A 58,684-nucleotide genomic window follows, 5' to 3' on the forward strand; every position below is an offset into this window, starting at 1 on the left:
CTTCGATTTTGATGGTGTTATTAATCATTCTATGAGTGAATAAATGTGATTTCTTTTTTTTTTAAATGATCAGTTTTGGCAAAATATCTTCAAAATTTCTTCAAATTATTTTCTGCCTCATTGGCTCTCTCCTGCCCCCAAGGTGTCAACTACACATGTTCATTTACTTCATAGTGGAACATGTATCATGTGTGACGGAGGGTATATTTTTTGAAGTACTTTTTCTTTTGTCTCCAGATTGTATCACTTGTTTTTCTATTATTATGAATGTATATTAATTGTACACATTAATGAGATTCATGGCGGTATATCCACACCTGCATACACCATCCATGGATAATTTGTACTGATCTGTAATTGCTTCCTAACCTCATCCTGGTTCATTTCAGCAACTGCACCTTCAAGTTTAGAATTGCCAACTTATTCTTTCTTAGAGTTTCTATTTCTATGTTGAGATTTCCCCATTGGTTCACTCATTATGAGTATCTCCAAAGTTCTTGAAACATATATGTGACAGCTCTAAGTACTTGTCAGATAATTCCAGCATCTTGGTAATCTGGGGGTGTTTCTTTTTCAGTGTGGGGCCAGGTTTTCTTGTTTTCCCATGTCTTGTCCCTGGACCTAGTGGATGATCTGTAGAAACTCTGGTTTTTGTTACATCTTTCCAAGGAGCCTCAAATCCTGGTCTGCAAATTGCTGGCAAATCTCTTTAAACTTGTAAAGCCTTGGTTTTATAAGTTTTAAGGATGAGCTTATTCGGAGACTAAGTTGTTTAAGAAGACTCAAACTGGAAAGTGCTCAAAGTTCAATCTCTGTCTCTGTCTGTTTGCCTCTCTCTCTCTCTCTCTCTCTCTCTCTCTCTCTCTCTCTCTCTCTCTCTCCAATAGCTGGCACAGCTGCTCAGTTCTTCCAGCTTTCCAATTATCCCCCTTTTCTGCACTTATAGTTACACAAACACAAATTCAAAGTCAACCAGGCATTTGACAGGAGTTTATACACAGATTTTGGGACTCCTTGTTCTATGACTCTTTCTTTTCTGGGATTTGCTCTACATTTCCAGCCACTGTAATTTCTGGCCTCCAATACCTAACGCCATGAATACTGCAGTTGTCTCTGCTCCATGCTACAAAGACTTGAGAAAAATCCATTCAAATGTGAATCTCACATTCCCTTTATGGTTTGAAATGCCCTCTAGTTTCCAGTGTTTTCAAGTATTTGATTAGGTTTTGTCTAGAATGTATTAGTGTTTTCTGTGTGAGAGTTACTGGAGTGTGAATACTTTGACATTATTAACACCAACACCCGTGTGCTAATCCTGTTTCTCCTCCCCTCCTTCCCTCTCCCTCCCCTCCCCTCTCCCTCTCCCTCTCCCTCTCCCTCTCATTCTCCCACTCTCTGTGGTGCCAGGAACTGAACTCAAAGCCTCAGGCTTTGATTTATAACCTCCAGCTTTAATACTGTAAATTGTACATGGGACACCATATTCAAAATATGTAGCATTATATTAGAACATTTTAATAATAATTTAACACAAATTTTTCCATTTTACCCTCAGTAAGCACAGTAAACTTTCGCAAAAAACTTTTATGGTTTCATCCTATTTTCCTTCCATCCTTTCTTCCCTCCCCTCCCTCCTTCCTTCTTTCTCTCTCTCCCTTCCTGGATGTATTGGTTCTCACAAAGTGTGCTTCTCTGGGTGGAGCAGGCTGGCGCTTCCATTGAACCCTTGGCTTCCTTGGCTTCCTTCTTTTTCTGGTCATTTTCCTTCACTCATTTCAGGAAACTATCTCAGCTCTTACAGTGCTTAATATATATGCTCAATATGCGCATTAATCCTCTTGCCTTTAACTTGTTTGTCCACAATAATGCCAACAGCATGCTGGGCAACATTGTAGACCCTTCCAATTTTGCCATGGTAACATTTGTGGAGCATTCCTTTTTGAACAGTACCCATTCCCTTGATGTCCACAATAACACCCTTCTTGTAGATTTGTGTGTATGTGGCCAAAGGAGCTACTCCATGTTTCCTGAAGGGTCTAGAGAACATATATCAGATGCCTCTCTTCTTTCCCTGTGTGTTTGTCATTTTGGCAAATTACTGGAAGGTGGTGGTTCTGGCCAAAAGGCTGTTTTTTTTTCATTGTTATTATAATAGTGATGTACAGAGGGGTTACAGTTACATAAGCCAGGTAATGAGTACATTTCTTTTTAGACAATGTTACCCTCCTCACCCCCCCCCCACCTGTCTTTCTCTGTCTCTGTCTATCTGTCTTTCTGTTTTTCCCTCCCATCTCCACCCACAGGTTGTACAGATCGTTTTCAACATAGTGTTTAGTGAGTACCACTGCTGTGTTTGTTCACCCTTGGTCCCTCCATCTCTGTGCCCCCTCTTGCCTTCTCCCACAAGACAGATAAATGAGCAAACAAAACAAAAAGAAAAGAAAAACAGCAACAAAGAAAAAAAATTCTTGTTCCCATTTCCTGGAGTTTATTTCAATCAATATTGTATTATGGGGGAAGGAAGGAATAGTGGGAGAACAATAAGGGAGGGGGTAACAATGCTCAACAAGAAATGTACTCATTGCCTTACTCATGCACCTGTAACCCCTCTGCAGAACATCTTTCCAACAAAATGAAATTGAAAAACTGTTATTTTATAAGATCAGACGCATATAGGCATTACCCCTTTGTGGTCTCCTAAGTGTAACCTCATTTGATCTCACTGTATGTGCATGTGTAGAGTCTTGTATAATTTATCATGTTCTCGGGTATTTTAGATCTAGTCTCCAGATATGAGAGAAAACATGTACTGTTTGTCTCTCTGAGCTTGGCTTACCTCACTTAACATGATTTTAGGTCCATACATTTCTATGAAAATGACAAAATATTCTTTTCTAACAGCTGTGTAAAATGCCATTGTGTTTAGATAACACATTTTTTGGATGCACTCATCTTTTGTAGGGCATCTGAACTGTTTTTATAACTTGGTTATTATGAATAGTAAGCATGGATGTACAAGTGTCTTTATGGTATCCTGGTTTGTGATGCCTGGGTAGATAGATGTCCAGGAGAGGTATGGCTGAGTCATAGGGAAGATCTATGTTTAAGTTTTTGAGGAATCTCCAGATTGCTGTGCATAGTGGTTGTACAAGTTTACATTCCCACCAACAATGTAATAGGGTTCCCTCATATCCCTACCAATATTTGTTGGTTGTTAGACTTTACCATGTTGGCCAATCTAACTGGAGTGAGATGGAATTTCAGAGTTGTTTTGAGTTGCATTTCCTTTTTGGCCAGGGATGATGAGCATTTCCTCATATATTTCTTTGCTGTTCTTACCTCTTCTGCGAAGTCTCTCCTTAGATCCTTTGCCTATTTAGTGACTGCCTTACTAACTTCGTGAAAGGTTAGTTTCTTGAGCTCTTGGATATTAGGCCTTTGCCTGATGTATTCCTGGTAATGATCTTCTCCCAGACTGTTGTCTGCCTTTCTAGTTTAGTAACTATGTCCTTTGCTGTGAAGAAACTTTTTTGTTTGGTATAATCCCATATGCAAGTTTCTCTCCTATTTGCTATGCCCTTGGGACTTCTTCAAAAAGTTTCTGCTTATACTTATAAGTTCTAGGGTTTCTTCCACTCCCTCTTGTAGTAATTTCAGTTTCAGGTCTGACATTGAGGTCTTTGATCCACTTTGAGCTGATATAGTGCATGGTGGGATCCATTTTAGTTTTCTGCATATAGATGCCCAGTTTACCAATACAAATTATTGAAGAGGCTATCTTTTTCCCACTGTATACCTTTGGCTCCCTTATCAAATATCAGATAACTATAAGTACATGGGTGTTTTTTTATGGGCCTTCTATAGCCTGTTTTGTTAATTTTCTGGTCTATTTATGTGCTAATACCAAGCTGGTTTTTTTTGGGGGTGGGGGGGTTGTCCATCATAGGGCTTGAATTCTGGGCCTGCGTGTCATACCTCAGTTCTTCAACACAAAGCAAGCGCTCTACCACTTGAGCCACAGCACCATTTCCGGTTTTCTGAGTGGTTTATTGGAGATAAGAATCTTGCAGACTTTCCTTCCCCGGGCTGGCTTTGAACCTCGATTCTCAGATCTCAGCCTCGCCCGGCTCTGAGCATATTTTTTAGTATAGCTCTGTAGCAGATCTTGAGGTCTGGGATCATGATACCACCAGCATTGCCCCCCCTTTTTTTTTTGCCTAAAATTGCTTTGGCAACCCTAAGACTCTCATCTGCAATTAACCACCAAAAAAAGCCAGAAGTAGAGCTGTGGCCCAAGTGGTAGAGTGCTAGCCTTAAACAAAAAAGCTCAAGGTCAATGCCCAGGCCCTCTGTTCAAGCCCTAGGACCAGCACAAAAAAAAAAAAAAAAAGAAAGAGAAAGAAAGAAAGAAATAGAGAGAAAAAAGAAAAGAAAATGGCAACATGATTTAAGAACTAGATTCATTGCTTTTACTAATTCTAGTTACTTTCCGTTTTCTTTAGTACTATATTTTGGTTGATTTTTTATGTGTAACAATTTTGAGTATTCTAATTTTTGTCTTCTTCCTTCTCTCTTATTAAAAACTGTCCATTCTTGTCTGATGCTAATGGCTCAAGCCTGTAATCCTAACTCTTCAGGAGGTTGAGAGCTGAGGATGAAAATTCAAAGCCAACACCTGGGAGAACAATCTGAGAGACATCTCAAATTAGCCAGCAAAAAGCTGGAAGAAGTGTCTCCAGTGGTAGAACATCAGCCTTGAGCCAAAAAAAAAATCTAAGCAAGAGCGTAAGACCCTAATTCACACCAGTATGGACACACACACACACACACACACACACACATACACACACACGTAAATTGTTTTCTAATTCTATAAAAAAAATCTTTTAAATTATAGCAAGGAGAAGCTTCATTTGATGTTAATGTTGTTTAATGTTGGATACTTCTTATTTATCGAAGAGAAAGTAGAGTTCAGACTTTAGGAGACAACCACATGTAAATAAAAATTGTTTTTGTTTTTGTTTTTTTGTCAGTGGTAGAGCTTGAACTCTGGGCCTAGGCGCTGTCCCTCAGCTTTTCAGCTCTAGGCTAGCTCTCTACCACTTCAGTAATAGCACCAATTCTGGTTTCTGGTGGTTGATTGGAGATAAGAGTCTCACAGACTTTCCTGACCAGTCTGGCTTTGAACCTCGATCCTCAAATCTGAGCCTCCTGAGTAGGATGATAGGCATGAATGCCCAGCAAAATCATGTTTTATATTGCATTTATCTCTCACTTTATTGATGGCAGATTACATTGTTTTTCATTGTAGCCATGATTTAAAATTTTATGTAGGTAAGATTGGAGGTAAAGTAAAGAATGCAGTAATATAGCAAATCAGAAGTTACACTTATGACAAAACATGACCAAGGAGCTGGAAGGCAGCAAGGAAAGGCATCACAGTTCCCCATGAAAGAATGGTGAATGGAGAAGGGCAATCTAGAGTTAGGAAGAAAATTCAAGAAACAGATTTGAGAACTCAAAGGCTAGAGACCTTCAGTCCAGTGCCATTGTTTGAATCATGTTTTATAACTTTTATGTGAAGCTTGTTGAGAATATAGCCATTCTAAGAGGGCCTATCTTTGGTCCCCTGAGATGTTTTTATCCTTATAGTTGATACATTTTCTAAGAATCAGTATCACATGCTCAATTCTACTTCTGATTTATGTTTTTTATTTGATTTTTTTTTGCTTTATATATCCACCCATTGTGAAGATAGCTTTAAAATGCCTCTATAAGTTCATTTGTTTGAATGGCTCTGATGAAAACTTCTTCAATTTTAGAAGTATCTATTGTTACCTTTCTTTCTTCCTCTGTCTTTTTTTTTTCTACATTGATCTTGATCCTGAAAAGAGTTATAAAATTTTCTTTTAAGTCATTTGACTCTAGTCCTGGATCAGGTCAATATCACCTGAAAAAACGAACACTTCTGTTATCCAAAGAATATAAAGAAAATAAACCCCCAGAGAGATAGCATTGACTAGAGATTAGAAGGAGCTGGAAAGATGATAATCCAATTTAATCAGCTGCGTTTTTTTTCCTGATCTCTTCCTACCTGAGCTTCTTATGCTAGCTTATCGAGGGTTGATATGACAACCTAGTGTTAATACTTAGTTATTTCACAAAGGCACAGTTTTATTTTCTTAAGCAACTAGGTTTTTTTGTTAGTCTACAGTGGACTAACTGGTTCTTTGATCTACTTTGGAGGATGGGACTGAAGGAAAAAAATTCTGCTAAGGAACTGACATCATAAATACATAGCCAACTGCCTTTTCTGGCTCATGGGATGCTGAAGTTTAATTACACCTGGAATATAGACATGTCTATGCTTAAATAAGTATTTCAAGTAAGTCACTAGTTGTTTGTATTGTAATCCTACATATAATAGATTTTTTAAATTGCTTTAAGACTTTTATTTTTAGTTTTCATGAAATTTACTATACCACCATAGACATGGTTTTCTTCCCATCTGTCCTGCTTGGAGTTTGCTGAGCTTATGGAATCTATAAATTTAGGAAATTTTCTGTTACCATTCCCTTATTGTTCTACTTATTCTCCTTTCCTTCTAGAATCTGACATGTCAGATTTTTTTCATATGGTCCATAGATTACTAAGCCCCAGTTCCATTCTTGTCCCTTCCCCCTCCCTCAAATGTTTTTCTTCCTCAGATTGTGTAATTTCTAATTACCTGTCCTTATCTTCACATATTCTTACATCATATCCAATCTTCTGTGAAGTCTTTCTGCTAAATATTTTGGTCATTTCCTTTTCTAGCTCTAGAATTTTCATTTGGTTCTACCCCTCCCCCCATTTTCATCTTTCTATTGTTCTTTCCTATTTATCTACTATTTATAAGGCTTTTTGGTTTGTTTGTTGGTTGGTTGTGGGGGCTGAACTCTGGGTCTGGGTGCTGTCCCTCAGCTCTTCAGCTCAAGGCTAGCGCTCTACCACTTGAGCTACAGTGCCACTTCCAACTTTTTTCTTTTTGCTTATGTGGTGCTGAGGAATCGAACCCAGGGCCTCATGCATGCGAGACAAGCACTCTACCACTGAGCCAACTTCCCAGCCCAGGTATTTCTTCTTTTGAGCATGATTTTAATAACTTACAAAGTTTTTCTTTCCTAACTTCATCATCTAGGCAATCTTGAAATTAGCCTGAACTAGTTGTCTTCTTTCTTTTGTCTGGTAATTTTGAATTTTTATCTAAGACAATGTAAAGGATACATTGCAGAAACTGGATTCCTTTCTATTCTTCCAATGAATCTTGATAGGATGTTACCTAGTCCTGCCTCAAATGCAAACATCCCTGTGCTTGGCAGCAGCTGAAATATTATTGTTTTTTTCCTATGCCAGAACCTCTAGGATGTGCCTTACATATGAGCAGAGTGTGAGTGGAATTCTGTAGCATCTTTTGCAGAATTTGAAACTACTTTTTTTGCCATCCCTTAGCTTTTTCACTCAAGGCTGATGCTCCTGTCACTTGAGTGATAGTTCCATTGCTGGCTTTTTGCTGCTTAATTATAGATAAGAGTTTTTTTCTGTCCTGGCTGGCATTGAACCACAATCATCAGATCTCAACCTCTTGAGAAGTTGGAGTTAAAGGCACAAGCACTCAGCTAGAATTAGTTTTTAATTATGAATCAGCTTCTGTAGTGGCACTGATTTCTTAATCAAAGTTTGACTTTACTCAAAGTATGTAATGGTCTGGGGATATAGGTTAATAGTAGAACACTTGACTAACAAGTGCAAAACCCTGACTTTGAACCTCAGCACCAACAAAACAAAACAAAAACAAACAACATCAACAAACCAAAAGTATTAAACAATGCCCAAGACTGAAAAATGCTCTTCCAAGCCGAGTGCTGGTGGTTTACACCTATAATCCTAGCTACTTGGGAGGCTGAGATTTTAGGATTGTGGTTTCAAGCCAGCAGGGGCAATGAAAGTCCGTGAGAATCTTATCTCCAATTAACCACCAGAAAAGTAGAAGTGGAGCTGTGGCTCTAAGTGGTCGAACCCTAGCCTTGAGCAGAAAAAAACCTCAGGGACAGCACCCAGGCCCTGAGTTCAAGCACTACAAACAACAGAAAGAAAAAAAAAAAAAAACACAGATTTGCATTCATTTCCCCCATATTCCTTTCTCTAACCAAGTAGGGGACAACAGCTAACTGATGTACTTAAGATGAAAGTGGATATATATTCCCATTTGAAGCTGCCTGCTTTTCCAGGTAGCTAAGTGTGGGTAGTAAGGCTGGCCCCTCCACCCAGAGGCTTTTAGCAAGGTAACCTAACTTCTTTTTTTTTATACATCCTGTAAGCTGGCACAGGGAAGTCAGTCTGTAATTAGAAGGTTATTGAAAATAGAGATTTGTGATTTGGCAAACTGCCACCTGTTGGTACCTGGGACACAGTAAAGACCCTGCCCAGCCTTTTGTCTCTAGGTGGGTCTGGTTTACTCAAGGCCTCTGGTTTCCCCAGACTGCTTGGGTTCACATGATACCACCCTAAGAGGGGTGTGTGGCCCCATTCAGACCTCAGCATTGTTTGGGAATCTCATTTAAAAATGATACATCTTACCAACTGTGAAGTTCTTTACTGTAAAGCCAATCATTCTGAGTTACAAGTGTAACTGCAGCTCACCTCATTATAAAAGCACCAGGTGCTCACAACCTCTGGGTCAAGTTTTGAACAAGAGGAAATAAGAGGTCTTTGTGTAAAGTGAATAAAAGCTAGGGGACAACACACCACCATCCTTAAAAGTTCTTAATAGCCCAAGAAATGCAAAGCTCTGAAATTGGAGACTGGTAATTTACAACAGATTTGAGAGTACACTTATAATAAGCGCTGACTGAATACCTACTGTTTTGACAGCACTCACCTCAGATGCTAAGGCGATCAAGTGGGGCCAGGGCTCAGAACTGTCATTACCTTTTTTACATGTTTCCTCAGGCCTGGGCCTCTGCTTTCCCTGCTTACTGCTTAATCTACTCACTTAAAGCACTATGACAGACAGAAAATTGAGGCACACTTGCATTCTCATTTACTGGTACCTGTAAAGGAAATGCCTATTTAACATTACAAACACACATATATATGTATATGCATATGTACATATTTATATTTCAACTATTAATTATTATTATGAAATGTGACAGATACAAAGAAAACCCACAGAAACTAAAATTATAAAGGATATCCATGTACCCATATTTACACCTTGACCAGTTTTCCATATCTGATACAGTTTTTATTTTCATTTTTTATTTTCTTTTTGTTGTCCGTGGGGCTTGAACTCTGGGCCTTGGTGCTGTTCCTCAGCTCTTCAGCTCAAGGCTAGCATTCTACCACTTGAGCCACAGTGCCACTTCCCACCTTTTCTGCTTATGTGGTGCTGAGGAATCGAACCCAGGGCCTCATGCTTGCAAGGCAAGCACTCTACCACTGAGCCACCTTCCCAGCCCATAGTTTTTATTTTTAAAGGCAACATTCCTTATACAAAAGCTTCACTGCCATCTCTCTCCTTCCCTAGAGCTTAACTTGTATCTCATTGTGGTTGTCTGTTATGTATAGGGAATGTTCCTTACAGATGTCTTTCTTCCTTCTATCCTTCTTGTGTCTGAAATAGTCAAATTACTAGAATCAAGTTAAATAGTAGGTAGGTGCAGGGGGCTGGAGGGAGGAGGAAGTGAGAAGTTGGAATTGAGTAGTAATCAACCTAAACTTTCAGTGACCCAAAATGTGTAAATTCTGAAGATATGTACTACAATATAATATTCTTTCAAATTTGCTGAGTGTAGATCTCATGTTAAATATTTTTACCAACCATAGTAAAATAAAATTACTAAGGACACACACGTTAGAAGAAAATATGTTACTTGTAACTCACTGAATTGAGGTTTGAGAGGTTTGAACCAGCAGTGTAAGTAACTGGTGGGCTTTACTAACTAGCCAAAAATTTCTTCCACTAATGGTGGGTGAGTAGTTCCCCTTACCAACTCTGGGTCTCACCAGATTTTAAAGTTTTGTCCTTCAGAACAAAACGGTAGCATCTTGTTTTAGTCTGCTGTTTTCCTCCTTGCTAAAAAGATTATCTTTGTCAAAAATTATTCTTTCAAAAACATGTAAACCAAGTTATTTTGGAGTGCCTGCGAGGGACTAAATTTTCTTGTCAGAACCTTTCTTTCACGGGCAAAGTGATTTTAGCTTCCTTATTTTATGTGACCAGCAATAACAAATGCTCCTATATGCATAAGCTACTTCTAAAGACATGGCATGGAAGTTACTTTTAGTTCATCCTACATTTGGTTATTATCCAGCAAGTATTTGTTGAGGAGCAGTTAGGACTAGTGGTGTCGCCAGACAGACTACCAGCCAGTTCCGGGAGCCTGCTCTGGAGACCGGGGAGTTCTTTGTCTCTAGCCTGGGTTGCAGAGGAGCAGGGGCGGCTCCATTGTTGTGTGCATTATTTACTTACAAGTTTTTACAGTGCACATATCCTGAGGAACTCTGTCTACGCACGCTCTCTTCACCCTCAAGGAATTAAGTCTCCAAAGAAAAGTTTTCCAACAGAAGGCAATGCGAATGTTTTCACCTAAAGCGCTTATTTAAAAGTAATATTATAATTAAGGTCTTTTAAAGCAACCCGATTTTTTTTTTAAAAGGTGCTTTGCTAAACACACACACACCCCTTCCCTCTCCTCCGTCCTTATGCCAGATTTGATGAAAGGGCATGAAAAATAGCTCTGATTCAGATAACTCCAAATTCCGACGAAAGATGCGTCACCTTGATGCACTCCACGGTTTATCTCCAGCAGATGACCCCTAAAGCCATTTTTGATCCTGCAATGGCCGGGGGTGCTGGCTCAGCGGAGGTCTGCGGCCACGCGTTCGGCCAAGAGCAGAGTTTTACGCATTTTATCATTTCGGGGACTACCTCAGTTGCCAGATAAAAAGTGTTACACCCAGTGACCCTAGAATCTGCAAATAAAGGGTGGTGCTCTAGGCAGATTCGGGGACAGTTATCTAATTTTTAAAGCCATGTCAGGTGGCAAAGTGCCCAGTGCGGTTCTCCATTACCCCCACCACGGCTGCCCCCCCTGCCCCGCCCCCGCCAGCTCAGGAATTCATGCAAATCAGCCAGCTAGCCCCGGGGCCATCCGAACCAGTTTCGCGCCACTCGCTGAGGACCGCACAGCTCTATAAAGAGACGGATCCTTGACGTCTCCAAAGAGTGCGTTATAAAAGCAGATATTAGAAGTTCTCAACGCTATTCTCTGAACTTACACATAGAAACGGCTTAAGTCTTTTTTTCTGTGCCAGAACCTGTCTTCTACGGGGTTCCGCTGTTACCTCAGCTTTCAGGACCTGCACTCTAACGCGGGAAAGTCGGCCTGCGCCCCGCCCCTCGGGACCAGGTCGGTGCGCCCCGCCTGCGGACCGCGCGGCTCGGGAGGCTCCGGCTCGGTTGCATCCCGGTCCCCGGCCCTCTGCAGCGCCGCTTTCCCTGCTCTGAGCGATTGCCTGGGTGCAGGTCGCCAGCATGAAGGCCCGCGGAGCGCTGGTGAGGGTAGGGTGGACGATCTCTAGGGCGGGCCGACCCTGGGGTGGGCGAGGTGGGCGCTGGATGGGCTCGGGCGGGGGTGAGCTCCGTCTCAAGCTTGTGCTGCTAATGCACTGGCGACGGTTCTGGGCGTCGCCAGCGGCAGCTCATGGCAGGTTTTGTGCACTTTTGTAACGCGGGGCCAAGGACCATCCGGTCGGTGCGCACGGCTGGAGGAGGAAGCGGGTTTGTGGGGTGGTTGGCAGCCTTGGGGAGCCGGAGGCACGTGCTCCGGGGATGCACGTGCGCGCCGGAGGGGGAGGTGGAGGCTGCGGGATGGCGTCCCCGGGCGGGGTCTCTGCACGCCAGGCTCCCTGGGACGTCGCCCGGGGCCGCCTAGGCGCAGCGGCGTGGCTTTCCCGGGGCGGGTGAGTGACTTCCTGCGCCCCGAGGGTGGGTCTGGGACACTGGGCCCCCGCGGCCCTGTTAGGAGTTCCCGGGGCGTTGAGGACTGGCTCTGTGGTCCTGGCTGGCCTCCAGCTCCGATCCTCCTGCCTCTGTATCCCCAGCGCTGGGATTACAGCGCGGTTCAGATTCAGAGGTTTTGAAGTTTAACGTCTCAGCAAAGGCATCTCTTTAGAACTCGGTTTACGCAGGGGAAAGGTCGTTATTTCGTCCCAAATGTTGCCTAAGGGTAGGTAAAGGGTCTGGTGGTCCCGACCACACTCGACTCCACCTCCAAACTCACTCGCTGTGGTGAGTGAGCGTCGAATGTAACGGAAGCCAGAATATCCTTTCAGCCCTGGAGTGGGTAGAAGAATGGGTCTTGTGAGGTGTTTAGCCAAATTATTAAGGTTAGGGAAGTCTGGGGTAGGTGTGGGGGCATGGTTTCAGGTGGAACTGGGCCTTGCTTTCAGGTGTTCTGGTTTGGAATCTGTCAATCTAGTTAAAATTTGGGTATCTACGTGAGTGACTTGAACAATCTGCTTCACCTCTTCATGCTTAGGTTCCTCACTTGTTAAGTGAGAGTAATGATAGCACGTTTTGTTGCAAAGAATTAAGCATGGCTTGTAAGCATTATTTACATAATGCCTGGCTTGCAGGAAACACCCACAGCAAAAGAAGTTATGCCTGCCAAAACGTTCTGCTTAGCCAGGGCCACTAGTTTTGCTTCTTGCTAAGTCTTTTCCTCCTAGGTAAATTTGTTTGGCTGATAATCCTTGGCCTGACCTAACTAGTTAAAGATCAACATGTATGCCCTGCCCCCTCCCCCAGAGCTTCCAATAAAGGCTTTCCTTGGGGCTATTCCTGGACCTCTTGATTGGACTGGTAGATTGATGCGGAACCCTGTGCTTGGAACCTGCTATTTGAGGAGATGAAAGACTTTTTCAAGTTTCCTTCCAACACTATAGTGTTGTGCAGTCTTGTTTCACCTTCCTTCCTAGGGCCTTGAATTTCCTCTTCTGAAAAGGTGAAATGGGGACTTTATTGAGATGCCTTTCCACTCCCAATGCTGTTTCCTGTTTACTTTATACTTGGTAGCTCTACCTACTTATCATCAATTTCCTATCTTCCTTGGAAAGACATTCTTAAAATGAATGGTATCTACTTAGCAAAGGGAAGTTGAGCTACTTCTATCATGAAAATAACTTGGTTGCCAGACTGAAATTGACAGTGTAAGGTGAAGGAAATTAAGGCTGTTGGTGTACCTGAGGCCTTAGATGTTAGCATTGTTTTTGTAGGGTGTATATCAGGACTCCCTGCTACTCCATGGCTCTCTTTAAGAAAATAAAAACAGCCGGGTGCTGGCAGCTCATGCCTAAAATCCTAGCTACTCTGGAGGCTGAGAGCTGAGGATTTTGTTGGGGTGAAGGGGTAAGAAGTCCTTGAGACTCTTATCTCCAATAAATTACCAAAAAACCTGGAAGTATCTCAAGTGTAGCTAGCCTTGGGCAGAAGAAGCTCCGGGAAGGGAGGCTGGGAGCCAGTGGCTCATGCCTGTAATCCTAGCTACTCTGGAGGCTGAGATCTGAGGATCGAGGTTCAAAGCCAGCCTGGGCAGCAAAGGCTGTGAGACTCTTATCTCCAATAAACCACTAGAAGACTGGAAGTGGCGCTGTGGCTCGAGTGGTAGAGTGATTGCCTTGAGCTGAAGAGCACAGGGACAGCGCCCAAGCCCAGAGTCAAGCCCCCCACCCCCAACAAAAAAAGCTCAGGGATGGCACCCAGGTCCTGAGTTTAAGCCCCAGGACTGGCACCAAAAAAGAAAAGAAAAAAAAAAAGCATACGTGCAACTCTTAAGACATTACATAAAACCAGGTTCTAATGGCTCATGCCTGTAATCCTAGCTACTTTGGAGGCTGAGACCTGAGGATCAGGATTTGAAACTAGTGAGGCCTACTGTTTTCTCTATCTCTAATTAATGAACAAAATGCTGGACTGAAGGTGTGGCTCAAGTGGTAGAGCCCCAGCAGTGAGCAAGAAGGCTGAGTTAACAGTTCAGAAAATAAAAGGAAGTCATGGGGAGCCCTAGGCTGGAGGTATGGCTCAAATGGTAGAGCACTTGCCTAGCAAGCCTAAGCCTCTTGAGTTCAAACCCTGGTATTATACAGACAACAAAATCACATGAAATATGACTAAATGGCAGAAATTTTTATCATTTTTACGCAAGTTGCATTTTCTGATTAACAGTTCAGGGTTGTTAAGTGAACAAATAAAGCATTTTTGCATTAAGTAATTTGACCTTATAAGACTTTGGTCTCTGGACCACAAGTTTCCTTTTCTCTCGTTGTGCTAGGAATTGGACCCAAGGTCTCATGTATAATAGGCAAACAACCACCCCTGAGCCATACCACTAGCCCTACCCCTAAAAAGTTAGGTCTTGTAGACCCAGAGGCCTGTATAGGAGCTGAATGAAACCTAGACTAGTTTGCTACTAAAATATAATCCAGTGAAAGACCTAAATTTGGAGTGCTGTTTGACCTTTCACTTGGTGTTTTGTACCCTATGTTTACTGGATTGATATATTTGCTATGTAAGGCTTTGTCCCCTTCCTTGGTTGGAATGGGGCCCATTTGGAAACCTGCCTGCCATCTTGAAGCAGAGGTCCTGCCCAATTTCTGTAGTTTGGGAAATTAGCGTCACAGTACAGAGCCCACAGCTTATAGAAAAAGACCTCATTAGCTTGGTTTTGGCTGAGGGAGAAAAATGGCTCTGCCATTTTGTATTTAGGAAATTTCCTTGTAGAAGTACTGTTCAATTAAAAAAATGAGGTTGAATTTTTGGAGTTTTGTATTCAACTCTTCTGGAGCTCAGCCTAATACTAAGAGCTTAGGGGCTCCTTGAGGTGGGAAAATGGGTAGCTCTGCAGATATTTGAATAAACTAATAAATACCATTAAAATGTTCTTCAAAAGGATTCTTCAGATTTGATCTGAGTTTGGGCTTTTTTTTTTCTCCCCAGCAATTGTAAATCTTCCTTTTTTGTCTGTAGGGCATGAGAGATGAACGTGTCTGCTCTACTGTTTAAACCTACTAAACTAAAAAGTGCTATCTCCAGTTAGATCCCACAGTAGGCATGCCACTTAATAGTGTTGCCATTTCCATTTGCAGCAAAAGGATGTCAGAGTAAAGAACGTAAAGAAATTCAGCTATATGAAGTTGATTTCCATGGAAACCTCGTCATCTTCTGATGACAGTTGTGACAGCTTTGCTTCTGATAATTTTGCAAACACGGTAAGTGCTGCCTGAGAATAAACAGAATTGCGTCTGCAGTGCTCAACATACCCCCCCCCCAACACTTTGTGCATGATTAAAACTGCTTGCTTTTTGCCTACATTTCTATACAGCCCTTAGGAAAATACTGTACGCACTATAATTTCATTTCACTTTTTGCTGTGGTTCTAGGTAGTAATTGTTGGAGGTAGATTAGCTACTTATTCTATCCTTTTGAAATGTCGACTAACCTAACATGCCTGATGATTTGCCATAACAACTCAGAAGTCATTTGTAAACCTCTGAGCCATTTTTCCTTTGTAACAAAAGCTATTCTCTTGTAGTGCACTTGTAAATGTGATTTGCTCTCTGCACAGTTTATGGAAAATGGGTTCTTGAAAAGAAAAAAAAGCAGGGAGAAAAAAATGCACAACCACATTTATTTATTTATTTTACAGAAACCTAAATTCAGGTCAGATATCAGTGAAGAACTGGCAAATGTTTTTTATGAGGACTCTGATAATGAATCTTTCTGCGGCTTTTCAGAAAGTGAGGTGCAAGATGTGTTAGAGCATTGTGGACTTTTACAGAAAGCAAGGCCAGATGTCACTAACGAGCTGGCCAGTGGTTTTCATGTCGACTCTGCTGATGAACCTCATTACACTTTCTCAGAGAGTGAGAGGCAAAATGAAATGGTGAGTCTGAGAATTTCACCGCTGTGAAGAAGCAGGGGACATTGGTTGACAGGCAGGAGATACTTGACTTTTTAGAAACAATTTTTCATGTGACTGTCAAGACTTTTATTGACCTTTTTAAGCTGCCTCATGTTTAAAACTGATTTTAACTAATGTCTTACTTATAAGTCTTAAACATTTAATAGGATCTGACCATCTCAGAAAGTTAGTAAATAAAGTTGGTCGGTTTTCAGATTCCTACTCTCTCAGAGATCTAGCCTAATCCAAGAGATCACCCCTGTCCTAACTATGAGCTGGGCATTAGATGCCCAGCCCAGTACTTGGTACAGAGCAGGTCTTAGATCAGGACTGATTTTATGGTAAGCTCTATTTGCTTCTGAGAGCTAGTGAGACTCCTGAGGAGAGGCTGTAACAGCCTTGCCTGTTTCTCTCTGCTTGCTTCTCTGGGCTGTTCTGGTGCATGCTCCTGCTGGTTCAGCTTGCTCACCTTGCGTACACTGTTGCTGCTGCACCCAGCCACTCCCTGAGCATGTTGTCCACCTTGCAGGGATTTGATTGTCTCTAAGACTCTTTCCAGAGGCAGCATGACATTGAGTACATCTTCTTCACTTCCAGTGCTCGGACATGAGTCCCTTGAGTGACAGATAAAAGAGTGGCAGCGCCTGACCCAGGCATGTTTTTAGCACTATTAGTTGGTGCTGAGATGTGTTCCTTCAACAAGCAATACTGGTCCAAGTTGGTAGTTGGGGTGTGTGTGCGTGTGCGTGTGCGTGTGCGTGTGCGTGTGTGTGTGTGTGTGTGTGTGTGTGTGTGTGTTGGTACTGGGTTTGAACTCAGGACCTTATTGCTGGATTGGTGCTCTACCACTCGACCCTTACCTCCAGTCTTTTTTGTTATTTTCTCAGTAGGGTTTCCTGTTTCTGTTTTGTTTTTCCTTGGGCTAGCCTCAGATCTTTTTTTTTTTTGATCTGGGTGCTGTTTCTCAGCTCTTCGGCTCAAGGCTAGCACTCTACACTTGAGCCACAGCACCACTTCTGGTTTTTTCTGCTCATGTGGTGCTGAGGAATAGAACCCAGGGCCTCATGCATGCAAGGTAAGCCCTCTACCACTTGAGCCACCTTCCCAGCTCCATAGCCTCAGATATTGATCCTCCTTTGTAGATGGGATTATGGGTATGAACCACCAAACTTCACTTATTATTGAGATGAAATCTTATTAACTTTTTGGTGCTCTGTGCCTCTTGAGTAGCTGTGTAGCCTCTGTATTTGACTTCTTTTGTATCGTTGTTGTTTTTGTTCACAGTTTTAGAATGTTTTTATCACTCCCAAAAGAAACTATCTATTCATTAATATTCACTTTCCTTTTTTTTTTTCTTTTTTGGTCTGTCGTGGGCCTTGAACTCTGGGCTTAGGCGTTGTCCCTGTGCACTTCAGCTCAAGGCGAGCACTCTACCACTTGAGCCACAGCACCACTTCCAGTTTTCTAGTAGTTTATTGGAGATAAGAGTCTCACAGACTTTCCTGCCCAGGCTGGCTTTGAACCGCAATCCTCACATCTCAGCCTCCTGAGATTACAGGCATGAGCTACCGGCGCCCGGCTTGCACTTTCCATTTTTCTTCAACATCTTTCAGTTGATAGATATTTGGATTGAATAGGCCATGCAAGTTTTTATTTGCTGTCTTTGGTGTAGTTTTTTCCATGGGTATGAAGTGATAGCTCATTGTGATATTGATTTGCATTAGGAATCCTAAATTTCTTCTTTCTTTTTCTTTTTTAAATCAGTCATGGGGCTTGAACTATGGGCCTGGGTGTTGTCCCTGAGCTTTTTTTTTGCTCAAGGTTAGTACTCTACCACTTTGACCCAGAGCACTGCTTCTCACTTCTGGTGGTTAGTTGGAGATTAGAGTCTCACAGACTTTCCTGCTCAAGCTGGCTTTGAACCACAATTCTCAATCCTCAGAACTCAATCTCCTGAGTAGCTAGGATTACAGGCGTGAGCCATCAGTGCCCAGCCTAAATTTTTTTTTAACCTTACAAAAAATGAATAGAAAACTAGACTAGTCACATTCATAGACACAGATATACGGTGGTAGCTGCCAGGGGCTAAGGTTATTTAGTAGATGTGGGCATTCAGTTTGATTTAAAAGAAAAAAAGCACATGGTGATGGGAACATACCAACAATGAGCACACTTTTAATGTCACTGAGTTACATTCATCGAAGTAGCTAAGAGGGTAAATTTTATGTTAGGTATGTTTTCTTACATCTTGAAAGATGGATTAGAGAATAGAGACAGTTTAAAATAGTAATAGTTGAAGCCAGGTACCCATGCCTCACACCTGTAATCCTAGCTACTCAGGAGGATGAGATCTGAGGATCTGTTGTTTGAAGCCAGCCCAGGCAGGAAAGTCCAGGTGATTTGTGTCTCCAGTTAACCAGCAAAAAACTGGGAAGTAGAGCTGTTGCTCAAGAGGTAGAGTTCCAATCTTGAAAAAGGTAAGGGACAGAATCTAGACTCTTTAAGTTCAAGCCCTAGTACCAGCACACACACAAATAGTTTAATACACAGTTCTTATAGAAGTCCTTTGCAAATACATACAGATCTATTTTTAAAGAAATGGGAAAGGGAGCTGGAGTTTATGATATTTTACAGAATGGTTTAGAATCCTGTGCCCAGGTAGCTCAGAACATTGTGTCCCAGACAGGCCACTACAAGCCTTTGACTTTGTTATCAGTATTGAGTTCAAATTGATTTGTTAAAGTTCCTTATATTTGAAAGTCATTGGTGAAATTTACAAGTTCTTAACAACTTAATTGCTCTGATTAAGCCAAGGCAGGAAGGCTGCAGAACCCGCAGCCAGTGCCTACGATCTGGACCTCTTCGGGTAGCCATGAAGTTCCCAGTGCGAAACACCGGGAAGGGAGCAAGCAAAAAAGCAGCACCCCTTCAGCCCCCAGAGAACTCTGCCATGGAGTGTAATTCCGACTCAGAAGATGAAAGTGGCATGAACTTTCTGGAGAAGAGGGCTTTAAATATAAAGCAAAACAAAGCAATGGTAGGTAATTGGGGTTTGAGTATGTCATAATTCTTCCCAGCTTTTCAGAAAGCAACTTGGTTATTTGTGTCCTGAGAAGAACATGGGTGCCACATTGGTTCCATGTAGAAAGGTGTTTATTTTTTATTTTATTTTTGAGGTGTTCCTTATTAGTTGTTAGTGCCTGTTGTAGGGCTTGAACTCGGGGCCTGGGTGCTGTCCCTGGGTTTCTTTTTTTCTTGTTCAAGGTTAGTAGTATTCTGCCACTTGAGCCACAGCTCCATTTCTGGCTTTTTTGGTAGTTAATTGGAAATTAGAGTTTTAAGGACATTGCTTCTCAGGCTAGTTTTGAACCATGATCCTCAGCTTTCTGAGTAGCTAGGATTACATGGATCGCCCAATAGTACCCAGCTTAGGGAGTTGTTCATTTAAAGAGTCTCACAGACTTTTCTGCTTGGGTTGGCTTTGAACTATGATCTTCAGATCTCAGCCCTCTGAGTTAGCTGGGATTATAAGCATGAGTCACCATCGCCCAGCTTTAATTATTATTATGAAGTAGTTGTGCAAAGGGGTTACAGTTCCATGTCAGGTTATGAATACATTGCTTCTTGGACAGTGTCACCCCTTCCTTTATTTTCCTCCGTTAAAAGAAAATCTCCTAAAGCTTGGGATGGATTAAGGGGCAAAAATAACAGAGTGTCATCAATTTACTAATCAAAGCTTTGGGCTGTGCTAGCATTATTTCTATAGCTAGCATTATTTCTATAGCTAGCATTATTTCTGCTCATTTTCAGCAGTTAGTCTAAACCAGTTTTTTCTGTTTAATTTCTTCCTATTCTAGCTTGCAAAACTCATGTCAGAATTAGAAAGTTTCCCTGGCTCATTCCCAGGAAGACGGTCCTTTCCAGGCGCCAGACCACCAGTAAGTGTGCTAAGTGTGCATGCTTGTGTGTATAGTATGGTGTTGGGGTAAGCCTAGGGCAGGTTTGTGTGAGACTGGAAGCTCTAGTTTATGGTCTTCCAGACAGTGGGGTGGCCTTCCCCTGCAGCCCCTTGACTCCTGTATCCCTTTGGTTACTTCTTCTCAGGGAAGGTTGAAGGTGTGTTTCTCTATGTTAGGCTTTAGCACATTTCTCCTAAATCTACCCACAGTAGATGAACAATAGATGCTCGCTTTGTTATGGCCATACTGAGGAAATTAGTCTTTGTGTTTGCTAGGCAAGCACTATTGTGCTTGTGCCATGCCCCTAGGCTTTTTGCTTTTGTTTTGTTTTCATGACAGCATCTAGTACTAGGTAGCCTCAGACCACAGTCCTACCTCTGCCTCCTGAGTAGCTAAGATAACAAATTTATACAACTATGCCTGGTGATGATGCTTTTAAGAGTTGAGAATTAAGAAAACGTAGGCAATCGCAATTTTTAAAATCAGGTTTTGGCCTAATATAATATATGATTGTATTTTGAGGAATTAACATGGTACAACTAAGGGGAATTTGCTGTGTCTGTTATAGCTCAAAAGAAAAGTTTACTTTACCTAACCAACTTCCCCAGAGGAAGCCTACTACTGTTCCTCTTTTGTGCAATGTGTGTAACACATGTGTTGTCATAGAAAAGTGCCAAGAGAGGTCATAGGGGAAAAAAAATTGAAACCTGAGATTGGTTTTTTACATATTATATAAGAAGAATAAATAGTGGAAGAGCTAAATAGAAGAAATGTCAATTACAGTGACCCTATAGCTTTTGGGCTCATTATGTGGTATAAAAAGGACAAAAGAAAAGGAAAAAGTGTAGCCTCCCTTTTTATTCTTTTTTACTTAACAGAAAATGTAGAGAAAAGGTATGAATTTTCCAAAATGCTATTTCTCTTTGCTCTGGAATAAATGAATTCTATCCTGTGTTTGTTCAGCCATCAAAGACACCTTCGAGGCGTTCCTTCCAAGGTGTGGGTTCCAGGAGGAACCCCGAGCGGAAAGCCCGACCTCTTACCAGGTCAAGGTCTCGGGTACTGGGGTCCCTGGGGGCTCTACCCACAGAGGAGGAAGAGGAGGAAGAAGATGATAAGTTTGCATTAGTGAGAAAGAAGAAGGCAATGGACAGCTACATGAACGTGAGTTCTCTGGATCAGTTATCATGTTAACTCAGATAGTTTCCATAGCCTTACAACATTAAATAGTCCAATATGAATGTTTTCCTCAGACCCTGCAGTACCACTGGTGGTGGTACATTAGCTTACTTGGTTTCTTTCCCAGGCAAGTCTGATTTTCAGCTTTTCTCAGTTGTACAAATTGTATCCATTGTGTAGTTAAATTGTCCTTACAGTAATCTTGGCTCTTGCCCTCTATCCATAAGCAACAGTCATTATCAATAAAAGGTCCTGGGAATTTCAGAGCCTGGGAAAGGGACTGAGGAACTGTCTCCTGCTTCTTGTCATATAGGATGATGACATGCCCAGGAGCCGTCGTCCTGGATCCATGACCCTTCCCCATATAATTCGCCCAGTGGAAGAAATTACAGAGGAAGAGTTGGAGAACATCTGCACCAACTCTCGCGAGAAGATATATAGCCGGTCACTGGTTAGAGCCATCTCCTTAGTGTCTGCAAATGGGAGGACTGGCTTCTGTCCCTCAGTGGTCTGGGTGCATGGGACACACGCCTGTATGTTCTTCCATACATGGAAAGAATTGTGTTATAGTGTGCCTAGGACCTAGCCCTCTGTCACTTCATTATCTGCTTGCAAGTTGAAAGCAGTTTGTTAGGAGTCTCTTAGGTGTGTATGCATTACATAGATGCTGAGATACAGTAGTATGCTAGATAAAAATGGATCTAGGTAAGTTTTTTCTGGTGTTGGAGATGGAACTTAGGCACCTGCTCATACAGGCCAGTGTATATATAACTGAGTTACACCCTCAGTCTCCCCCAAAATTAGGTTTGGTGCTGTTAACTATTATATCTGTCAATTGAGTTCACTCATCTTTTTTGATAGTTTATGTGGCCTGGCATTTACCTGTAAATATAGATGTTGAGTAATTTTTTGTGCCGTTATTGGAGCTTGAACTCAGCCTAGGTACTGTCCCTTAGCTGTATGGTCAAAGTTGGTGCTCTACTACTTGAGCTACATACAGCTCCACTTACAGCTTTTTGGTGGTTAACTGGAGATAACTGTATGGGCTGGTTTTGAACTGCAGATTCTCAGATCTCAGCCTCCTAAATAGCTAGGATTACAGATAGGAGTCACCGATGCCCAGCTGTGAAATAAAATTTAAGGGTCAAACTTTTGTATGCATTTTTGTATGGATGTTGTTTCAATGCCATTTTTTTCTCTACAAAATAGCAGTGTGTTTTTCGTTTTTATTCTCCTTGCTCTTTCTGAAGGGCTCTACTTGTCATCAGTGCCGCCAGAAAACTATCGATACCAAAACAAACTGCAGAAACCCAGACTGCTGGGGCGTGCGAGGCCAGTTCTGTGGTCCCTGCCTTCGAAACCGTTATGGAGAGGAGGTCCAGGATGCCCTGCTGGATCCGGTGGGTTTCCTGAAAGATGGCAGGGCACTAGAGGAAGGGTTTAACTTTTACTGTGCTTGGGGGTCTTGCAGGGGGCTGGGTGTGAGCAGGTTGCAGCTGAGCTGGGTCTAGAAGGGCTCACACCCATGAGGGACATTTATTCTCTTTTTCATCTTATCTCTGGTTAGTTGTACAGGACTTCTTTCTTTGGGTTTCATAAGGAAAAAAAATTAGCTGTGACTACTACTATGTTAACCAGCTTATGAGTTTTCTATTAAATAAAGGGAAAAGGGTGTTGAATGACTTGATACCTACCTAGAAAGGAGTGTGAGTCAGTAAGGTTTTGTTTCATGGTGCTTTTCACCGTTTGCCTTCAGAACTGGCATTGCCCACCATGTCGGGGGATCTGCAATTGTAGTTTCTGCCGCCAGCGAGACGGACGATGTGCCACTGGGGTCCTTGTGTATTTAGCCAAGTATCATGGCTTTGGGAATGTGCATGCTTACTTAAAAAGGTAATGGGTATTATTTTTCTCTATATGTGCCTTAATGAAAAGATACACCAGTAATTATTGCCAGGGCACAGGGCTGGAAATATCTGACTGGGCCTCTTCCTCTCTCTCCCCTGACCACCAAGATGGGCATCTGTGCAAAATTCAAGTTATACTTGAGGTGCCACATACTTGGCTATATGTATGTACATGATAACGTGTGAGTGCACATGCATATGTGTGTGCGTGTGTGTGTGTATGCTGCTACTAAGGCTTGAATTCAGTACTTCATGCTTTTGCTTTAGCTTTTTTCACTCAAGGCTAGTGATCTACTACTTGAACCACAGCTCCACACCCAACTTTTTGGTGGCTAATTGGAGATACGAATCTCCTGTCAGGGCTGGCTTCAAATCATGATCCTCAGATCTCATTCTCCTGATAGGATTATAGGCATGTGCCAGTGGTGCCCAGCTTGTACATTATAACTTAATAACATTCTTTAAAAGCTGAGTTTGGTACTCAAAGGAGAATTGCTGGTGACAAATTATACCTAACATCTTTCCTTCTCTCTTTCACAGCCTGAAGCAGGAATTTGAGATGCAAGCATAGCATTTGGAAGATTCCTCTCTGCTATCCTGATTCTTCAGTCTCTCTCATGCAGTTTTCATTTTTTGTTCTTGATTGAAAACCCAGTTTTGAATCTTGATGTTTTATAGGAAGCTCAAATCAGGTTAATCTTATTATACTCTGACTGCTGAACCATGGAAAGCATGTTGCTACTTTTCTTTGGCCCTTCAGGGGTTTTCTAATTCTCCCAGTCCTGCTGATGAGCCCCTTCCCAACAATTAGTTTCCAAATTCTTAAGTGACAAAGTCATGAAGGCATATTGCATTTAATTGGTGTTGAAATAGTCCTGGAATACACCCTGAAAAAAATCTAAGCACTTAGAAGCATATTAATGTTAACTACTTGTTTCATTGGATTCCAGAGAGCAGCCCTATAACTTGTTTACATAAAAAACAAATGGTTAATGTTAGTTGGCTTTCTTTTGTGTGTGTGACAGTCCTGGGGCTTGAATTCAGGTCCTATGTCTGTCCCTGTCATTGCTGTCCCTGAGCTTTTTGCGCAAGGTCATTTGAGTCACAGTTCCACTGCTGGTTTTCTGGTGGTTAATTGGAGATGAGCGTCTCACAGATTTTTTTGCCTGGGCTGGCTTTTAAACTGCAATTCTCAGATCTCAGCCTTCCAAGTAGCTAGCATTATGAACCACTGGCACCCAGTATTAGTTGACTTTTAAAAAATGTAATCTAGGCACAGAAAACTTAAAGCCTTGTGGGAAGTTAGGTAATTAGTTGCAGAGTTAGAATGGCCTTTGGATGTGTCTGTTGTACTCAATATAGGAGTTGCCATGCCAACATGTGGTCCCTGCTGATTTCACCCACCCTGAGCCTAAGTGGTGCATCCATACACATGGTCAGCCAGAGACTTGTGGGCAGCATTGTACTGTATTACGTTAGATGACTGTAGAAAAGATAATCGGAAAATTAGGATGGTGAAATCCAGCAACAGGCTAATTAGAATTGTTGGGGTAACTCTTGAAAAAGTTTTTTATTAATAATTAGTCTATTCTTTGCTATGTCTTGAAGAAATCATCCCAGGGGGTTGCCTTATGTTTTGGTTTTAAGCACTTTTGTAAGAATGAGAAGTGCCTTTTTGGAAATGGATAGCTTTCACCTAATTGTTAACTTACTGGTTAATGCTGACACAGTTTAAAAGTGTTCTGTCTGGCATCCTCGTGTGTGTAGCTGTTGCTGGAACCGCTCAGTGTTTGATGCTTAATTGGACCTTGCATCACTAAGTGTAAATATGGCTTTTGATCTGTAATGCTTTTATACAAAGGTTTTTATTTTAATAATAAAACATTATGTTCTAACTGGTCTGATTTTTTTAAAATCATTCTTACAGTACTTAATCTTTTTTATTATTTATTTATTTAATTTGAAAGGCCTTTTCTGCCTCTTTGAGAAGTTTCCCATTTGGCTAAAGTTTCTGGAGGTCCAGGGCCAGCTCTTTTGAACAGTCTCCTTTGATGATGTGATTAGCAGCTGTGATGAGGAAATGAAGACAGCCATTAAACCCCCCCCCACCCCACCCTGCATGTGCTTGTGAAGTTTTATAATGCCATTGTTTATCATTTGCAGACCAAAGAGTTTAGCAACTTTGTAATACTGCTTTTACCAATATCTATACTAAATGTGTGCTTGTCTTGAGGCCTGTTCTAAAATGACGTCAACTAAAAAAGACACAAAAGGTGTGATCTAAACTCATAGCTGGGAATGGTGGCATATACCTGTAATCCTAGCATTTAGGAAACAGGAGCAGGAAATGGGTTTGAGGCCTGCTTGGGCTACATCTATAATAAGACATGTCTCTAAAAGCTCCTATAACCCCATTATTTGACCAGGAATTGGCGTCTACACTGCAGACCCTGTTGAAATTTGGGGTTTTATTGTGTTTAAATTTTGTACATAATTAGATTTAGTTGTTTACCTTTGCTTTTAATGATTGTTCTGTGTATGCCATTTTTGAGGCTTGAACTCAAAGCTTGGGCACAGTCCCTGAACTTTTGTGCCCTCAGCTAGCACTCTACCACTTGCCATAGCTCTACTTTTGAGCCAACACCTTGCTGAATCCTATTTAAAAAAAAATTCAAGTTGGGCTGAGGTGATTCATGCCTGTAATCCTAAACTACTCAGGAGGCTGGGATCTGAGAATTGTGGTTCAAAGCCAGCATGGGCAGAAAAGTCCATGAGACTCTTCTCCAACTAACCACCAAAAAAGCCAGAAATAGGACAATGGCCCAAGTGGTAAAGCAAAAGAAGCTCAGGGGCAGCACTCACACGAAGTTCAAGCCCTAAGATTGATGTGTGCCTGTGTGCGTATGTGTGTGTGTGTGTGTGTGTGTGTGTGTGTGTGTGTGTGTGTGCATTTGCACAGGATTAAATTTTATCTTTTAATGATGTAAATCCTTGGATAAGTTACCTGAGTAGCTAGGATTATAGGCATAAGCCACTAGTGTCCTGCTAAAATATCTTAAGCAATAATGTGCTACTTAAGTCATGTCTGCAAAATAAGATGATTTCAGAGAAATCTAGTCCACATCGTTGTCCCTCTTTACCCTGAGTCCTCTTGCTGGGTGGATAACCATTTTAAAATAGTTTTAGGGTTTGCATTTTTATTTTTCAAAATTGGAATGGATTTATCTATTACTCTTGTAACTATATATGGGAGAGATGATCATAATAAATTTTATTTTGAAGTATACTTCCATGGATAGACAGAATTGGCTTGAAAGTTCCAGAGTAACATACAGTGGAGACCTGTTCCTGCCTTATGCCAATCTGAGCTGCTGAGGCCAGTTCCCTTTCCTCTCATGCCTAGGTGGGAGCCAGGAGCAACAGGAATCTGTCTCAGCATCTCTTATTTTTATTTGGTTAATCCTGCTTTCATAGCGATCTTCAAGTTTGTCTTCCAAACGGAATAGCTGCAAATACCTTTGTGTCTGTGTGTGTATATACATGTGGAGCTTGAACTCAGGGCCTTGAGCTCAGGCTCAGCTTTCTTGCTCATGGCTGGTGCTCTACCACTTGAACCATGATTCCAATGCAGCATTTTGCTGGTCAATTGGAGATAAGAGATTTTTCTGCCTGAGCTGGCTTCAAACCTTGATCTTCCAGGTCTCTCAGTCTCAAGTAGCTAAGATTACAAGCATGAGCTACAAATTACCATCTGATAGGACATTCAAAGAAGTAATAGCATAGGTGCTTGCCTGTGTTTTCTAGATGTGACCATTTCGAGTATTCTAATACTTAAGGAGAAAAATATGTAAATAAAATTCTGCAATGCAAATCCTCTCAGCAACTCATTGCCAGCCAAATTCTTCTCAATCATGATAAACAGATGCTACTGAACTAAAATGACTAGTTAAAATTATGGAGATAAGACTTTTATTTTCAGTGCTGGGGAGGGAAGAAAGGGTGCTAACAGTGTTGTTTGCATGTGATTAAGGCAGACACCAAGAACTCAACTGCAGCATGGGCTGGAGCTGTAGAGTTGCCCAGGTGAGGCCAAAGTTCTATTGATAACTCTTGCAAGCAGACCAGTTATAGGCTTTGAGTTCTCTGCATATGTATATTTCTTTTTCTTTTTGTGCTAGTCCTGGAGTTAGAACTCAGGGCTTAGATGCTTGAGCTTCTTTTGCTCAAGGCTAGCACTCTACCACTTGAGCCACGGCTCACCTACAGCTTCTTTCGGGGACATTAATGGAGACAAGTCTCACAGACATTTTCTGCCTGGTCTGGCTTTGAACTGTGATTCTCCCATGTAGCTAGAATTATAGGCCTGAGCCATTGGTGCCTGACTTCTGCAGTATTTTTACGTTACTGGTTTTGTGATTATTTCTCTTAACTTAAAAAGTAAACTTTGCATAACATAAAACTTAACCATTTTAACATCTTCAATCATGGGTGGTCTCTGGTCTATTTGACATGCTATACAAATATTACTATGTAATGAATGTTCTCTCCCTGGACTAGTTAAAAGTCTATCACCCATTGTCTTCTCCCCAGCTCATGCTTTCTGGTTTCCCCCATTCTGGACATGTAGAAACACATGTGTGTGGTTTGTGCCAACATGCCCAGCTTCTTCTATTGAAAAGTCTAATGGACTTTTCTGCCCAGCACTTGTTTGGAACTGTGGTTCTCCCATAGCCTCAGCCATTCATGAAGCTAAAATGACAGGCACACCCCACTGTTCCCTGCTCTGGGTTGAGAAGGGGTCTCGAACTTTTTTGCCTTTGTTTGGCCTTGAAAAGTGATTCTCAGGTAGCTAAAGTTACAGGCATGAGCCACCAGTATCTAGCTTGTATTGATGTTACTATTACATTTAAGGGAATGCTTCCCTACGTGTTGTAATCCTTGTTTGTTTTGTTTTTGTTGGTCATGGGGCTTGAACTGGACCTGGGCATTGTCCCTCAGCTCTTCAGCTCAAAGCTAGTGCTCTACCACTTGACCCACAGTATCACTTTCCAGATAAGAGTCTCACAGACTTTCCTGCCCGGTCTGGCTTTGAATCACAATCCTCAGATCTCACCCTCATGAGTAGCTAGGTTTACAGGTGTGAGCCACCAGTGCCCGGCACTTGCTGCAATCCTTGATGGCAACTTTTGCCAATTTTTGATACTTTGACCACTTCTTGGGGTTTACTGGACACTCTGTGACACTCTTATAAGCTGCATTTCACAAATAATACCCACAATCCTGCCACTCACAAGTTATTGCAGTTAATTGAATTATTCATGGGTTTTGAACATGATTATTGGTACTAAGATTATACTCAGCCCTAACCCCTGAAAACCACTTGTTTGTTTTTAATGTTTTGGTTGGTTGGGGCTTAAACTCAGGGCCTGGGTTCTGTCCCTGAGCTCTTTTTGCTCAAGGCTAGCACTTTGAGCCACAGCACGACTTCGGGTTTTCTGTTGGTTAATTGGAGATAAGAGTCTCATGGACTTTTCCACATGGGCTGGCTTTGAATCATGATCCTCAGATCTCAGCCTCCTAGTAGCTGGATTACAGTGTGAGACACTGGTGCCCAGCCTGGAAGCCTTTAACTTCAGTTTTTTTTTTTTTTAATAACTTTTGAAAAATAATTGTATTTCTTTCTTGATGCTATTTTTCTTCTTGTGGACTGGAGACTGAACCTAGGCCTTGTACTTGTACATTCTGTAAAAGTGCTCTATCACTTGAGCTATGTCCTCAGCTTCCTTTCCCCCACTCCCCATTACTGAAGTTTGGACTCAGTTTGCCTCTTGCTAGACAGGCCCTCTACCACCTGGGCCATACCTGGAGTTCTTTTTGCTTTAGTTACTTTTCAAATAAGGTAGCACGCTTATTCCTTTGGTAGTCTAGACCACGAGCCTCTTGTTTCTACTTCCCTTATAGCTAGGATATCAGGACTACAGCACCACATCCAGTTTTATTGGTTGAGATAGGATCTCACAAACTTTTTTTTTGGGGGGTCTGGTCATGGGGCCTGAACTCTGGGCCTGGGCGCTGTCCCTCAGCTTTTCAGCTCAAGGCTAGAGCTCTACCACTTGAGCCACAGCACCACTTCGGCTTTTTTTTTTTTTTTTTTTTTGCTTATGTGGTAATGAGGAATCGAACCCAGGGCCTCAGGCATGCAAGGCAAGCGTTCTATCACTGAGCCAGCCCCCCCCCCCACCTTTTTTAAAAATAAGGGTGGATCCTGGCAATTTCTGCATTCCAAGTAACTAGTATTACAGGCATGAGCCACCATGCCCATGTATTTCCCCCATGCCCGTGTATTTTGTTTTTTGAGATAGTCTTGCTAACTTTACCAGGGCTGGCCTCAAACTTGAGATCCACCTGTTTCTGCCTTCCAAAATAGCTGTGATTACTTGTATGAGCCACCATACCTAGTTTCTTGTTATCTACTGATTTAACTTGAGACCTCTTGGTCTCTCTTCTTAACTTCTGGCACTTATCCTTTCATTTTTCTGTAATCAAGGCTAATATTTACATTTTCTTCTATAGATATAGAGCCCCATCTCTAAGATAGTTCTAAAGATTGAGACCAAATAAACCTATTACTAAGATGTGATCCTTTATTAGTTCTAAGTGAAATGATTTCATTTCCTTCACCATCTTTGTCTTCTCAAAGTAGAATGTTCTCAGTGTTGTTATCAATTGAACTCTTTATTCTTATTCTTTAGTGAGTATTCACAATTATACTACTCTTCAGGCCAGGTGTGGTGGTACACCTCTTCAATCACAGGTGATCAGGAAACAGAGGTCAGAGGATAGTAGTCCTAGACTAGCCTAGTGAAAAAGTATAAGATCTTATCTGAAAAACAAACTAAAAGCAAAAGGAATGGGATATGGCTCCCTTGGTAGAATGCCATGCAAATGTTAAGGCTCTTGAGTTCAAATCCCAGAATCACACAACACACACACACATACACACACACACACACACACACACACACACACACACACACAAATATAGTGCTTTTGTTCTTTATTTTCTTCCTTTCTTTGTTCTTTGTTTCTTTTTTTTTCTGCCTTTCTTTTTGTTTCTAGTGTTACGAAACAAACCTGTCTCATACATGACAGGCAAGTACATACCTTCTTTATCATACTCTGTGTGTGTGTGTGTGTATATATGTGTGTGTGTGTGTGTGCTGGTCTTAGGGCTTGGACTCAGGGTTTGGGCAATGTCCCTGAGCGTTTTTTTTGGGGGGGGGTCTGGTCGTGGGGCCTGAACTCTGGGCCTGGGCGCTGTCCCTCAGCTCTTCAGCTCAAGGCTAGCGCTCTACCACTTGAGCCACAGCACCACTTCTGGCTTTTTTCTTTTTGCTTATGTGGTGCTAAGGAATCGAACCCAGGGCCTCAGGCATGCAAGGCAAGCACTCTACCACTGAGCCAACTTCCCCAGCCCCTCCCTGAGCTTTTACTTATTTATTTATTTTCTCAAGGCTAGTGCTCTACCACTTGAACCGTATTGCCACTTCGGGCTTTTTTGGTGTAATTGGAGACAAAAGTCTTACTGACTTTCCTGCCCGGGCTGGCTATGAACTGCGATCCTTAGATCTCATTCTCCTGAGTAGCCAGAATTACAGGTATAAGCCATTGGTACCTGGCTCTTTATCAGATTTTTCATAGGGCTCATCTTCTTAGCCTTTCTCATCCACCTATTGCTTGGAACTCTCTTCTCCTGAAGCCAGTTCAATCTCGCCTCTGTTTTGCTCCACATCTGTGTTCCTAGGATAGATATGTAAAAGCCATCACTTCTGTAACTCACATTTTCTCCTCTCTTAGTTTGGACTCTATTTTTGCTGGAGTGCATCCTTAGGTAATTTTCCCAGAAAGGATAAAAATTATTTTATCTTCAAATCTAACTAATAACTTCGTAGGAAAGAGAATTTGAAAGCAAATCAGAATTCTCTCAGGATTTTTACTGTTGTGTGTTCCATTGTCCTCCAGCATCCTTGGTGCCAGTGGGAAGTTGTTACTAGTGAGAATATGTCTGCTTCTTTCTGGAGGCTTTTGAGATCTTTATTTTCAGTCATCACTATGTTGATGTGCCTTGGTATGTTTTGTTTTGGTATTATTTTTCGTTTGTTCTTATTGGAAGTTTCAATTAAAACTATTCTATTTTACTAGGGTAATTTTTATTTGTTATTGTAAAGGTGTGTTCTTAATGTAGTTCATATCGTACATAGCGGCTAGTACATGGGACCAAAAAGCTCAGCCATTTCAAATGCTTTAGTTTACCACTTTTTTTTTCCATATTTTTCATATCCAAGAGTTCATTCCTGTTTTATGATTTTCTTTCATAGCATCCTATATTTTATGTTTTTTTGTATATATAGTAATCTCATGTTCTATATAATTATTTGAAAATAATCTTTCAGCTTCTGTGTCTATATTTAATTTTGTTTCAAGTTTTCTTCAGTATCTGGGAGTGTCTCAGTCAGTCTGTATTCAGCATGGGGTTACTGGAAGATTAGCTCTTGACTCTGGGTAGCTGGGCCAGGCTGGCTAAGGGGTAGCCTGACTTTGGGCTGAAGGCTGGGCATGAGTTTTCTCTAGGAGACTTGCAAGTCCCAATGGGCTTTACTAGGAGGGGATAATACATGATTATCTGGTCTAATTCTTTCTGGTTAGTTCAATTCTTTTTCTCTAGGCAAAAAAAAAAAAAAAAAAAGTCTGCTTATAGAAAAATTCCTGGCTGCTTCATGCTACCTGTAGGCTAGATGTGGAATGGTGGACTAATTAATACAAATGCCTCCTAAAAGTTTGCTTATTTTTAGCTTAAACACTTTTTGATGTTTGTTTGTTTTACTGGGGCTTGAACTCAAGGCCTATGCACTCTTGCTTGATTTGGTGTTTTACCACTTGAGAACTCTACCTCCACTTCTAGCTTTTTGCTTGTTATTTGAAGATCAGAGTCTCATGGACTTTTCTGCATGGACTGACTTTGAACTGCAATGCAGTCCTCAGATCTCAGCCTCCTGAGTAGCTAGGATTACAGGTGTGAACCACTGGCACCTGGCTCAGCATTTTAACATTTAGCATTTTTAGCTTTTTTTTGTATCTGGATATATATGCTTTTTTTTTCTTAATAAATATGAGATCATATTGGAGAAACTGTTTTGCCTCTTGCTTTGCAAATCAGCTTTTTTTGCCCTGAATGTTTGGCCTGGGCTACTGAATTAATAGTGGTGAGGAGGAAGATCCAAGTTTCTAGCCCTGGATATCCAATGTGAAGGCAGAAGGAGGCAGGGGTGGGGAGATAGGGAGTGGGGGTGGGGAGTATAAGAGATCACATGGGTGGGGCTTAGAACAGAGGTCCCTGGCCCTGTCTGGTGAGAGAGGATATAGAAGGGGAAGAGGATGAGGAAGATGTCACGATTCTGGGCAGGCAGGAGCAGCCTCTGAGACTTTTGACCATTTCTCAAGGCCTGACCCTAAGAGGCATGCTGGCCTGAAAGACTTTCAAGCCTGGATCATTCCTCTATCCTAGCTTCTCAGGAGGCAGAGATCAGCTGGATCATAGTTTCAGGCTACCTTGGGGGAAAAAAGTTCACGAGAACTTTATCTCAACAGAAAAGGCAGACTGTTGGAAAGTGTAAATAGGAAAGTCACAGTCTACGCCAGCCTAGGTAAAACTAACCATAGCAAATAGGACTGGAGGTATGATTCAAGTGGTAGAACACCTGTGTAACAAGTATGAAGCCCTGAGCTCAAACCCTAGTACTACAGAGAGAGAGAGAGAGAACTAGGATTTCCTAAACTCTTGCTCAGTACATCAGACCATATACTTTAGAGTTACCATTCTAACCCATAAGTGGATACGTTTACCATATTCCTTTTTGTCTGATTTTTTTTTTTTTTTGATAGGATCTCCCTATGTAGCCTAGGCAACCTAGAACTTACTAGCGAAAGTTGACTACAAACTTCCATTTCTTGCCCGGCGCTGGTGGCTCACGCCTGTGGATTACAGGCTACTCAGGAGGCTGAGATCTGAGGATCGCGGTTCAAAGCCAGCCCGGGCAGGAGAGACCGTGAGACTCCTATCTCCAATAAACCACCAGAAAACCGGAAGTGGCGCTGTAGCTCAAGTGGTAGAGCACTCGCCTTGAGTTGAAGAGCTGAGGGACAGCGCCCAGGCCCAGAGTTCAAGCCCCACAACCGACAAAAAACAACAACAACAAAAAAAAACCAAAAAAAACCTTCCATTTCTCCTACTTCTGCTTCCCAAGTGCTAGCATGAAGGCATGCACCACCACACTGGCACTTTACTATTACATTTTAGGAATGAGAAAATAGAGGCTCCAGGAACTTTAAAAACACACATTTAAGTGTGGGTGGATTCCATTTTCCAATAAATGGCTTCAACACTTTACTGGTCCCACCTACTTTTTCTAACACTGCCATTTGTTCCCTTTGCCATTCAGTTTTCTTCTTCCTCTCAGGACATGCATAAGCCTCTGTGACCACTTTGCTAAACAGAACACTGAGGAAAAGTCTCTGCATGGCTTGCAAGGCAGAGGTGCATCTTACTGGCTTTTCCTCTGGATTCTGGCCCTTAAATCCTGGCCACCATATTGTGAGGAAGCCCTTACTTCATGAAAAGTCCATGTGTGAGTATTCTGGCTAGTTAGCCTCAACTTAGATCCAGCCAATGGCTGGTCTGTCTCTGGACATGAAAGAAGACAGGTCTTCAGTCATCTTAGACCTCATCCTTCCCATCTTCCAGCTAAGAGATCAGACAGAGTCTCAGAGACTGCTTGTCACCATGGAACACCACCTAAATTCCTGACTAGAATGAGTGAGTATGGAAAAAAGCTATTTAATGTCACTGTTTCTGAAGTAATTTGACCAAGCACATTCCAGAGCTAGGATTTGAAACTGACTACTTCCAGAATCTCTGCTTTTATTTGTTAGCTCCTACCATCCACAATGTCCTAGGACTGGCCTCCAACTTTGATTCTCTTGTCTCTGACTCCGAAAAGACATGGGTTATAGGTATCAATCACCAGACCCAGCAACATGAGTTTGGGAAAGAAACAACTGGGCCCAACTGACCACCTGCAGGCTTTGTGGAATTTGACAGGGCTGGAGCTCTTATGTAGAATGGGTCCTTGATCCCTTCCTTTATAGGACAGTGATTTCAGATCCTAATTGTGAGTTAGAATTGCCTGGTGAGTTAAAAAGAGAATATTTTACAACCTGGCTCTATGCTCAAGATCTGAAGATTCACACATTTTAGAAATTCCTTGGCAAATCTAATATGGAGTCTGGGTTGAGGCCCACCAACCTAGTAGGAAAGAGAGGTCTGAGAAGGGAGCCATGGACACGCATGGTAGCAAATTGCTGCTTTGGTTAGAGGAAGGAAAATCAGAATCAGAAGACTGTCCATACATTTCACAGGAGCACTGGGTGTTAAGGGCAATAACAATTGAGAGGCAAGGAAAGATCTATCCTATTAATTAAAATGGGATTCTCCAGGGTTCTGTGGCTTACATCTATAATCTAGTTACTCAGAAGGCTGAGATGTGAGGATCATGGTTTGAATCCAGCTTGAGCAGAAAAGTCCCTGAGACTCTTTACTTAACCACCAAAAAGCCAGAAGTGGAAGTGTGACTTAAGTGGCAGAGCATCAGTCATGAGCTACGAAATCCAAATGAGAGATTTTGAGGCCATTTGGCACACATACACGCATACAAAAAGGAAAGCAAAATTATATTACATGAGATTAGAAAGGGAAAAAAGTAAATCAACAGAGAAAAAGCTAAGCAGGAGAGTTTACAATATCTATAGATACATTAAGTAGAATTTGGTATGACATGATTTTGCCTTTTTTCATATTTTCTTTGAGAAATTTCCAACTGAGCAGAATTTATGGACTATTTTTATAAAATGCAAAAATCAAAACTGCTGTGTTCATTGTTCATCCCTGGAGCTCACTACAAACCATGTTAGAAATCACAGGGCTGTCAGCAGCCCAGGATAGACCCTGGGTGCAGAGCTCTTCTGGCCAGATTTTTCTTCCCTTTGGCCTCCCAGCCCTGCCCTTTGGCTCTTTCTAGAGCTAGATGTTGTTTGCGAGTTGACACAGGGGATTTCGTCGATTCCTGAAATCATTTCTATTGGTATTACGACAGTAAATTCTTTATGAAATAAAAATCAATACTCACCGACATCCTGAGTAGTGAGGAAAATAATTGTTTATGGCACTCAGCTTAAGCTGTTCTGGTAATCACGTTGAAAAATACAATATTTATTCATTAGATCAAATTTAATGAGGCCTCCTGGCAGTAATTATAAAAATTACTGTAGCAGTAAATTACTAATGAGTTGTGATGTGCTTCCTACCTGTGAAGAAGGACTGGGGGTTGGAAGAGCTTGCTACCCAGATGAGGAGCAAGCGAAGGAGGGAGGGTGGGAGGGAGGGAGCCCTGAGGCCCCATTGCTCTCTCACCCAGCAAGGAAAGGATCAGTGTCCCCAGCCCACAAAAGCAAGCAAGAAAAAAGGCCGAGGACACAGACCCAGGGGGCTTTCCTGCAGCTGTGGGAACAGCATCAAGATTAGAGCATTTCTTTCCCCAAAGGTGAGCATCGCCTCTGCATGGACACAGGGTGGCTGCGTGCTGGGGTCACCTGGGGGCACTCATCTGCCGCCTGGGCAGGACACAGCTTCTTATTAAGGCTAAGAAATCATTGCAGACACAAACGGCCCTGCAGCCCTGCAAGCACCAAGGACAGATTCCTCCCGGCTCTTTCAAATCCAGCCTGTGGTGCATGGCACCCTGCACAAAATAGGATCTTGGTGGAGGGGTTCCCAAAGTCCAGGGGGCTGGAGTGTGGTGGGGACTGCCCTTTCTTCTCCCACGGAGCACAACTGGGCTAGAATGTTTGCTCTTCTGTTCAGCGCACAGAGCTTCGGTTTTTCTTTGCTTTCTTTTTTTTAACAAAAAGGATGCAAATAATTAATTTGGATTGAGAACCTATTTGTAAGGGGGAAGGGGGAAAAAAAAACCAATCCCAAACAAACCAATCGCAGGTTAGGATTGACTTTAAGACATACATGAAAATACTATTAAATGGGAATATTAACTCTTGGGGAAGCCTGGTTGGACTGAGCCTTGTCGCAATGTTCTGGAAGAATTACAGTTTAACGGTATAACCTGGCAGCCTTTGTTCCCCCAGAGCGCTCAGCCTGGAGGAGGGACCAGCCAGGCCAGGTAGGGCCCTCCCATCCTATCTGCAAGGCAGCTGGAATGTGGTACCCAGTAGAAACACCCTCACAGCTCCAGCACAGCTCCCCTCAAAAGCAACATGTCTGAATAGCGGGCAGGCAGGCTGTCATCTAGAGTGACAGCTATCTATTCAGGTGGTGGCTGCTATTGTCTTCTTGCTTGTAACACCCAGAGGGTTTTTGTTTAACTTTAAGAATCCTGACAGCATCTCAGAATGTCATACTCTGAGTGGGTCCAACCCCTCCTCTTGTGGGGAGGGTACAATGACATTAGAGTGTACATTTTTTTCCCCTTTAAATTGTAGATGCCTTTAAAATGAGATTGTCAGGTTTGTTGGCTTGTCAAATGAAAGTATCGAGATTGTCACAGTGTATTATATCACTATAATATGATCGTTGTACATGAAACTAAGGAGTAATATTGTACTTAATGGCGGTACCCAGTCATACTAATATGGAGAAGGATGAGCAGGCTAGGTTTCACCCAGGGCAGTGCAGACAAATGGGTTATCTCGTGGGTGGAAAGGCAGAATCTCAAGGAGTCAAAAAGCCTTCTCTGGCTGGATGAAGTCCATCCCAGAAGGCAGGTGCAGAAAGGAGGCCAGAGCCTCCTCAAGGAGGCCCCTCAAAGAGGGACCTTTATAAGCACCCAGAACATGATTCATTTTTTTTCTTTTGTGCCAGTGCTCAGCTCTTGCTTGGCTTTTTGCTCAAGGCTGGTGCTCTACCACTTGAGCCATACCCCCACTTATGGCTTTTTGCTTGTTAATTGGAGACAAGTCTTTTGGATTTGTCTGCCTATGCTGCTTGTTGTTGTTATTATTTTCTGGTGGTTAATTGGGTGGACTTTCCTGCCCAGGCTGGCTTTGAACTACAATCCTCAGATCTCAACCTTCTGAGTAGCTAGGATTACAGGCGTGAGCCACTAGCTCCCGACTGCCTACGTTTTTTTTTGAACTGTGGTCCTCAGAACTCAGCCTCCTGAGTGGGATTTCAGGCATGGGCCATGGGTACCAAGCTCACAAAATGGTTCTGAAGGAGGAAACCAATATTGATTGTGAGCTTTCTAAACAATGATAATTGTGTTGCTGGAATAGACATAATCTGAAGAGAACTCCATGACACTTCAGTATCTGCGCTGCTTAGACTCCACTCCCCTGTGTATACTTTGCACTCACTCATTCATCAGATGTCGAGAAGCCCAGCAATGTGCAAGGCACTGGGCACCCAGCCATCTGTGTGACAGGCCCAACCCTCCCTCGCAAGGCTCTTGGTGTGGTAACACAGATACAGAACAAGGACAGGGCTAGAGCAGTACCCAGTGCCATGGGGAAGAAGAGAATAGAACAGGAGAGGCCTAAGCTAGCTTGAGGAAGCGATTCTGAAGCTGAGGGCCAAAAGGATCAGAAGCAGTTAAGATGAGAAAGCATCTTTCAGGCAAAGCAACAGAAGCTGAGAGCCCCAGAAACTGAAGGAAGGTTGGAGAACCTGGAGGGAAACCGTGCCTTCGTAGTCAACAAATGAGACATGTGGGCCTGGGGCTCAGGCAGGCTTGTACTTATAGGCCAGTTTACTTCAATGAGTTGTGAAGGATTAAATAGTAGCATCTGCTAGCCCCTGGCTCTTAATAAAGATGATTGTGAGTGATGGGTGGGCTGGTGAGCTTTCCACATGGCAGTGCAGACACCTGTCCTCATTTTGTGGTACATGGTCTTTGCAGGCATAAAGGGACAGGGATGCACATCTTTGCACGGCTGTGCAACACAAGTAGCAATGAGTACCAGCCTGGGCTTCAACATACAGCACCCACTATACATGTTCATTTACTCTATTAGCATCAGCAGTTGTCCAGGCCATTGTCTGTTTGAGAATCGCCTGTGGGTTTTTACAGGACATAAGTGTACAAGCCAAATTCAGAAATCCAACAACAGGCCTGATTTAAAAAACAAAAAGTGGTAAAATTGAAGGCTGTATTGTTTTCAAGGTAGACTGCTTTTGTACCAATGATTCCAGAACGCCTCTTTCCTAATATAGAGAGGATCTTCAGTGTTTATCTTTTTCCAAAAGATGCTAACCTATTCCATAATGTTATCACAAGGTGCACTCATCTTTGAATAAGGAAGATGTCCTCCATAAACAACAAGGAAATGAAACATCTATGCTGCCTGGTACTAGTGGCTCAAATTTGTAATCCTAGCTACTCAGGAGGCTGAGAGCTGAGGATTGTGGTTTGAAGCCAGTTGGGCCAGGAAGGTCTATGAGACTTGTCACTTCAGTTAACCACCATAAAGCTGGAAGTGGAGCTGTGACTGAAGCAAAAAAAAAAAAAAAAAAAGCTCAAGGACAGCACCAGGCTCTGAGTTCAAGACCCAGGACCTGACCAGCACAAAAGAAAGCAAACAAAAACTAAAACAAAACAAACAAACAAAAAACCCAACCCAAACCAAATAAAACAACAACAAACATCAGTACTAAGGATCTGTAGAGCTAGCTCTCTTGCTACCCAGGGCTCTGTTCCTTCAAACTCAAGGACAGCATGGTAAGATGAAGCTCAGAGTGCCCTTGCCTTTCCCACCTCAACAGCATGTCAAAGGCTGATGGAGACTTATTTTGTTGTGATCATCTTTTTTCTTTTCCCTTTTTTTTGTGGGGGCAAGGGGTGGCAGTGGAAGGAGGGGGCTGTTGGGGTGTACAATTCTGGGGATTGAACTCAGGGCCTCATACTTACTAGTCAAGTGCTCTACTACTTGGAGTCATGCTTTTTGCTTTTCTTTTATTCCATACAGGGTTTCCTGCTTTTGCTTAGACAGTCTCAGACTCTGTTCCACTTCCCACCACCTCCCACGTAGATGGCAGGCATGAAATACCACACCTGGCCTATTCTTTGAGACAGGATCTGAATTACTTTGTCTAAGCTGGCCTTGAATTTGATGGCTGAGAGTTGTACCACCACTCTCAGCCTATAAACTTCTTGATAGAGGATTCCTTTGAGCCTGATATTCCAGGAGAGAAATTGGGTTAAAACATACGTTTTATTCCACTTGTCTTCTTCATCTGTATCTTCTCTAGTTAGTCTTGAATGAGTCACTGTCATTGGGAACATACTGTACATCATAGCAGTCCTAGTAGATATGATACAGCTTTTTCCAAACTAGTCTCCCCAAAGATCTTATGCCCTTAACTGTTATGAAGAAGGAAAGTGGGTTGAGTGAGCCTGGTAACCAAAAATGACTGAACAAATGAGATGTGGGAATTCTAAAGTGGCTTATCACTTCAGAATGCATAAAGCCAGGAGTGCTGGGAAGGACAGAACAGGAAGAAGAGGAAGAGAGCAGAAATAGGCTGGAGACTCACCAGTCCTGCCAGGTGGGGCTTTGTTGGCCCGCACTGCCTCTGGTACATGAGGGCACACGCACATCCTCATGCAGCTCTGCTCTCCCTGGTCTGCCAGCCTGCTGCCCCTGAACTCTTTTTAGAGTGCCAGCTCTGAGTGGGGCTTAAAGAGCCATCTGCAGAGCCTGCTCCATACACATGGTCAGCGCTTTGTGGAAGCCGCTTACTAGGGGTGCTTTAGAACTCGGCCTCTTTGTCCAGCAAACCGCACACTTCTGTTGGTTTTTTTTCCCCCTAAATTGAACCACTCCTGTCCCTAATTGTGTCACTCCTGCTGTCCCCTCTAGCCATCAGAGCCTGTGGCATGGTTCCGATTGTGTTGCAATGCGTCCTTGAAGCATTCTTTTTGTTTGTGTTCAATGGCTCTCCTTCAGCTCACAACACAGTGGTGGGCAGTGGTTTCCTAGGGTCATCCATTCTCCTCTGAGGACCAGCCCAGAAAAGCCCCCTCGTAATGAACAGGAGCTTCAGACGGACAGACACACACACACACAGACGGGCTGGAGAGCCCTCCTAGCTTTGGCCACTCTAACAAGATCTTGTCATTTGTGGCTTTTGCACGTTGGAACAACTTTCATCTCTGAGTTTCTATGGGCTATAAATACTTGGTAGGTTAAAAAGGAATCATTCAGAAGATGAAATAAACAGAGCCTGGCACGTACACAGCAACACACCTCAACGGAGCCCTTCAACTTCTAGGCCAGAGCGGCAGGAATCTGAGCTGAGCCTTCCTTCATCCCATCTCTCATTCACTTCCCTCCCAGGCTGGACACTGCTCTGGTTTGTGACCTCTTTGGGCTGGCTATTTTCCTAATGAGGCAGGAGGATTAGGTCTCCGTGTTACTCACACCTTTTAACCACCAAGGGGAAACTGTAGATTGCATTGGGGTTGGGGTACATTCTTCAAGTGTCTGGGAAGCACCATCTATTGCTTATCACAAGTTAAGAATCCTGCAGAGAGAAATTATATCTTGATTCCAAAACATCATCACGATCTTAGTTTTCATGGCTTGATATTTCTCTAAATAATTACTTTATTATTTGTGTTTCAGACTAGAAAAGCAATCCATATACAAGATAAGAGAGAAAAATAGACTACGAAAAATAAAAACCAACCCTAGCTTCCAAAGACAGCATTCTTCGCATCTTGGATCTATGCTTTTTAAAACTGAAAATGAAATATCATATACATATAGAAAGGTACACAAACTGTGGATATTACAACATTTGAAATAGTTTTAATGCAGCAGTGGAACTCACCGGACACTGATGAAAGTGAACTATACAACTCGTGGGTGGAGGTGGAAAGGAGGGATTGGGAGAGAACGAAGGAACAGAAGACACTGTATGAAAGGAAGTGTACTCATTACCTGACTCATGTAATTATACCTCTGTACATCACCTCTATAAGAACAATAGAGTAAATTAATAAAATTTAAAAAATAATTTTTAAAACTGTATGTACCTACACTGCCACTATAGTGTTTTTTGGTCCCCTAGCAAATGATGTCAGATCCTCTCCTAACACTCCCATCTTATGTGTTTTCCCGAAAGTGACGGACCACACTCTGATTCCATGCTTATCCTCTCCTACTTTAATATAATATAGTATATACACTTTATAATACACATAGAGAATGTGAAATAGCTCACATACAATATTTCACATATCACAACTATCAGTTTGTATTTTTACTTTTTTATACTTTGTGTTATGTAGATCACATGCTTTTCCCAAAATGAATAAGATTTTCATACAATTTTGCACTTTATGTATCACACAGGACCAATATGCTTTAATTCTATTATATTGCTTTAAACTAGGAAAATAGCATTAGTAGAAGTATATAGTTTAGAGAGATGGGGAAGAATGATGGGAGGAGTGACACTGATCAAGACGCATTGTGCTTATAAATTGTATTGAATCAAAACCCCTTTGTACAACTCTTTAAAGATAGTAAAAATTAACTCGAATGTGTATAGTTTATGTCATTATCATTTTGTAGAATACCTTCCTGTCAGTAAGTAGACTAGATACTAGACTATCACTGTGTGTATATGTGGTGCTGGAGATGGAACCCAGGGTTTTCTGCATAGTAGGCAAGCACTCTGCCACAGAGCCACATCTCCAAACCATCACTCTTTTTTTTGTGTATGTGTCGGTCATGGGGCCTGAACTCTGGGCCTGGGTGCTGTCCCTCAGCTCTTCAGCTCAAGGCTAGCGCTCTACCATTTGAGTCACAGCGCCACTTCCGGCTTTTTCTGCTTATGTGGTGCTGAGGAATCAAACCTAGGGCTCATGCATGCAAAGCTAGCACTCTACCACTGAGCTACCTTTTCCAGCCTACCATCACTCTTTATAAGAGCTGCATCCTACTGTAGTTAAGTTACCAAACTGTATTTGTTATTACTTTTAACTATTGATAGATAAATACCATCATTTCCTTATGATTGTATTTTAAAATTGTCCTTGAACTAACATTGCTGAGCACATCTATCCCAAATATTTTGTAATTGTATTTCAATTGTATTTTTATTTATTTTTTTTAATTTATTTTATTTGTGAACATACTGTACAGAGGGGTTACAATTACATGGGCAGGATAATGTGTACATTTCTTACCAAGCATTGCAGCCTCCTCCTTTGTTTATCCTTCACATCCCTTCCCAGCCTCCCCCCTCCCCCCTCAGTTCAATTGTATTTTTAAACAAAAAAGAATGTCTTTTTCTTTTCTTTTTCTCTTTTTTTTTTGTCAGTCGTGGGGCCTGAACTCTGGGCCTGAGCACTGTCCCTCAGCTCCTCAGCTCAAGACTAGAGTTCTACCACTTGAGCCACAGTGCCACTTCCAGCTTTTCTGCTTATGTTGGTGCTGAGGAATTGAACCCAGGACCTCATGCATAAGAGGCAAGCACTCTACCACTGAGCCACCTTCAGCCCCATCTTTTTCTTTTTGATAGAGTCTTGCTCTGAAGCCCAAGCTAGCCTTACATTTACAATCCTTGCAACTTCTGCTTTCCAAGTACTCTGACTACAAGCAGGAGAAGCAGTTTCACATTTATATTTCTGTACTGGGTAGGCAGGCTGGTCACTGGATCTGGATTGTTTCATTCCCTCTTTTCTAGAAGTAGACCTAGACAAAGCAACTACTCATCAATCCTGACATTCCCATGCCTGGAAGTGCCAGCAGTATAATTGGACCATGACATACTTAGCTTCAACATCTTGGCTTTTAAACAACAATAAAAATTCTGCAGAAAACCAAACTGCCCATTAATAGAAAATAGTAAATTATAGGGAGTCATTGTTCTGTAGGATCTCCTGCTGTCGCTCAGGAATGAGTTAGATCTTTGTGTCTTATCAGTGTCCAGTAAATGTGAAGTTACTTTCTGCATGCTGGTACAGATAACACAGCCCATCTTCTTTCTCTAATGCAGGACACCAGCACCAACTGTTAAGGATTAACCTTGAGATAATGGGAATGGAAGAGATCTATTAATATTTTATTTTGCTTAATTTTTAAAAATAAGTATTGCCAAGTGCTGGTGACTCATGCCTATAATCCTAGCTACTCAGGAGGCTGAGATCTGAGAATTAGGGTACAAAGCCAGACCAGGCAAGAAATCCCATTAACCTCTTATTTCCAATTAACTACCCCTCCAAAAAAAAGCCAGAAATAGAGAGGTGGCTCAAGTGTAAAGTGATAGTCTTGATTAAAAAAACAAACAAACTCAGGGACAGTACCCAGCCTCTGAGTTTGTTCAAGCCTTAGGACCACCACCTACATTTCATTTAAGACATTAAGAAAGATTTACTTACTTTCATTCATATATCACAATCTCTTGATTAGGAAAGGCTTTCCAAAAGGAAACTTTACATGTCCTTGCTTTACAGAAGAGTGGGTATTTTTTCTTTCTTTCTTTTCTGAGCATGTGTGGGGATGGGAGGGAGAAATGTGAATTTAACAAGCTATGGTAAAAATCAGCTTTGCTTTTTGTGGCTGAGAAAAATAAGAGATTTTGGTGTGTTCTGCCAATGCAAGGAACTGAATTGAATTTGTTTAAAGGGAAGAGAAACTGATGCTTCTGGACCTCCCACAAAGATCTAGGGGTTCTGTGACAAAGAAGCAATAATCCCCATGGCTTCTCTCGACTAAAAAGAAGTCAGTATCACTGATCTAAACAAACATCCAAATAAAAACCTTTTCCACCTTAAACACATTATCTCAGAAAATTATTTTTACTTATCTTTCGGACTGAATTTATTTTTTAAAAAGTGTTTAAAAAATAAATCACTAACCAGGAATGTGATCCCCCGATGAAAATTCAGCAAACATGCTAACCCACAGCCCTGGAGTGCTGTAAGAGAATCTGACTCATAAAAAAGCAGAGTATGACACAGAAAGCCTGGGGAGAGAGAGCTGAGGAACAAGAGCTCTGAGATTCATGGATTACAGCAGGAAGAAAGGAGCTGTGTGTGTGTTCGCCCAGGGCATTCCAGTCAAGCAGAAGAGGTGACATTATAGACACGCAACCCGGGCCTCGAAGCCACATACTTGTTATTGTTTGCTTCTTCTTTTTCTCCCCTAGGAATTCAAGGAATTGAATGATTTGTGAAGACAGTCTTCAAAACTAGAAATGCCATCTGGTAAGAAATTTAAAGCAACTTTTAAAACTGTATAACACAATATGTGAACCTAAATATGCTTTATGTCTCCTACTCTATGGCTGGGCTAGATTGAAAGTACTAGAACATGAGCATAGACATTACGCACACACCTACACCCACTCCACCCCCACATGCACACGTGCATGCATGCATGCATGCTGATATTGTCTTCTAGCATGAGCCACAAGATGAGTGTATGCTGCACTAAACAGCATAGAACAAAAGAAATAGTATGAAACAGTTTTATATACTACTTGTAATCCAGAGTAATTAAGCATATTCCTAATTGTTGGGTGCTGTGGTACATGCCTATAATACTGGTTCACTAGAGGCTAAGACTGTAAGACCACTTGAGCCCAGGAGTTCAAGGCTAGTCTGGGAAATATAGAAATATCTTGCTTTCTTTTTCTTTTCTTTTCTTCTCCTTCCTTCTTTCCTTCCTTCCTTCTTTCCATCTTTCTTTCTTTCTTTTTTTGTGCTAGTACTAGGGCTCCAACTCTAAGCCTGGGCACTGTCTTTTTTGCTCAAGGATAGTGCTCTACCACTTGAGGCACAGCTTTTTCTGTGATTAGAGTCTCACAGGTTTTCCTGTCGGCGCTGGCTTGGAATTACTGTCCTTGGATCTCAATCTCCTGAGTAGCCAGGATTACAGGCATGAGCCACTGGCATCCAGCCTAAAAATCTTGCTTTTTATTCCCCCTTCCCTCAAACACTTCCTCTTACATGATTTTGTTGTTGTTGTTGTTTGTTTGTGCTGGTAATGGGGCTTGAACTCAGGACCTGGGTATTATCCGTTAGCTCATTTGTTCAAGGCTGCCACTCTATTACTTAAGCTCCAGATTTTCTTCCAGTCTCATAGTGGTAATTGGAGATAGATGTTTGATGTGCTTACTTGCTCAGGCTGGCTTTGAACTGTGATTCTCAAATCTCGGCCTCCCGAGAAGCTAGAATTCTAGGTGGGATCCACCCTTAATAGGAAAAACAAAGTTCTAAGAATGGCTTTTGGGCTTGTGCCAGGCTGATCTGTACAATTCTTTTGGAGAAATGACTTCATTATATTTTTCTGGCTCTATATTCCTAGTTTGCCCTTTCAGGGCCTCGAAATTGTTCTCCTGGGAAGTGAAGTTGGTTCTAAGTGGGAAGATCCCAAGATGCTGGAAATTGATGGCTGAAGACATGATCGAGCAATTTATACCCAACCTCCCAGCATTCCTAATTTACCAAGGGGTTCTTGTTCTAAATTTACAGCATGGTGACCCTCCATGTTAGAGACTCAACCTTCCTGTCCCTCATCTCCAGAAATCACTTGGTGCATCCTTATGCTCAGACCCATCCAGAGGGCCACTTTCAGACTTGCATGTTAAAAGAGCAGAGTGCAGTGTGTTGATTCACACTGTCAGCTCCTGAAAAACACACATGATTTCAGAAGAAAGGAAAGCTCTTTGCTAGAACAAAATGCATGATAGTTCCCATGATGTATTTTCTTGAGGGACACAAAGTGACATCCATACTGATTGACTGTTGGCATGTGCCTCTCCCCTGAGCCCAGTTTCAAGCAATGGATCAGCTAGTCTTAGGCAAGTGTCAGGAAGATTATCAAAAGAAAGAGCTGTCTGTAGTTGTTCCCTCTCTCAGAGGAGATTGACAACTCACCCTAACAAAAGGAAACATTAGTGTGCTATTTGCGTCTCCCAAAGAGACTGTGATAAAATGACGTGATAAATGGTGGGGTGGTTGGGGTGGGGGTGGGAGAGAGGTTGCCATAAAAACACCTAAGGTAGTTGAATCGTGAAAGTGCAATGTTGCACACGATTGATGAGGCTTGTTTATTTTATTTTTTTTTAAAGGTGAGCTGGTTGAGACAATCAAAATGCCTGCAAATACCTTACATGACAGCATACATTCTCTAGCCAGTATGGCTCACTTTCTCACCCACCCGCACCCATTTCCCTAGGGTGATCTGCTTGCAGAATGAGTCCCACATGGAGCCAGACAACAGCAGGAAAATCTTCTTCATGCTTTCAATCCAAAATGAGGAGGTCTGGCCTCAGCAGAGCCCCAAGACCAGAGTTTTATGGGCTGAAATTATAGAGGGTGTTTATTATGATGCAGAAATAAACAGGATGAACTCGAGTGTCTCCACATAGGACATTGTCCCCAGAGAGGCTTTGCCAATGTTGTGCTTCATTAAGTGCAGGGATGGCACTCATGGCAAGTGGTTTCCCATCACGTTGGTAGGTAGGCTTGCACCTCCAGCTACGTGGAAGTCCACATTCTATGAACAGTTTGTACTTAGAGATGTGTTTTGACAGATGGCTGAAGCCCAAGGGCATCTTGGGAGGAGCTTTCCCTTTCTTCCTTGCTCACTCTGCATTTTCATAGCATTCCTAGCCAGTGCTACTGGGGAGTCTCTGGCCAATGGGAACCAGATGCCTTCTAGTAGGTGGCAAGGACTCTTTTGGTTTGGGCTGCAATGGAACCCAGGCCCTAGGAAAACTCAAGGTATGGGCTCAGTGATCTCTCTTGAATATCCTTGGGTCTCATCTAGAGTGTGTCCTCAACATATGCTTGTTGAACTTGGCTGGTCCAGAGGTTGGTGGTGCTGAATGAAGGGAGCTTTACTTCAGTCATGGATATTAAGAACAGGATTTGGACTGAGCCTGAGGCTTTCCTTTATATGGCGTGGTCAAGTCCAAAGATCTCTTGTATGCCTACTGGCTGGTGGAGATTACAATGGCACTTTATTTTGGTGTGTTAATAAGTTTTTCATTGCTGTGACAAAACAACTTAAAAGGAGGCATTATCTATTTTTGCTTCATAATTTCCAAGGTTTCAGTCCATACTTCTGACATGTGGCAGAGAGAGAGAGAGAGAGAGAGAGAGAGAGAGAGAGAGAGAGAGAGAGGGAGAGAGAGAGAGAACCTATGTATTGGGCTGCTTCTTCCTTTTCCTTTTATTCCATTTGGAACCCTGGCCTATGGGATGTTACTGCCCACATTCAGGGTTTTCTCCCCTTACTCCTCTCTGGAAGCCACCCTACAGATGCATCCAGAAAAATGCTTCACTAATTTCCTAGGCAGCTCATCAAGTTGGCAGTCAAGATTAATCATCATACTGGGTTAGTCCATTGCACCCAAAGGAATATGATTTGAATCAGATCTTTTGGATTAACCAAATTCAGTAAGTATTTGCTGAGGATATATGCGTGTTCCTAATCCTGAGGATACTCAGGAAGAACAGTCTGACCCAAGGCTATGCTCTGCAGAGACCGGGTGAAAGCAGGACTGCCTTGGCTCAGGCCAAAGTATCCTCCCATTTGACAGAATCAAGACAAAGCCTTGAATGTGCTATGGGAAGTCAGGGACTAGCAGGCTCGGGAAAGAAGCTCTTGTTTTATGCAAGCACTGACTAGCTGGGGAATCTCATGTTCTGTCTACAATTTAGTGTTGGTAGAAAGTAAAGTCAATAAAGATAATAATAGTAATGAAAACTCCCAGGCAATCCATTGCACACAAAGGAATATGATTTCTATTATTTCTTCCTTCTTTGTGGTTGGTGGTTGCTCCTATACAACCTGTGAATGATCTACTTCACTATTTTTTTTTCTGGTCCTGGGGCTTGAGCTCAGGGTCTGGGTGCTATTCCTAAGCACCTTTTATTAGTTTTCCACCACTTGGGCCACAGCACCATTTCTGGCTTTTTCTGAATTGTTTGTTGGAGATGAGTCTCATGGACTTTTGTGCCTGTGCTGGCTTCAAACTATGATCCTCAGACCTCAGCCTCCTGAGTAGGTAGCATTACAGATGTGAGTCACCAGCGCCTGGCTTTATTGTATATTTTAAGTGCCTGAATGTCTACTGAGAGGATGCAATTTGAATCTTTGCATGGCTACCTTTTCATTTGCATGGGCTTTACATTTTATTTAAAGTTGTTTTCTTAGATATGACTGAATGAGCTTTCTACATGCTCCTATTGATGATAGAGGGTCACAAGCTCAGTAAGATCACATCGTGCTTTTTTTGGGTCAATGAGAATAGTGTGGTCAACTTAGGCTGCCTTCAAAGTTGTTATGAAGCCCTGAGGGAAGGGCTCCTCTATGAGAGGAGACCAGAAACAGGTGGGTTCCCTTTGTGTTTAGGTGCCCACAGATAGAAATTGACTCCTTTTCCTAAGGTCAATCATTATCTTTTGAAGGCCTCTTGGACTCACCTGCACAGCTAGAGAATTCATATCATAGTGACATCTTTTTGTCTCCTCTTGATCTTCTGTCTCTTCATGTCCGTGAGTAATAACATTGTGTGTGTGTGTGTGTGTGTGTGTGTGTGTGTGTGTGTGTGTGCGTGCACGCGCGCACCAGTACATGGGCTTGAACTCAGGGCCTCACTATCTTGCTTCACTTTTTTTCTCAAGACTGGCCTTCTACCAGTTGAGCCATACTTCCACTTTGGCTTTTTGTTGGATAATTAGATTTTTGTGTGTGTTTCCATTCTTTTTGGCAAATATTTTATTGTTATTATAAAGGTGATGTATAGAGGGATTACAGTTACATAAGTCAGGTAAAGAGTACTTGTCTTTTTGGACAATGTCACCCCTTCCCTCACTCCCAGTTTTTCCCTCCTGTCCCCACCCACAAGTTGCATAGTTCATTTTCAACATAGTGTCCAGTGAGTACCATTGTTGCATTTGTTCACCCTTTGTCCCTTTATTTCTGTGTCCTCCTTACACTCCCAAAGACAGATAAATTAACAAATAAGACAAAAAGAAAAGAAAAAACAGCAGCGAAAAGAAAAAATCCTCTTGTTTCCATTTCTTGAAGTTCATTTTGATAACTATTACTTTATATGATCAGATGCACATAAGCATTGTGCCTTTGTATTGCTCTCCTCAGAATATCCTCCTTTGGTCTTACTGTGTGTGAATACAGCCATATTCTTGAGATAAACATAAACCTCAGAGCTAGAGTGTAGTTCAGTGGCACAGCAGCAGTGTAGCTTGCATGAGGGTCCTGGGTTCAATCCCTCAGAATAAAAACACCCAAAACAGAAATAAGTCAATCTGATTCCATTACAGGTTATGGAATTCTTTAACCCTTAAGTACTGAGACACACTCAGTTTTCAAGGAGGCCTAGATTTATAGTGACTTAGAAACAACTAGTTGGAGGAAATGGCAAAATGAGTGAAAAGTCAGAGAAGAAAAACTTTGAAAAGAGAGGCAAACCACTGAGCTGGTGAGGAGACTCGGGGACACCGCACAGAAAAGAGTCTGTGGGTATGTGTTGGTGAGAGGGGCATAGGAAGGGGAAAGAACAAATAATTAGGTGGCCAAATAAAGAAATCAGACACTTGAACAAATCCCAAAATCAATAGTAGGAACAACAAACAACAAGTCAGAGAATAACATCCTGCCCAAATTTTGCAGGTAACCAACACCATACAAGGTGGTTTGGTGATGATGCCAGGTGACTGATGACACTATACATAAATCATTTCATCCCTCCCCAGAGCCAGGCTTTGTTTTAACAATCCTTAACTGGATACACAATTGACCCCACCTAGAGATCATGTCTTCCAGCTTCCATTATTTATCAGTTGAGGACATTGTGGATTGTGGTCTCACATAGTCAGCGTTGACCAATCAACCAACCCATAAGAACATACACTTGAAAAATGCAGACACAGCCCTTCATTTTGCTCAATCCCATGACTCCAGAATGTGGGCTATTAATCTTTAAAAATAAATTCTTCCTTAAGGTTGGTTGCCTCTTAGAGTTAGCAATCAATAAAGGACAACTAATATTGAAACACACATTGTGACACAGGCTAAGCATTATATTTAAGTCAGATGTTCTAAGGAAATTACTGTACAAAATTATCTGGGGAAAAAATGATCACAAATACATGTTCAGTACCTATTGGATTACCACAGCTTACGGAAGAGAAAACACAATTTGACTAGTTTAGCCCTTCTCTATAGCCTTGAAAACTTAGCCAAAGTTATGGAGAATCGTTTGCTATTTTAGATGTCATGTCAGATGTAGACTATACATTTTTATTCGTTTTTTAAAGAGTATAAGGCAGCAGGATCATTATGTGCAAGTGACAACAGAGGAATTACAAATATTTTTGGTATTTTTATATGCAAACATATAATGCGAAGGTCTGTTTTCACCAGTTATGTCCGAATATGGCCTTATCTCAATTATATACCAAAGAAAGTGTATGGTTTTAAAATCTTCAATATTAGTATGTGAATGAGGAATATTACTGAGCATGAAGAATATTATCCTGGATCTTTATAAAGCAACTTTTCTTGGGAAGAAAAAATTCCAATAGGGAGGAAAATGTATAGATGAAAATTTGGGTGAAGTTACACTAATAATGTGTATTAAGACAGGTTCTATAGCTTAATAAAACATTACATCACTAAGTCTTACAAATTGTTGAGAATAAGATATGATTTCTTGTGTTTTTGAGATTTTCTTTCTTTTAGTTAATTTACTTTATTGTTAATGTTTATGATTTCAAAGAGTGGTCTAATAATTTCATTTCTTTTATTAGATATGTATGCATATACATATACATTTGTATATATATATACATATGTATATAGTTAAGTCATAAACCAATTTTCTGCTTCGCTTTTGTCAAAAGGAAAAGAAAAAAAATCAAACAGAAAATGCTATGTTGTGTCCTCGGTGATCATACAGAACATATATGCTTTCCACTTTGTGAACAATTTTCTCCCTTTGTATATTCATGAACCTTCAACCCCCCCTCCCAGAGCACATCTCTATGCTTACTGACCACAAGTGATGTGGCTATCATCAGTGGAGCACGCCCAGGCTGCAGGGTGGGTTGCCCAAAGTCGCTACCAGCAAGTCAAGGTTTACCTTGGGGTGGGAGGAAACCAGGGGCCAGCAATCATTCATCCTTGAGCCTAAGTCTGCTCTAGGAACAAGATTGTGTTGCTTGTCCAGCGCTCCTACCAAAACTCCAGTGTTTTCATCATTGCTAAAGTTGGCACTCTGATCAGCTATGCAAAGAAATGAGTCTGTTGTTGGAGCTGTCACACTGAAAGAGGTCCAACACTCACAAGGTATCCAGGCCAGCCTAAATGGTTCTGTATCATAAGATGACTTCCCCAGAACACAGTGAGGTTTCTCCATTGACAAACACTGGAAGGGGGCTGGTGTTCAGTCCTGGAACTATTCGCTAAATTGTTATTAAGTGCAAACATGGTCTTTCTTTTTTTAAAAGGAGAACATATTCCTTCTCTAATTTTTGAAGCACTTCCTCATGGCAAAACATTATTATTCCATTTATCTTAAATTAAACAATTTAATACTTTTAGAAAAGTACTTTCCTTTATTTAAATGAAAACAAGTTCTATAGTTTGCAAAGTAAAAGGCAGGGTTTCATCTTTTAGACAAAAAAAAACATTAAAAGAGAAAGAGGAAAAAAAGAAAGACATGTACTGTCTATTTAACAATCAAAACACTAGAATAAAATAAAATAAAGTCGTGGTGTCATAATAATGAGTTCTATTTCAAATGGTTTGCTTTGAACTAAATTGTGTGCTTTATGTAATAGAATGACAAATTGTTTAATTCAGTATCAAATATTCATGAGCTGCAAATGTGCTGCATTACCAGAATGGTGTAAGATCATAAACAAATAGTACAACGTGAGCAACAATGGACCCTCTTGCAAGTGGACATGTTTTTGACATTGTCATGCTTTGCATCTGTGAGGAGAAAGAAGAGAGACAGGGCAATAGAATACCCTTGCCGGATCATCTTCCAGTGCTGTAGAAGGGAGAATAGGAGGATGGGAAAGGAACCTGGATGTGGATTCTCATAGCTTCTGGTCTCTTGCAGATCAGAAGATTCAAAGCAAATCAGAAATTAGACCATAATATGACATTTTTAAACAAAATAAGGTAACTTATTTTTTAGGAAAAGGAGTATATAAACTCTTTTTTTAAAATAAAAGATTGGAATGACTAACAGTGTATATTTAGAATTAAATACACATTCAGGGAGCAACATGAAAAATCATGATATACATTATGTATCAGGATATTATATGCCCATTTGCCCTACATATCACAGAGCTTTGCAGGAAAGACAAGTCTGTGGAAATGGTTGAAATTGCAACTAGAAAGCCTACCTCCCTTCTGCAAGCGCTCAGGGTTTTCTTTGACCTCCCTGGAACAAACTGATGAATGAATGATAGATGCTTCTTATTTTAGCCTCAGCAAAATGCACTCAGTGCCACGAGCCTTCTCTCTCCTAACAGTGTTTGTGCCACAGCAATGGAAGAGCTGGTGTACAGAAGAGAGGAATGTGTGACTTTCAGGGCCCCTTTGCTCTGTAGGGGGCAGACTTCACCATTTTCAAGCTGCCATGTTCTGTCTCATTGGCTCTCTCCCCCCGCCCCCATCTAGAATTCATAAGTTACAGAAGGTCAAACACTAACCATTCATGAAGCAGTCTCTTTGAGAAGTTCTAGTCTCAATCCCATTGCTAGAAGCAGTCTCCACAAACTGCACAAAAGGGTCAAACTCTATCAATGGTGTTCAATGGCTGTTCAATCTACTGGCTCTTCTTAGGGAAGTTCACTTGTTTTCCTCTCTGAGAACAACTCTTCTTGGGTCTAATCACACCTAATCTTTCTGTGAAGAGTTTTTCTGGGGAAACAAACAAACCAGGGTAAATCAAGTTTTTGTAAATCTAATCATATGTTTTATGCATCAGGGAACTTGGAATGTAAAGAAATCCCATGGTGCACCTTTCTGTCAAATGAAGATTTGCTCCTTTATTATTCAGTTTTGTAAATCTGAATATTTATTAACTGGGTTTGAAGGAGGCATGCTTTCATTTAGGTTTTTGCATTTGGTATCTTTCCATTTGCTACTTCCAATGAACCCCCAAATAGGCACAAAGCAAACAAGTCCCCTAATTCAATGGTCCTAAAAACCTCCAGATTCTATGTCAAGGGAGCAGAATGAGTTGCTGTCTGGTGGAGAAAACCAGAAAATCTTGCCCCCATCACTCACAGTGAAGCTGGAGATCCATTTCAGACCATCTCTGTTCTCTATCCATTCCTTCTTTCCCTTCATCTTCCCCTTTGACAAATGAAAAGCAGCCCGGAGTTCTCAATCATAAATAGCCAGCGTCCATGGGGAGTCCCCAGATGGAGAGCCATAACATTTCTCAGCCACCAGGAATGCTGGAGACTCTGCTCTCTAAAGATAAAACCAGAAATGAGGGAAGATTTACTATTCATTCTTTCCCTCAGCAGAGACCATCAGGTCCTCTAACAAGTACTGGCTTAGCAATCAGAGAGGTTTCCAGTCTCTGCGCCAAGACCTCACTCCACTCCAAAGGGGAACTCCATCCAGGCAGGTTTTCATGTTTCAGTCCCTGGATCCCAATTAAGGGAAACATTTTTTTAAAAGATACATCTTTTTCCCATGATAGAAAGACAAGTCTGCCTCCCTCCCTCCCTTCCCCCTCTCCCCCTGCTCCTCTCTAACCTGCTGAGCAATGCAAAGGGTCTGATATTTTAAAAATGTAATTTCATTAGTGACAAACTTGTTCTAGAAGAAGCTCCTCGTTTCAATCTGGAAAATTCCCAGTGCAGGGGAGTCTGATTAAATCCAGGCTGGGCAAATTGGAGCGCCCTTTAATATAGGCGACACATCCAAAAAGAAATCACAAACGGCTGAAAGATGTCAGCTCTGGTCTCCGGGAAGAGCCTGCCTGTGAGGGTAAAGTGGCTGGCGACAAGATGAAATGCCCAGGCCTGACTACAAGGTGCTGGGGATTCCAGCAGGAGGAGCTCTAACTCTGGAAACCCGACCGTGGTCACTGAAGGCTTGTTAACCCGGCCCAGACCTTTCCCTTCTGCGCGATCTCCGGTCACACGGATGGTAACGAGGTCCATAGATGGAGGTGAACCAGAAACAGTGGTGGCCCTTTGCACACAGTCCCTGGACAACGAAGGAAGTTAATACCTTTATGGAAACACAGTTACAGCGCTGATTCGGGAGCAGGTGACCAGATCTCAACAGAGGACTGGAAATCAGCTGCACAACACACAGTCTCTCCATCTCTACCTTCTGCAAAGGTACTCAGCTTGTCAGAGCTGCCCCTGGCTGGCTGGACTGGATTTCCCAGCGTCATCCATCAGCTCCGGGTCATTGCCTGGTTACTGCCCCACTTCTGTGGCTCTCACTTTGGGATTTTAAGAGGGAAGAAACAGAAAACCAGTGAGCTGTGGCTACACGGGTGTCAAGAGACTCCACACAGGCCTTCATGCTTGTTAGGCACGTGGCTCTTAACCACTTGTGCCACACCTCCAGCTCTTTTTGTTCTGGTTATTTCTGAGATAGGTTCTTACTTTTTGCCCAGGCTAACCTGATCTTCCTGTTTATGCTTCCCCCTATGGCTGGGGTGACAGAGGTACTTCGCTCAGCCTTTTCTGTTGAGTTGGGGGTCTTTCGAATTATTTATTTATTTAGTTTTGGCTTGGACTGGCCTTCAGCCATGGTTTTCCCAATCTCTGCCTCCTAAATAGTTAGGATTACAGGCATGCATCACTGATACCAGGTTAATAATAATAATAATAACAGCAATTATTATTATTATCTGTTGAGATAGGTTCTTTTAAACTTTTTGCTCACAATCTTCACAATCCTCCTGCTTCTACCCTCCGAAGACTTGGAATTCCAGGTGTGCAATACCATATCCACCCCTGCAACATTCCGTGCCCCTCCCCCTCCAGCTCAAGACTGTAGATTCTTGTCTACAAAGGGACAAAAATCACATGAAAATGTGTTTTTTGTTTGTTTCTCTTTCTTCCCATTTGCTTTATAAAGTACAAATCACACCAGTTCTGTGGTTGCTGGATATCTTTGTTTAGTCTGAGATAGCGTTACTTGCCTTATTTTCTTTGCTTTTCCTGTACAAGACTACAAGGACTTTTGTTTTAATTCATATAATGATTGAATTTCATTGCTCAGAACTTTCACAGAGATTACAAGGACTTCCATCTCCTCAGAGGAACGGAAGACCCAGAGAGCATATAGAAATGGACACTAATGAAATGGTACCAGCTACCAAGAGTATATGTGCTAGCTCCTTTCTTGATAGTGAGAAAGGATGGTGGCTGGGGTGGTCAGATCCTCTGTATTAGCAAGGCATTATTTTTTCTCTTTTCCTGAATCCCTATCTCTACTTCACTTGGAATGGAAATGGTGAAGGGAAATGGAATTACCAGTAATTTCCTTGTTGGGGAAGTTGATCAGCTACAGCAGAAGGAAGCCAAGGAAATAGGGTTTTGTGGCATCATGTTGCTGGCTACCTTGCTCATGGCCATATTCTACAATGTTTATCTAACAGTGATTAACCTCCTACTATGTGCCAGACGGTTATTCCCAGCAAATAGAAATTCCTCTTTTCCAAGCTCTGCCATGGAGCGTTCCTTGATAGTTCCAACCTTAATTGATTATTGGCCAGATTGTTGTAGCTGGGTTACAGGATTTAGAACTCATTATACATATCCCCATTGTGTGGTTTCCTGTGAATGCCTAAGTAGGATGTAAGCTCCAGGAGAGTCTAACCATCTTTTCCTGCCTCCAATGCCTTTTATAAACACAATGTACCAAATCATAGCAAATCACCATGGAGCCTGGGGACTCCAAATTCCAGGTCCCTGTACCTTGGAGTCATAACCTGTGTTTTTGAGCAGTATGTGCATGTGTGTGTGTGTGTGTGTGTTGTGCTCTGAGCACCATGGCAACCATCTGTAATGTCTCTCTTGATTTCAACTGGTTTCTGTTGGTATCACAATTAGAGGGTCTGATTTGGGGGTGACATGATTATTTGTTGTTGATAATATTGTGTATTAAGATTTGGTGAACTTGACAGAATTAAGTGCTTTTCTGGGTGGTCTGGATGCATCTCAGCTTTTACTCCTGTGGTCTTTCCTCCGGGTTTCTGCCTTACCACTTGGTGGTTAATTATGGTTGTGTGTGGGGCTTTGATCAGGTGGTGCAGACATAGATGACACAGCACCCCAGGTGGCCCGGGAGGAGATGTGGGGCTGCTGAGGCTGGGGTCCTTCAGAGGCCCCACAGGGATGTGAGCCTTCTGGTTGTGGACTTGGTCCCTGCTTTCCCACACCACCCTACAGTCCCACCTAGGGATTCTCGTTATAAGTTATCATCTAAGGTGGGCCTGTGGCTCACCCAAGTGTTCACTGGCATGAAAAATTGATCGTGAATACCTAAAACCACCCCCACAGAGCTGAACTTAGCTGTTCACTGCCAGGGCCCTCAAATTGGAACCTTTGTACATGTTTTTGCAGTCTATAAAACACTTTCAGGCAGTCTCAGGCGAACTAGAAAACACCTTTCCCCCCACCAGCCTCAGGAAGTGGGAGCAGTTGTGTGAGGCAGGGGTCAGATGATTTTCCCAGCAAGCATGGAAGAGGAGACAGAAAAATCCATCCCGAGCTCCTCCCCTGCTCTGGGTCCTGCTTTGAATTGTGGTTGTCAATGTCTTCATAGACTGTTAGAAAGTGAAATTGAAAAGAAATCTGAAAATAGGTTAGCTTCTTACAAGCAAGTGGATAACAATGGTGACAATAACAGCTCTCATTACATATGAGGAACTGCACTCATATCATCTCATTTAATACGCACAGCATTAAATGAGAAGCATGACTTACTAGCCCATTTTACAGTGGCATATACATCAAAGTTTTGCCATTGCTGACTCATGCTTCATCGAAAGCTATGTGCCAAAGGTCATGCCTGTAATCCTAGCTACTCAGGAGGCTGACGTCTGATGACTGAGGTTCAAAGTCAGTGAAAGCAGGAAAGTGTACAGGCTTTTATTTCCAATTAATCTTGAATATGCCAGAAGTGGAGCTGTGGCTCAAGTGGTAGAGCACCAGCCTTGAGCATAAAAGCTAAGGGACAATGTCCAGGTCCTGAATTCAAGCCCCTGTACTGCACAACACTCAAACAAACAAAAAGTCATGTGTTGTGTGGTTTGAGCTGATGATTATCCATTGTTCCTGTACTAGTTGTTGAGAAGGCTAAGAAGTCGATTAAACCCTTGTGTGCTATGGATGCCTGGTCAGCTTCTAGTAAGCACTAGGTCTGCCTCTCCCTTCCCTGTGCCCAGGGACAAAATCACCTCCCTCCACATGTGCAAGTGTCTTCACAGCACAGTGCTTTGCCTCAGTTGGCCCTCAGCAAGCCTTCACTGAGCAACGGAAATCAAAGCTGAGAGGGAGCCTACCAGTCTGCTCTCCTAAGCAGGAGATAATGAAGACCCAGAAAGTCACATGGCAAAGATCAAGGGGACAGCATCTGGGTTGGAGCATAATGACACAAGATATGGCTTTGGTTTCCAAACTACAGTCTCCTCATTCTTTACCTACTCTGGCAACCTCGTTAGCTTTTGGTGCAGCATTCAGCTACTAAAGGATTACAGCTGCCTTGCACAGCACCGACCTCACTCCCACAGCTGCACGTGTAGTACCATATGTGGAGCATACCTTGTACTCAGTTCATCAACCCGCATTGCACTCTGTGTGTGTGTGTGTGTGTGTGTGTGTGTGTGTGGTGTTGATACTGAGACTTGAACTTAGCTGAGCCCTGGCTTTCTAGCATTGGAGCCACAGCTCTACTCTTGGCTTTTTGGTGGGTAATTGAAGATAAGAGTTTCATAAACTTTCCTGATCTCGTTAGCTTTGAACCATGATTCTCAGATCTCAGACTCCTGAGTATCTAGGATTACAGCATGAGCTTCCAGGACCTAGCTTAGGTGTTCTTTCAAAGCTCATTGGCATCATTTTGAACAATAATGCTTTTCGTATTAGGGTACCTATGTAGAATGAAAAAAGCAAAACTCCACAGTAGGCCTCGGAGAAGGGACAATCACAGTAGGGTGGGAAGAGCAGGACCCCAGCAGCCCTTGGAAGGTAAGCGCGGGGGAGAGGATGATATTTTTAGACCAGGTGGCACTTTAGCCAGTGGCCCTTGGTCATTCTTGCTACTAAGAGGCTGGTCCACCTGCAGGAGGCCCATCTCTTCTTGCCCTCATGGCCTGTGCTAGCTGGTAGCTGCTTCCTCTTCCTCATCCCACTCATACTTCCCACTTCCCTAGAGCTCTTCTCCTTCCCCTCTCCCAGTCTGCTCATGGAGTCTTCCAGGTAGATTTACATCTCACTAAGGCTGCCTTGTCCTTGGGATTTCC

At 42.2% G+C, this 58,684-nt stretch overlaps 1 protein-coding gene across 3 annotated transcripts; it reads left to right on the forward strand.

Moving 5' to 3' along the window:
* The first annotated feature begins 11,470 nt into the window (after positions 1–11,470).
* Positions 11,471–24,120, forward strand: Cdca7 (cell division cycle associated 7). 3 transcript variants are annotated; one of them, XM_013028156.1, is made up of 10 exons: positions 11,471–11,605; positions 15,190–15,312; positions 15,750–16,009; positions 18,819–19,041; positions 19,862–19,942; positions 20,927–21,127; positions 21,456–21,593; positions 22,393–22,542; positions 22,899–23,035; positions 23,590–24,120. In XM_013028156.1, the coding sequence occupies exons 1-10, from the start codon at positions 11,579–11,581 to the stop codon at positions 23,618–23,620; spliced, it is 1,371 nt and encodes a 456-aa protein (XP_012883610.1). In that variant the 5' UTR covers positions 11,471–11,578; the 3' UTR covers positions 23,621–24,120. The 3 variants fall into 3 exon arrangements, with proteins under 3 accessions (XP_012883610.1, XP_012883591.1, XP_012883600.1); XM_013028137.1 differs by lacking the exon at positions 15,750–16,009 and having other exon boundaries at positions 18,814–19,041; XM_013028146.1 differs by lacking the exon at positions 15,750–16,009 and having other exon boundaries at positions 11,471–11,599; positions 18,814–19,041.
* The last annotated feature ends 34,564 nt before the right edge of the window (positions 24,121–58,684 follow it).

This window comes from Dipodomys ordii, unplaced genomic scaffold (genome assembly GCF_000151885.1).
Source record: "Dipodomys ordii isolate 6190 unplaced genomic scaffold, Dord_2.0 Scaffold5, whole genome shotgun sequence".
Taxonomy (NCBI): Eukaryota; Metazoa; Chordata; class Mammalia; order Rodentia; family Heteromyidae; genus Dipodomys; species Dipodomys ordii.

Coding starts and splice junctions, on each gene's coding strand:
- Cdca7 (XM_013028156.1), top strand. CDS start 11,579: ATGAAGGCCCGCGGAGCGCTGGTGAGG. Junction 21,128..21,455: donor CAATGGACAGCTACATGAAC/GTGAGTTCTCTG, acceptor CTTGTCATATAG/GATGATGACATGCCCAGGAG. Junction 21,594..22,392: donor AGATATATAGCCGGTCACTG/GTTAGAGCCATC, acceptor CTCTTTCTGAAG/GGCTCTACTTGTCATCAGTG.